Below are 72,089 nucleotides of genomic sequence, written 5' to 3'. Positions count from 1 at the left end.
GAGTTCAGCCCTTGGGGCATTCAGGATATGCGGGAAGGGGTCCTGAAATGGAAACTGCTACTCACTCTCTCTCTACAAAGTAGTACAAAAAGAGAAGTAAAACAGATCCAGAAGGGCATCTATTATTATGTAGGTCCTCATGTAATACTGTGAAACCCTTGCATATGAGAGCAGAAATCTGGTAAGCTGCATGGCAGCCCATGCCAAAGCCCTGTTCTTTTCTAGTACGTAATCCTGCAAAGAGTCTTATTTTCTAAGTTTTGCAGGTTCAGCCTCTGACTCTGCACATCAGTTTCCTGCCCTAGCCAATGAAATCAGTGCTACAATAACTCCTTACAAACTCATGGCTCACTGCCTTCTCCTGCTTTTTCTTCCAGCACAAAATTTTGGACTGAATGAAAAATTTTCACAGTACATCCCTAAAAATCACTTGGAGAATAAAAGAACTCCAAAGCAGTGGGAAAGCATTTGGCTCTTGTGAGCCCTTCTTAAAGGCACTTCATTAACCAGTGCCAGTCTCTTCCAGGCATTCTCAGCCCTCACGATTTAAAGGCAGGGACCTGCCAGCGCCTTCTCCAGCAGATTTCTCAATACCTCCTTCAAGCATAGCAGAAAATTTTAAGAAATAAACATAAGATTTTGGAAAGGCCACATAGTGGAGGGAGTTAAATAACCTAACAAGAAAATCAAGTGCTTTTCTCTAGGCTGTGCAGGTTCCTCCAATGAGCCAAAACCCCGTTATTCAAACAGCTGAAATGAGTTGTGTCAGTGTTTAAGAATTAAAGGCAATTAAATAAGTGTGTGCAGCCTAACAGCAAGGTGATTTTATGCAAGTTGTCTTGCTATGTGTTAAGACTTGCTGTTGGTGAGTTTGTCATCAAGTTACATTATTTCCCCCGAGAGCAGAACAAATCAGCATTTCCCCACTTGCTGCTTCTGAAGGCAGCGTTTCAGCAACAGCTGATCAGCAGGGTCTGAAAGTGAACTTGATTATAGGTAGAGAGGATATTAAAGTCAAGGAAAAATCCAAAGACAAAGGGAGCTCAAGGGGGGCAGGAGGAAGGAGCAATTATTATTATTTTTTCAGTATTATTTGGGTATTAATGCCACAGAAAAAGATTTCTCGTGCAGGTCACAAATTTAACACAGCCACACCAGGGCTCTTTCAAATTACCCACGGTGAGGAAAGAAAGATTAAGAACTTGAAGAAATAAGGGGAACAATCTCTAGAGATGCGACTTCCTTTTTTCTGGAGAAAAATCACGAGAAAAATGATGCTTTATACTCTTAGAGGGGGATACCTGGTGATGTACGATATGGTGCTGCTAGTTTTTTTGCTCATACATAATCCCATGTGAGGTCAACATCTTAAGGTATTATACACTTCACTCTGGGAGTTCTTTTCCTGTTTCGTTCCTCCATCAATCTGCAGCTTCCCTGCTCTACATATGTGATGCAGGTGTGCCCTGCCTTGGAGCACACAGAAAGTGAGAATTACCTGCCAATCCTTATTTCCGTCCAGAGTACTTTAACTATTTTAAAGATTAGAGGTGGCCAAATTCCATGACAATGGCAGGAAATACCAGATGAGGCAGCAGCATCTCCAGACATATGTTTTCAGATAATATAAATCATTCTGTTTAATTAGAGATCTCTCCCTTGAGCTCCCAGCATGAGGCTGTTTACAGACAGTGGGTGAAGCACAAGCTCCTCCAGCAATCTCACACATTTCTTACGTCTTCCTCAAGACTTCCCCACAAGTACTGTGTGTCAAAAGAGCCTATTTTTATTCTCTTCTAGTAGTGGGGTCTTATCAGTTTACTGCAATGGGGATAATAAATAATAGTAATGGATGCAGGCAGCTAGCATCTGTTCTACAGGAATTGCGCCTGCAGTCACAGCTTCAAACTGAAGCATCTCAGCTCCTCCTCAGCTTCTGCAACAAAAGGAGAAGTATCCTGATGGGCTGAGAGTAGGAGTAGGCATAGGCAGCATATACATGGCCAAGGGAACACACAGAACGGGATGTCTGCACTGGGAGGCCTTACACTGCAGAAACCCCACCCAGATCTCCCCAGTGCTGTGCCAGGAGGCTGAGGTTCACCTTGGGGACCACATTGCTGATCAAGCCACTGCTCTCCTCCAGGCTCAGCCAGGGATTCACTAGCAGCAGAACCAGCATGGCAAACAAGAGAGAGGGTGATAAAAGCCAGCAGGAGCAGGGCAGAAGGCTGAGCAGAAGGAAATGATACCATACTGACAGCAAAACCACCTTGGGGACCTTGAGTGACAGCTCCATGTGGCTGTGGCTTTGCTTCCTTCCTGGCCAATGCGGATTGTGATCTTGGTATGAATTTGGATTGCAAAATCTGTAGCACAATGAGAAAAAGTCACCTCTCTCTCGTGCCAGATTTGCTCTCAAGGTCTCCCACCAAGTTACTCATCAGGTTCTTTAAAGTGGCAAATCTGAAAGGGACAAAGCCCTGCCTTGTGTAGCTGCCAGTGCAGAGAGACTCCAGGCGTGCATCTCCAGGGAAGAATATTTGCATCATTAGGAAAAACATGAAATTGAATCTTATTCTTGTAAACAAAACATCTTTGATGAATCACTTCCTGTCATTGCTGTACAGTATTCAGGACACAAATAGCTTTCTTTTAGATCTAAAAGACTTGCAATCCATTCTTCCAGTGGTCTTAAGCACAGTGGAACACCTCCAGCAGGACTAAGGGCTGCTACGGCAAGATATAACGAGAACATCAATCAGAGCTCCTTTGTCACCAGGTATCTGGGATGGACACATGCTCTGCAGAGCAGGACTGGCTGACCTGTCAGGATGCAAGGGGATCAGCTGCCAAGAGGGACCCTTTCATCCATGAGTGAGACATTTAGAGTGAGCAGAAAGGGTAACCGTGTAATGACGCATGAAATCACTTAGGGACAGGTGGTGTTAGAAGTGGGGCTGGAGTCTTCCTTGGCCAAATACTCATTAGAAGGAGTGAAGAAAAATAAAAGCACAGTGAAAAGTGTTTCTAAAATGGTGATGGAGACTGCATAATCTTTATGAGTGTATTGACTAAGAAACCTGGTATGCTCTAAGTGTGTCATAGTGGTGAAGGACCAGCAGTTTCACATTGGAGAGCAGGTGAGTTCTGGTTCACGCAAAGACTGACTCTACTGCAACTGGAGTATCCTTTCACAAAACATTTCTCATTGAAGACCGCAAAAGCCAAGCTAAGCAGAAGCATTTGCTCCTGGCATAAACCCAAGCATGCATCCTGTAGGTACTCCTAAATACATCTGCATATCTGCTGGGCAAGCCCTTTATTCAATAACTTGATGCCAGTGGAGCTTTGGGAAGGGTGCAAGGTGATATCAAGATTCTGTTGCTCCTCCATGAGTTGTATGGGGAAACATAAGCTGTGATGCTCTAGGCTCCGTGTGGTTTTCCTTAGACTTGACCAGATATCTGGCCATCCCCTACCAGCTGGGTGCCTTGGGTGCCAGCCCCTTGGGCCCTGCTCAGGGCCAGGACATGGGCTGGCTGTAGGCACTGAGCAGCTGCCTGCCACGTGGCTCATGCACATTCACCAGCAGCAGATTAATACCCAGGAGGAATCTGCAGAGAGATCAGCGAACCAATGCAGACACAAGACAAGGCAACTCCTGTTGCTCTTCAAGGAAAGCATTTGTACATAAGCTAACAACTCTGCCACAGTTTCATACGTCATTAGGCTAATGTTCTGTTTAAATAGAGTTATCAATCATTTTGTGATTAAACCTCTTTGTGCTGGCAACAAATGGATGGGAAATGAAAGTGGGTTGTTTGAGGATTATAAAAAGACATTGCTAAAGCTGCCACTGCTTCTGCTGAAGGTGGAAAAGCAAAGAGGAACTAATTGATAGTGCCAAAACAAGCCTCCAAATGCGATGCAACTTAAATAGAAACAGCCAATCGAGTTGTCTGTTAGATGTTCTGACATGCCTGAACCTTTTAAGCATATGTTTGTTTCCTATTTTCGTTTTTTCTTTTTCCATCCTACAAGACCTGAAATTTGTTTTTCTTTACCAAAAGAAATGTAAGGGAAAGCTGAAATTCTCATAAAACCTACAATTCCAGCAGCTTTAAGGAAGACGCGAACAACCAATAGACCCCTTTATTTTACTGAATTAAGGATACAGTTCTTTTCTCAGGAAAGAAAAAAATCAATTTTGCCTTTGCTCTCGATTGTCTTTTTTATTCTAATAACCAAATGCAGGAAGATACCATAATAGGTCCTTGCTTAATTCTGTATTGAAATTTTATACTTTAACTGTTAGTAATTCTTTTTTCCATTCCTCAGTTACATTGAGAAGTTTAACTGCCAGACTTCATTCTGGGGATTTTCAGGGAAACTGTATTTTGTGCATCTCACCCGGTTTGAAGCACGTTTTTGCTTTTCCCAGGAAGCATTTTAAAATCATGTTTATTAGTCCTGTCAGCAGCAGCTGTTGAAGTGCTGTAACTGTTCTTGTTCACCGTTTCCATGGCTGTAGCTCCTCAAAGAGAACAACGGTTGGGTCAGAGGTGATGGCAGCCCATTTTTCTGCGCCAAGGCCTAAGCATTTCCCCAGCCCTCATCAACAATAACACAACCATGAGTGACACAGAGCAGGTGAAGAGATGCTGATTCTTCACTTTCTCTTCCAATACAAGTATGAAATGCCTTTGAATGACTCTAGGAAGAGTCAAACAGAAAAGAAAAATACTCAAGAAAAGACGGTTCTTTGTACAACAAGGAGAACATCTGGGGGCTCCTTGGCCAGGGGTGCTGGGATGCAAGCGCTTGCAGGATTCAAGATCAGCACTTGGACTGCACAAGAACCTGGAAATCTCTTGGAGGTTAACGCATAGGCAAACCACTTCAAAGCTCTGAACCCTTGACTGAAATGGGCTTGTCAAGATTCTAGAAGCATCATGAATGTTTGTCCTGTTCCTGCTCTTGCCTATATGCTCTGTTGCTGGAAGAGGCTGACAGGTAGGTTAGCCCTCGTAACTCAGCTCAAGCTCTTTTGCAGCAGTCACACTCGTGGTAGTGTTCTCTCCCCTGTGCACAAATGATTTTCACAGCAGAGATTAAGCACTCAAGCAGTGATTTCATCACTGCATTGCTTAGGTTTTAAGAATCCAGTTCCTGGAGTGGAATCCAGAAGCCTGTAGCAAAGCAAAAAAACTAGACACCTCAGGGTGTGATTCACAAAAATAGAATACATTAAAGATGGTGTTAATAAGTATCAAAATGTTGAGAACAGAGAAGATGGGATTTCAGTAACTAGAGTACTGTAAAAAATCAGAGCAACCCTCCTAGACAGAACTTAGCAGCAAATCTGGCCATGGCCTGCTGGGGCCAGATCCTGTGCTTGTGTAAATGCAGTATCTGACTCACACCTATGTGTGCCATGGAATGTGGCACATCAAGAAAGGTAGTGCATACAGATTACAGAAGGTCTGTGGGCTCTATGACCACAGTTCTGGAAACCTCCAGGTCTAAATTCAGTCCAACCCCTGAAAAGCAGAAGAAATCATTTTAGATTGACGTACTGAGACTGAGAAGCCTAAAGATTTCATGGGGAAACTCAGAAGCTTTTGGACGATTGGTGGGTTTTGATGGAAGTATTGACCTCGCAGCAGAGGATGGGGGAGCCTCTCCCCACTTCTTTTTTCCTGTCACTCTCTGGAGGTAGCAGCAGTGCCCACTGACCACGCTGCTTGATAGGCACCCACTGAAATCTCCATGTCCTTGATTCTGGGTGTTCATCTGCATGTTAAGCAGACCTTATTTGCTGTGTGTGTCTTTGAGTTGCCTTTCCTTGCCACAAATACAGACTGTGTGGGAGAAGACTCACTAAGAGACAGAGGTATGGGAGAAGAGCTGTATTTGTGCTGGGGAAGGAGCAAAATGCATCCAAATACTGGCTCTGGTGAAAGAGTGATGCACAAAGCAGGAGGAGCCTTATATGATCCCTGCTGAATATGCTGTGTCAAGCAGATAATGAATTCCTACCTTGTGTTATATACAGCCTGCTGTCTGAAAGTGTCCCATCTTGCCCTGGCCAGCCAGCTATCAAAGGACTCTCCTGCTTACTCAGTATCTTGACTTGTAAGTGATGAATACTGAAAGAAACAGCCTCCTGAGCCTGGATTGTCCAGCTCTAGGACCACACAAGCATGTGAGGACTTTCATCTGCTTCCTAAGCCTCACAAAATTCCATTGAGATTAATATCCCTGACTCTGATTTGTCCGCAGGAAAGCAACAGCAGCTGCCTGGCAGCCTGCCTGGGGCAGGTTACGGTGGTCACATATGCGATAGCTTCATGCAGTGCAGGGCAGGCAGACCTTCCGGACACATGGAGAGGGCAAGAAGACAAACGGAATGGCTGTGAGATGATGCAGTAGCAAATATCTTCTGGCAGTAGATAGATATTGTGTGCTCTAAAGATGATGCTACTCCCTAAACCTTCCTTTAGGTGTTATAAAAAAGAAAAAAAAGAAAGAAAAAAAAAGAGGAGAGGCTATTGCACCATTGCCCGTGATATTTTTATGTCTCCTATCAAGAAGAGCAGTCACCCTCTAAGGAATGGGTGCTGCAGCACCCCAGGCACTGCCCTGGTTGCTTTCCTGGGAGCTGCAGCAAAGCAGCATGGGGAGGGTCTAAGTGTTTGTATCTGCCTTCATAATCCAGCATGCACTTCTGCTATCAAGGCTGCATTGTCATCTTCTAGAGCAAGTTTTGCTTCCCTCTGAACCAAGGCTGCAGGCAGCAACAAGCAAGCTTGGCAATCTGGAAAGCAAGGTTTTTTCTGATAGTGGCGGCTGAAAGAACCTTTTCTCTCCCACCCCTATTTTGGGATTGAAGCTAACTACTGAAATTATGCCTTCAACACAAACTAGACAAGGAACTATGACTAAATCAATTCAATTGGAGAATAAACATTGGAAAAAGATTAGCACCAAATCAATATTTCTACTCAAATGCTGCTTCAGGACAGATCTAAGGTGGCTCAGGTACTTATTTTTGCATTTCTATGTCTTAACATCTTCGTGGTTCTCTTTAAAGTGTTAGGATCAAATGTAGGTTTGAATTTAAATTCCCCAGTGTGCATTTCTTTGGGGCTACATGATCCCAGCGGTGTGATTTACCTGTAAGCTCAACCCCAACCCGACGTTATTTTCTAGAACTACAGCAGTATATCACATTAATATTACATGTTCAGGCTGCAAACTGCATGCCGCTATTGCATAGTAACAGGATCCTTAACTTTTACTACAAATAAGCACGATATCAAGTCACAACGTTTTCCCATTTGTTTCAGTTTAGAGAGGAATAAGGAGCTAGAACTGCCTTTTCAACACACCAAGGAGCTTAGTCCCACCCGGGTCTGCTCCCAAGCAGGCAGTATGGATCAAGGGAGCGATTCCACCATCACACCAGCAATGGGCTGGGGCTGATTCTGAAGCAGATGGGAGTTTATGGCTCTCTTAAAGCTTGAGCAGAATTAGTTAAAAGCCTTTCTAATAAAATCAGCCTCTCGGCAGGGTGCTCTGGTGTAGCCTTTTGGGAAATTCAAGGGCAAACCTCAACTGGTAATGGACTGAAGGTGCAAACTAGAGTACTGCCCAGTGCAGGCAAGTTCTGCCCATGTCCTGCAGCCAATATCCTTCCTGCCCTCTCACAACCAGACTTCTTCTGCACTCTCCAGGACACAGAGGGACTCTGCTTCTTCCCCACACAACGTGGAACAACCAAGGTGGGTACCTCAGTCAGGGTAGGAAACCTTTCAAAGCCCATTCAGAGGAAAACAGAAAACTCCAGCAACCAGGATTTGCGATCATCTGAAGTTACAGCACCACTTGATAGATGCCCCATCCCTGCAGACATTCAAGTCCAGGCTGGATGGGGCTCTGAGTAATGTGATCGATCTTCAACTGTCCCTGTTCATTGCAGGAGGTTGGACTAGGTGGCCCTTCCAACTCAAACGATTCTGTGATTCTCTGATTCTATACCTGCAAGCTCAAAGTAATGGAATTAAGACAGATAGCTGCAAAGAGGCTGCGGCAGAGCCAGACACAGCTAGAGCAATCCAGGATGATAGAAACGCACACACACTCCTTGTTTCATGCAGAGAAAACTTCAGTATCAGCACAACTGCTTTAGTGGAGCTGAAGAAAATTAGAGAAGAAAAAGCAAAATAACCGAACGTCTTCTGATTTGTATCATGAAATGCCTCTAAAATAACTAGTCACTCTGCAAAGGGCACGTGGAAATAACATAAAAATATCACACCTTCAAAAGCATTGTAGAAAAAAAAATACAATGAAATTCACTGCCTAATGAGGTCGTTGTTGGGGATATTTTACAGCAGACAAAACTCACTGCTTCCTGCTCACTATACCAAATTTGGAAGAGAAGATCTTATGTTTTTAACTACTGAAATTCCAGAATCAGCCACATGCCTGCCCTTTCACACTGTCCACATTAGGCTCTGTTGTTGGGTTTGTTTGTTTGCTTGTTTGTTTTCAACAGCAATGTTAGCCAAGGAAAGACACCTCAAAGTGTTGCATTAAAAAGAAAGAAAAAAGAAAAAAAAAAAAAAAAAAGCCTGCATATGAGTTGTATTCAAACAGAACACTATAAAAGTGCAGAAGGAGCATCTCAGCAATTGGGTGAATGAAAAGCTAGCAGGCAGCATAAACAGCACGAGGGACATCTGTAGTGTTACAGGGAGAGCTGACCTCCTGGAGGACTCAGTGCCCGCATATCGATGCAGACAGTGTTTTGCCTGCTACAACCTGGAGCTCTTGGAGCTGACGCTGCTGCTTGCCAATGCCATTCAGCCAATGGCAATTTGCATGGCAGACAACTGGGCTGAAGCAACTGTATGCTCTACAAAATAGTGTCCGCTATGATAAATCAATTAAGTTACACCTTGTGCCAAGCCAGAACTATTAGGAGCTTTTGTGCAAAAGCTGCTGCCCCCAAAATACCAGGACTGGCCTATTTCTACCTATAGACCTGGGCTGGGAAGAGTTAAGCGCTCTAAGCCTGTACAGCAGCACAGATTTTCCAGTTCTTTGCTTTTGTCTTCCTTACCTGAACTGGGTTTGTGTGTTTCCTCCTGGAGGCCAGCACTCATGTCATACAAAATGGGCAGGGAGGTGGTGGAGTCACTGTCCCTGAAGGTTCCAAGAACCAAGATGTGGCACTGAGGGACATGGTTAGTGGGCATAGTGGGGATGGTTTGATGGTTAGACATGATGATCTTATAAGACTTTTCCAACTTTAATGAGACTATGATTTCTTTATTAAGTAATTTTCCCCACACTTCTACACTACAGAGCCCAGGTGCTGATTGTTTGCTGCCTTGTTCCTGTCTTCCCGTTCCTGCCTGCAGTCTAAGCTAACCTCTTTCTCTCCTTTCTGCTACTGGGGGCATGAGCTTATCAAACACAGCCCTAATGCTACGGCTGATACAGAATTAATGAATGGTTTGCTAATGGCATATCCATATCAGTCATGAGTGGTATTAAACATACATAGACATCTGATTTTAGCAACAGCTAGTTAACTATCAATCCAATATTTATCTTTCCTTTGGAGCTGTCTTGATAGAATAAAGTGAAAAGATTTCATTTTTCTTAATTAAAAAAATAAATAAATCACCAGGCAAGCCTCTTGTGTGGCTTATTTAAAGCAGGCCAACAAAGACATTGTAACCATTTTTCTTCTAAATCCCTCCTCAGCTCATGGCATAGCAGGGGGGTAGCACTGAATGAGGGGCTGCCACCCTGAATGCTTGCCAAGAGCATTCTCACCGAGTGCCCAGCCCTCACAGAGCGAGCATTGGAGCTTCCATCAGATGGAGGATTAAGTTCGGCACCGGCTGGGCTCAGCTCCATGGCAGCACTGTCGACAGAGGTATTAAGCCCTTGCATGCAGCAGATTGATTCTGGCTGTCATGTAGCCGCTGTGCTGCTGTCAACATGCTCCTCTGCGGCTTACCCTGACATAGTGATCAAGTGCTAGGGGTTCTGCCTTATGTATTAAACATCAAACCATGCCAACAGATGAAACCCCCTCCCTGCCACACATTGCACCAGTGTGTTGCTCTGCATCAGCAGTATCAGAGAAAGGACAAAACGCAGATGACTTAAGCAACACAGCATTGGACTCTCAGTTCAGCAAAGAGCACCTGGATCATGTCACCTGCTGTCATGCCAGTGGAGCAACATTAGCAGAGAAAGACTGGGCAGAAAGGGATATCTCATAAGGAAACCCTCTAAGAATCAGGAAATCCTTTGAGTTGGAAGAGACCCTCAAGGGCCATCTAGTCCAACCCCCTGCAATGAACAAGGACACCTACAGCTAGACCTTGTTGCTCAGAGTCCTGTCCAGCCTGATCTTGAATGTCTCCAAGGACAGGGCTTCCACCCTCTCTCTGGGCAACCTGTTCCAATGGCTTGCCACCCTTACTGTAAATGCTTCCTTATATCCAATCTAAACCTCCTTTCTTTTAGTTTGAAACCATTTCCCCTTGTCCTTTCACAACAGAATCTGCTAAACAGTCTGTCTCCATCTTTCTTAAAACCCCCCTTTAGATATTGAAAGTCTGCTCTTAGGTCTCCCTGGAGCCTTCTCTCCAGGCTGAACAACCCCAGTTCTCTCAGCTTGTTCTCAAAGAGATGTTCCAACCCTTGCATCATTTTTGTAGCCCTCTTTTAGATGTGCTCCAACAGGTCTATGTTTCTCCTTTACTGAAGACTCCAAATCTGGATGCAGTACTCCAGGTGAGGTCTCACCAGAGCAGAGCAGAGCACAGCAGAGCAGAACAGAGCAGAGCAGAACAGAGGGTCACTAGGCTTTGTTGAATCTCATAAGGTTCACTTGGGCCCAGTGCTCAAACCTGTCTAGGTCTCTCTGGATGGCATATCATCCCTCAGGTGTGCTGACTACATCACACAGCTTGGTGTCACCCAAGAGTTGTCTCCATGTTGATAACAAAGCCCATCAATGTAAAAAGCAGCCAAAAGTTAGCTGTGGAAGCCCACGTCTCCTTCCAGCCTCTCAGGAAACCTCCTCCAACACTGACTGCTGCTTCTCCTGCACTACACGGGGTTGAGCTTCAAGTGACAGCTGCCTTTTTGGTTATAAACAAAGTGAAACAACGAAATACCCAAATTTTAAGAACTCCAAAAGACAAGGGAAAGGTGAGCATAAAAATCCAAGTAAAACAAGGCTGGGCAACAAAAAGAGAGAAAGACAGAGTCACCTGACCGCATCTCTGAAGGGCCATTCACTAACAGCCAACAATACCTGATGTCTTGACCACAAAGCCAGAGCATCCTCAGCCCTGGCAGAAGCCGGAGCTTTCTGAGGAGCGGTGATTTGGGAAGAGAACGTACAGTGAAAGAGTGTCAAATGTCAAAGGAGGGATTTGAAAATATATTAGGTTGTGAAACCCAGAGGACTGTGTGGAAATTAAAAGTGGAGACATCTCAGAAGCAGGACTTAAGCAAGCAAAGTCAGGCGAATCTAAAAGCCTTAAGGGCTTTAAGGCAGCAACACATATCTAAAGGAGATACTGACGAATGACAACTGAAAAGTGACAGGCAGTGAATCTGACATGTCTCCCATTTTTTGGGCTCTGTGCATCCATCACTCATGTTTAGGGATCCTCTGAGGATCTGTCCCTTCCTACTTGCTCTGGGACATCCCTGACATGCTGCACTCAGCTGTAGAACCTCCTAGGAAACTGCAGGGTGTCTGAGACATTTGGAAACAAGGAGAAGTGATGTCCTGCAAAGGCTTTTCTGTGGAAAACAAAAAGATGTACTGAGTGCTGCTGAAGTTGCAACAAGAGCCAAAACTGGGAATTAGCATTAGTATTATTATTTTTCAAGGACATGCTTGCATAGTTGTCAAGGACAACTACAATCTCCCTTTTGCAGTTTGCCTCAGTGGCAGCTGAGCATCCCATACAAATCCACCTGTACAACGTGACTGTGCTGACTCCTCAGTGAGGGACAGGAGGGCTGCCCTCATGGGACATGCTTGGATCTGGAAGCTTTGGGTGACTGAAATTGTTTCTCTTTCAAGTTGCACTTCTAAAATTGCACTTTGCATTATAAAATAAGGACACAGCTCTGGAAATATAGGAGCAAGGCATAGACAGGTAAGAATTCCCCTCTGGCTTTGCTTTCCACACAGGTTTTAGGCTGGCTCTGGCTGACCTGCTTTGCATTTGGTATCCTGCTGGGCTCCAGGTGTTACACAGCAGCAGTGATTAATTACAGCATGTAACACAAAGATTTAAGGAGCTTCTGTTTGAATTCGTTTGTGAGCTTTCACGTATCCAGCACAATTAACTCATGTAATCTGCAGAGCTGGGATCTGTCAGCAAAATGGTTTGTGTAAGTCTTGAGGACAGCCCTTCCCAAACACACTGATGGGACGCTGTAAGAGCTGAACTGTTACCAGAGTATTACTAACCTGGTGTAAATTTAGACTGTAAAAAAGAAAAAAGAAAAGAAAAGAAGAAAAGAAAGACGGTGTGCAATGATTTTGGATCTTCAATGGCCAACGTATGTTAGAAATAGGCCACCATATGTAGTCTTTCTGAAGGCTGTACATCCAAACGTAGATTTGGAATCAATTTAATGCACAGTTCTTTATGTAATTATACCTACAGATGCCTAAGTGACAATTTAAATTAGCATTAACTTGATAGCTTTTGCTAAAGGCAGACAAACACGATCGGGTGGTGGGCAGATTTTCCTGCAAAGCTCTGCCTAGCCCCATCAGTTCCCAAGGCACTGCTCCAAATGTAAACCCCACTGATCTCTCCAGCAACTAGACCTTCTCTGGAAAGAGCTTTTATGCCCATACAGATACAGAAACGAGACACTGATCTCTCATAAATCACATCCTAGCACAAACCATCACCACTCTGCCAGTTACAGGAATGCTACTCAAACATCAGGACCCTACAGGTTCATCAGGACAATCCTTACCCAGAAATTCCTATCAATCCATATGTACTGGTCTGGGGAAATGGACAATATCTGCAAAGCAATTATAATAGTTTTGGAGGGAATTAAGAGAAATGTGTGAAAATTCACCCCTACCTGTTGATGAACAAGATATTTTGCTTCTGAGAACTGACATATTCACTGCAGTGGCGTCCAACAGGGGCACAGGTTAAGTTTCAAACATGTTAAGCTTCCAGCATAGTGTTTGTTTCTGCAACACCCTCCTTACTAAGCTCCTCTAACATTTCAGAACCAACAAGAACAGGAGCAGAAGCACTTCCATCTATCTGTCCAGAGCCCTGACTTATCCATGCACGTTCAACTTTTCTTCCATCTCTCCTATAGAAACAAATCTCTTCTATGTATCCACACCCAAGGAAGACTGGAGCATGATGATTGAGGGCTACAGGATTTCAAGAAAGACAGGGAAAGTGGGGTGGGGAAGTTGTCCTTCATATTGAGATGATGAATGTTCAAATGACACATAGCTAGAGAACCAGAGTCTCCTGCTTCTGCTGCAGTGAGCCACAAGAATGTACCACTTAGATCAAATGCTACTTGGACTGACAACATCACCAGCACAAGAGGATCTAAGGACTGCACACAGCGTCGCTCTTTAAACTGAGCTTTGCAGACATGTTACACTTCAAAGATACTTCTATCCCCCAAAAACCTTCACTCTGATCTTGATAAACCCCTGAATATATCAGCTGCTCAGTCACAAGGAACTTGTTTCATGCCAAGCAAATAAGTAGTGATTCTGTCTGACTTAGCTGCAGCAGACTGTGGTGGCAGAGAGGCTTTACCCCGTACTAATGACTCTTAGGAGGGCTGGCTTCCTGAAAGAGTCAGCACCAAACATACAACATAAAAATGATTCAGAGGCAGCTCAGTACCTCACTGTAGGGAAACCAAGAGCCCCAGGACACAAATCAGCTGCAGTAGGGAAATTTTCAGCCAGAGAGTGCATCGCTTTTTGCTGCAGAAGTGCTGGCAGGCTCTGCTCCTTCCCTCCCTGAAGAAGGGGCAGGTAGAGCAGTGCAAGGCATCCAACAGCCATGCAATCTCAGGGCATAGCCCTGCTTGTAGCGGTGCAGACAGACAGTGGAGGATTGCACACCACCAGTTCAGCAGCACAGTTCAGTTTCCCCACTCTGCATCCAGGAAGTGTTTTCTGATTAGCTGAATAAATCCACAGATGCACTTGTTGTCACCTTGGTAAACTGCTCGGAGAAGTTTCTCCCTTCAGTAGCTCTGAAAATTGGCTCTGAAAGGATGATAAGTTTTTAAAACACCTGGGAAACATTTCTGGACTTCTCATATCAAAGCAATCGAGATGGGCCATTGCTCCCATAGTGCGGAGGCTGAATTTCCTTGCTGCCACTGACAGGACGAAGAGGCACAATCACTTCATACGAAGAACATGTGAAAAGAGTGGTTTGTCTTGATATCGGAACAAGGCTCAACTGCTGTCTCCAATGACAGGACAGAGGGAATTTCCTCATTTTCTGATGCATCCTCCAGGATCCCACATGGCTGCAGGGCCCTCTCTAGCCAGCAAGGGTTGGGCTATGGCTCCCAGACTCCAGTGGAGGCCAAGTTTGAGAAGCAATAGCACAGCTTTGCATCTCATGCCCTGCAGCAAGACTTGGGTCAGGGCCTGAAGGCTTGCATCCCAACACGCACAACAGGGATCTCACAGGCTCACTGAAAGTCTCTGTGCCACTCCTCACTCCTTAAATGAATAACAGCAGTAGAGAGCTCCTGCATATATTTTGTTTGTTTGCTTTTGAACCAAAAAGGAACAACTGTTGAAGATTTTTTTTACTGTTGTTTTCATTGCAAGAATTCCAGTGCTGAATATTTAGGCTGTGCTCTCTGAAAAGACTAACACGGTTATCAAAGCAGCAGACATAGAATGTCTCAGCACTGCTCCATACAGGTAACCTGGGACCTGCTGCAGCTTCTGGGTGTTGGCACAGCCAGATTGTAAATCCTGGCAACGCCTGCAACTATGCAGCAAGTTTGTGGTTAACACGATGCTGTGAGCAGGGGGTGGATTGTCCCCTGGCAGGGCAGTGGCTGGGAGATGGATGCTTTGTGCAGCAAGGTGTGGCAGCAGTCGGCTAGATGAAAAAGCCTTGGAGATCCAAGAAGGGGAGACTCTATCTGTTGTACACTGATATAGTGTGACAGCACAAGCAATAGCTCACTCAGGTGCTCTACCAGGTAATGCCATTTTTCCTGAACATTGTATTTCTTTAATCATTATACTACGAGATTGGAAAGCATCCTCAGTGAATGAACTAGGCTTTTACCCACTGCCCCCGTTCCTCACTCAGTCTCAGCTCTTGGCTTTGCTGTGTCCTTCAGCCCAGCTCACCCTCTATAAGGTGACTTGCTGAAGGACTTTTCCTACAGCAGGGTAGAAACTGAAGTTCTGGATGGCAGAGAGCCTCACGCTGCAGTACTTCAACTGAGAGATCAAAACTCTCCTCCACGTTCCTCGTTGTTACAATTAATTACAAAGTTAAACTTCTGAGCTTTTCTGCTAGCTCTGAGGCTAACAGTTCCCCCAAGCAAGGCGTCAGAGCCTCAGCCTCACCTTTGCTTCCCAAATATGAGGTCTGGGATCTCTGTGGGTGTCCCAGGGCTCTGAAGCTGCAAGTACAACCCACCCGTTGGCAGGAAGCTTTGTCAGAAAGGCTCTTGATGCCTGAGTATTGTTGTTTGCTCATATTCTTCTTGTTCTCCAGGTCTTATTAAAGGCAGCCAGCATCCAACAAGCTGTGGCCGTGGCTACAGACTGTGCTGACTCCCTTGGAAGAAAGCAGTCAGCTGGAACTTGCACAAAAAGTACATCTATGCAATGAACTTGCAGTTATAAAATTATTACGCTGATCATGAGCTCACAATTTCACACACTCATAGAATCACTGAGGCTGGAAAAGACTTCTAAGATCATCATGTCCAGCTGCTGACCCATCCCCACCATTCCATCTAACCATGTCCCTCAGTGCCACATCCAGGGGCGGTAACTCCACCACCTCCCTGGGCAGCCTCTTCCAATGCCTCACCACTCTTCCTAAGAAGATTTTTTTCCTAATATCCAAGCTTTTTTGCTGATTTTGATGCCCAAAGGTATTATAGAAAACACCTCAAGTGCTGGAGCTAAAATGTATGAGCTTCTAACTCTGATACAGTGAAATGCCTCATTGCCACGCTGCTTGCAGCTAACCAGATCAAGCTATTGCATAAACATCTAACCATGTGGTAACTCAAAACCTGATCCTTCTACCCAAACCATGAAGAGGTGCCTGCCTTTCACCTTGCATTTCTGTACTTTGTTCTCTACACAAAGTTCACCAGTGCTGGAAAATCCAACTACATCTCAGCCTCATCAGTTATGGACAACTTAGTGTTTTAAAATTATTACTGTAGCAAAAATTTGATAATGTATCAGAAAATTTTAGAGAATTGGGAACTCAGAAAATCTAGTAATCAAATAATTGGGGCTCCATATGTAAGAGACTAAGCTGTAACAATAAAGTGGAAAAGCTGGGAAATAGGGAGAGGCCCGGGGAGGTCATAGATGCCCCATTCCTGAAAGCATTCAATGCCAGGCTGGATGTGGCTCTGGGCAGCCTGGTCTAGTGGTTGGTGGCCCTGCACATGGCCAAGTTGCATATGGAGGAGTTGACACTAGATGATCATTGTGGTCCTTTTCAACCCAGGCCATTCTATGATTCTATGAAAAACTTGAGCTGATCCATGGTAGCATGGCACTGAGGCGGCAGATGCAGCTACCCAGCTTGCACTTTTGCTCCTTACTTTTACATGAAAACAAAAACAAAAACAAAACCCCACCAGCTCTTGTGCAAAGGATGAATTCCAGCAGGGTGAAATCTAGCTTCTCCTGATTATTGTCATCACACAGGCATTTCTCATTACAGGACAATACTTTTGCCTTCTGTATTAAATGAAAACCCAACATCATTTTGCAAGGCAAGGGGAAGAAGATTTTCAGTGGGGTTTTTAGAAGCCCACAACTCTCACATGACTTTTTGCCTCCTGCATGCTGCAATAGGTCATCCAATCTGTCAGAGGAGCTTGAGGCCACAGCCTGGCCCTGTCTCAGCCCCAGCACCTGATCAGAAATGAATCTGAGAATCATCAGCTCTGAGTATTTGGCACAGAAGAGCTCAAAAGTCATTTGAAAACAAAACAACAACAACAACAAAAAAGAACAATAAGAAACACCCCAAAAGGCAGAGGGGGGGACATGCACAGGAGGAGCTCCCTGCCAGCAGGGGTTGAACTCCTGCTCAGCCCTTCCTTCAAAAAGGCAGTCCTCAAAGGCGATAAACACATTTCTATGCTTTGCTCATTTGCAGAGCAGGAAATATGCCCCTGACCCAGCCCTGTTTACACAGGACATCCTATTGAATTGGGTTTTTTTTTTTTGTTTTGTGATTAAATCCAAACACACAGTGCTGAAAATAGACTGGATAACTGCAGTACTGACAAAGCACTGCAGTTTGGTCTCTAAAGGTTGTGTGTAATTTTTTTATGTTTCATAATTGCTCCATCTCACCCTCTTTTGCCTTTTGCAGAGCATTTGCACTTTCTCCTCTGGCCTCACCTTTCTAAAATAAGCTTTTTATTAATTCAGAAATGAGTAATGCTCGTCTGGAGTGAACAAAGGCAGAAAAATCAAGCAGCAGCTATGCATAAAACACTTGCAGTGGATTTAAAATCATTGTTGATACTCTCACCTGGCCTGTCCCATGCAGGTCGTGATCATTTGCACTGCAATTGCCACTGCCTACCCATGGGCTGGCTGCTCCACTGCTCTTAGTGACATCTGATCAAAGTCTCCATGGTTACTGTAAAAAACAAAGCCGGGTGAATTTACAGACACGCAGAATTTCACAGACCAGATCCCACTAATTTGAGACACCTTTTAGCTTCTCCCATTGAGGGCGCACCTTTGAGACCAAGCTGTGGTGCTTCCTGAGGCACAGAGGGCAAAGCAGGCTGGTAGCACACAGAGCTGTATGTATGTCACCAAAGGGACCCTCCTAGCCTGGGACTGGGACAGGATGAAGAGCAAACCACAGCTGAGGTTATTCAGCAGACAAAGTAGCTGAGGGCTCACTTGATCTCACTGACAGTGTCAGTGAAAAAGGTGTTAAAGAGCACTCATCCCAAGTGGTGGCTGAGGGATGCCACTTGTCACTGGCTTCCACCTGGACATGCAGCCACTGACCACAGCTTTGTGGCTGTGACCACCCGGTCAATTCTTCATTCACCAAATAGTCCACCCTTTGAAGCAACAACTCTCTAATTTTGAGATAACGATGTGGTGTAGGACTTCGACAAAATGCGGATATAAATATATGCACATATATAGAATCAGGTTTTGCAAAGCCGGCAGTGATGCACACAGATTCGACCCTGTTCCATGGAGGCAGGGAAGAAGCTGATCATTTGGAGGGGAGGAGAGCACACTCAACTACCAGTGATGGGACCATTCTGCTGCTGTGAGCTGAGACTCTGACTTGGGCTTTTGCACTGCTGCTGCCTCAGCGAGCCACCGTGGGGTCACATCAACAAGAGCTGGGTTTGGAGAAAAGTGAGGAGTGATGCCACAGCTCGGTGTGAAGAGGGGCCAGTTGTCTTCTTTCAGAAGCAAGGGCCCTGCAATTGTCACTGCATGGCGAAGAGCACCCACAAGATGTGCTGTAAATTTTGACCATCTGTGTGAAGGCATTCCAAGTATCAGACGAAGAGAATTTTTTTTCTTTAATTGCAAGCTTAAATGAATACTATTTATCAGCTTTCTCCCACTGCTGCACTGCTTGCAGCCACAGTACCTCCCAAGGAATTAGAGCAGAGCAAATATTTGCTGAATTTAACTTGTCTTCACATAATCATTTAATTTCTTTGCGGAAGAAAAAAGCATGTTGGGATTGCTGATAGTGTCTGAAATTAAGCCTTTACAGTAGCACTTAAACATTTTACCAAAAGTCAAGCTCACCTGAACGTGGCTTTGTGTCAATAACAGAGACGTTTCTATCTGTTGCTAAAAGGCTTTCTTGCTTGGAAAGGCTTTCCCTCCTCACCCTAAGCAGGAGCTTCTGTCTCCAGGTGGGACAAAGAAGCATCCTGAAGCAATGACTGTGGGGACACATTGGCCTCATTTTGCATTTCAGCCCAGCGCTGCTTTCCCCATGCACTAGCAAACAGCTGTGTTCTGCAAGAATCACCAGGAGACCTTGAATTACCAAGCCATGAATGTCAGGATTAGGAGGTGATCATTAACAATAGCTGCATGCCCTGAAAGCCTCTCATTTAATGGAGTGGTAAGAGATTATTTACACTGTAGTATTAAGAATCCTGCTATCTAAGTGCCTCATCAGTTTAAGACATGCCCTTTAATTCCTGCTACCTTGCTGAAACCACATGTCAAACCTGCATGGATTCTGCTTGCATCAAAAATGAATCGCTTCTAGCTGCTGAAAGCTGACTTTTCCTGACCAGATTTATGTATCCAGGTAATGGAGTGTAATAGAAAAGTAGTTAGGATGCTCACATCAGCTCAGATAGAAGGATTAGCACTTTAAAAGAGCAGATTTCTGTGAGACCCCTCCAAAAAAGCCACTTCTGCCACAGAAACTGCTGTGCCTGCCAATGACCCAAATGACTTCCTTTTAGATGCATAAAACTTAATGTGACTTAATGTATGGAATTAAAACTTGTTAAAGAGAATGGGCAGGTCAGACATGCTCCCATAGATCGTCTCCACAGAACCGCAAACCTTGTGCTTATTTAGGAATTCAGAACATGAAGCCATGTGCAGGACATCTAGATACCTTACAGAAATATGGGAGCGATTTCTGTGGCCGGGCATCACCTCCTGCTGTCTTCTCTCTCCAGCCACCAGCACACAGAGTCTCGACTCACTTTGCCCCAGGTCCAACGATTTTATTGCTTAAATGCATTAGTAATTTCATTAATTTGGATGTTTGGGGATTTTTTAGGCCCCAGCCTAAATCCAAGTAGGGTTTAAGGAGAAGATAATTACTCCAGTTGTACAGGAAGATGAATAGGCCAAAGGGCAGTGACCCAATCCTCTGGTCTACTCTTTCACTATCTCGGAATTATAGGGGTTGGAAGGGACCTCTAGAGATCATCGAGTCCAGCCCCCCTGCCAAAGCAGGCTCCCTACACCACGTCGCACAGGTAGGCGTCCAGGTGGGTCTTGAATATCTCCAGAGAAGGAGACTCCACCACCTCCCTGGGCAGCCTGTTCCAGTGCTCCGTCACCCTCACTGTAAAGAAGTTCTTGCGCAAGGTCTGAGAAATCTGCAGTAAATAAAGGCTAATCCTAAACTAACATTGCCTGACCCTAAGAAGGCAAAAGGGTCCCTTTTTTTCTGGTACAGATGCTCCACTGGCAGGAGTTGGTCTCTCTCAGTTCCTTGCCTCTAATCTCAAGGCTGCCTCTTGTTTTTTTGTGTCCTCATTTCAACTCTTGTTTGAGTTGCAGGTTAGAATTTTTATTTGACTTTTTGCCACTCAGTGCTTCCATACACCCAACCCTTGTTTGCTGGGGTGGCATCGATTCCCCTTGCAAGGTACTGACTGCCAGCAAAGAAGCTCTGAAGCCACCAGAGAAGTTCCATGCTCTCTTTTTCCCAGAAGTGAGCCCAGAAAGATGCTGCAACAAACATGGGCATCAAGTGAACCTTACAGAGACTTTTTGCTTTTTAGGTAAAGCATGTTCAGTTGGAATCATAGAATCACAGGGTTGGAAAGGACCTACAAGATCATCTAGTCCAACCATCCTCCCTTTACCATACCTACAGAAAACCCCTAAACCATATCACCCAGTTCCCTATCCAGACGCCTCTTGAACACTGCCAGATATGGCAATTCCACCACCTCCCTGGGCAGCCATTCCAGTTCCTGACCACTCTCTGACAGAAAAAGTTCCTTCTTATGACCAGTCTAAACCTCTTCTGGTACAACCTGTGGCCATTTCCTCAGGTCCTGATTGTTGCCTGGCAGAAGAGACCAACCCCTCCTCATCACAACCTCCCTTCAGGCAGTGTAGAGTGCAATGAGGTCTCCCCCGAGCCTCCTCTTCTCCAGGCTAAACAATTCCAATTCAGAACTTTATGATCAACAGGTCTTACAATGGGAGTATTTGGTATTCAGGACATGGATGACTTAGAATTCCTGGTAATAACAGCTCTTCTTTATTAGTATAGCTGTATAATCCTTTTCCTTTTGATTAAAATATCTGTAGATTACTTCATGCTGCAAACTGAAATTAATACAGAAAGTCTGTACTCTACTTCAATGAGTTATTTGCTAAGTCATATCAGACTGACAGTCTCAGGCTTGGATAGATTACTCCAGCCATGACCTCAAAGTGTGCTTGTGTTAGGAACAGCAGATAATTCAGTGGCTCCTCGTGCTTGCTCAGCTCAGGGCTCCTCTCGAGCAAAGAGTTCAGCAGTATAAAATTTGTGTCCTGGTAAAATAATGCCTATTTTTTTTTTGCTGGAACCAACATATTCATTAATCTCAGCACTTCAGAACAGACCTGCTCTGACTGACCATGGAGGAAAAGTCTCTGCTTTGTCAGCTCTGCTCCTCAGTCTCCTCTCATTAAATTTCCATTGAGATGCTACATATTTTGCTTGTTAAGAAACAAGGGTTTTTAGGATTAACTTAACATTTGCCAGTTCAGACAGACTGACTGAGAGAATCTGCTGGATGTCTGGGGCTGAAAAATGGGACCAGTGTGCATCCCCAGAATATAGCATTTCCAAATGGTTTGTTCAAGTTAAACATCTAGTGGGAGCTGACAAGATGGTTTTTTTCTTTTAGTGTGTCCTGGCTGGTACCTTAGGGTTGAGCAAAGGAAAATGTGACCTGGCTGGAGAAAGTCTGCCTTATTAGATACCATCTCAAGAGCTTCAAATCCACTTCCTTGTGACACTTGGACAAGAAATTAGCACACAAACAATGAGACCAAAAAAGGAAAAGGGGTCTGAAATGACAACACTGGGAAGGAAAACACTAGGAAAGATTTAGACTGGATACAAGGAAAACATTTTTTATGATAATGGTAGTGAAGCGCTGGAACAGGTTTCCCAGAGAGGTGGTGGTGGATGCCCTGTGCCTGGAGACATTCAAGGTCAGGCTGCACGGGACTCTGAGCAACCTGGTCTAGCTGCATCCCTGCTGCAGGGGAGATGGACAAAATGGCCTTTAAATGTCCCTTCCAACTCAAATGATTCTATATGCTCTCATTAACTGAAGCACATGCACAAGACGTCCCAGTAACTGATTTCTGGAAAGCAACTGGCCAAGGAAGGATATCAGCAGGCTGGCAGCCTTCTTGGTTTCCTGTTTTTCAACCAGATGCCAGCTCATCTCCCTGACCCAGCAGAGGAAGATGGTTTATGGCCTCTTGTGTTACATACTTACTAGAGCAGGAGATTGCACTATTAGTTTTCTACCATCCCAAGGAAATAACTGTTACAAGTTTAAATAAAAATTAGTGGCCAAAAAGCTACTTCGCTATGTACGTTTTCCATTCCCAGAAGAAAAGCATGTTAGAAAGCATCACAAATAAGACGCACAACTCACGCTGCTAGCAGTGGAGAGAGACAGCTGATGCCTTCGATGATTACATTTCTCTTGTCATCAGATATGTTCAGCAGAGATGAAAAATTCATTTCATGATAAAAATCCTTTGTTAAAGCCTCCCTCTTGCAGAGAGAGTGCTGTAGCCCAATCTGCTTAGCACACCACATGCCTAGCAGTGACCATAGGAGACAGCATTTGATGTGTGCTACAGTCTGCAAACAGAACAGTGTAGTGAGAGAGCTATTCCAATTAGCTTTCCCTGGTTAGGATTCAGTTTTAATTTTGATAAAATAGATTAAGTTGATCATTCAGAAACTCAGCATTCTTGCCATCCCATTACACTCTTACCAGAGGCAGAGAAAAACACTAGGAAAGTCAAGTTTTAAGGAATGAGTTGGAGAATGATTTGAACTGGCTTAAAAAGTTACTACTGCTATACCTGTTTGCCCACCCTTCAGCCTCCCAGCTCTTGCTATCAGCTCTACTGTGCTTTGCACCTGCTACATATTCTCTCATTTCAGGGTAATTTGGCATTCACAAAACACTACTGTCAGGAATTTGCTGCTGCTCCTGGCAGGTAGAAGCACACTGCTTTGCAGCTGTTTGCAGTACATTTACTAAAGTCTCCAGAAGCTGTAGAGACAAGAGAAGCATAAAAAAATATTTCCATCCTTTCCATTGCTACTGCAATGTGTCAAATCCCCAGCAGATGCAAACAAACGTGAGATTCTCTACCTTGTGTCACCACCTGTTCTGAGCTTTTGTCACTTAAATCAGCCCAAAACCTCATGAACTCCTAACCTGGACATCCTCAAATTCTCCACATTGAAATGAACAAGCTAGCATTTTGCAGGGTAGCAGTTTCATCCTGGTAACTGTCTGGTAGAGCTTCCAGATTGTCCACTGCCTTTTTATGCTCAGAACTAGAGTTGACCACAACCCAGGGCAGCTAATCCATATGAACTGCTTCCTTTTCTGGTGTAGCAGCAGAGAGATGCAGGAGTGCTAAATGCCCCATACACACCTTTCCTCTTCTCTCCACAAACATCCTCCTGGTTTGCTCTTACTGCTGACCCGAAGCAGTTAGAGCTGGTTTATCATGAGACCTGTCATACAAGAAGGTGCTAAACAGGCCAAAGGGATTAGAGCTGGCAATAAACATTTATTTTATAGTTCTATAGGTAAGAGCAATGTACTGGAAGATGAGAATAGGGGAAGCAAACACCAACCCAGCCAATTACTGTACTTTACATCCTTTTCTCTCCCACACGTTGCATCTTTTCGTGTGACACTGAAAAAGTCACCTAAGAAGGTGGCAACAAATCAAGCAAGATACTCCTTACCTCTGAGCCTGAAGGGCTGCTGGAGAGCTCTCCTTCAGGGAAAGGGATGATGCTCTGCTAGAGCCACGCTGCCAGTGGCCTTTGTAGCAAGAACTGCAGAACTCTCCTATAGCATCAGCTAGGACAGAACCTTTCCTTATACTTCACTGTTTGGGGTGAATGGCCTTAAGATGCTCTAGGGAAGATTCAGGTTGGATATTAGGAAGAATTTATTCTCAGAAAGAATGGTGAGATACTGGAACATATTGCCCAGGAAGATAGTGCATTTGCCATCCCTGGAGGAGCTTAAGGAAAGGGAATAGTACTTAGGGATATAGTTTAGTGGGCAGTATGGGTAGTAGGTGGACAGTTGGACTACATGATCTTAGAGGTCTTTTCTAACCTCAGTGATACTACCCAAGACCTTAGCTCTAGGACTGCAGACAGAAACCACAAAAAGTTCTGAAGGGTATCTGGAGATTATGGAGAACGTACCAGGTTTCTCTAGAGGTTGTTGGAAATAAGCCATGCAGGAGAAGCCATACATCATGAAATCATTCCCACCTACCATACAGCTGTATCCCCTCTCCCCACGCCCATCAGCTGCTTCACTGGGGGCAGTCACATTACCCACCAGAGGCAGGTGAGGGTGCTTTAGGCAGCAGCAGTGAACCCAGCTGGAATCCTCTACACAAGAGACGTGGCTGCATCTCAGAGTTTTAACAGTCAAAAAACTATCTGCAAAATGACTATTTTGTGTTTAAACTAAGACTGATAGTGCCAGGAGGGACGGTGACTCAGAGGCCTCATCCCCGTTTTCCTCAGAGCCCATGTTTGCGTCATCCTTGCGTCAAGCACCAAGACAGCTCTGCTTTACTACTGCAGAAACCTGTTTTTCATGCCCTTGTTTCCTGCCTGATGGTTTCTTGCGTAGGTGGCAGCAGAAGTCTATTACACAGCATTGCAGAGCCTGTCTGAGGAGAATGCTGCACTGGGATGATTTCATTTCTGTTAGAGCTCGTTTTTATTACACCGACAATACAGGTACTTCATCCCCCTGCTTTAGCTTGAATGGATTTTTGAGCTCACATCCCAAAATGAGAGAAGAAAATGGCTCTGAGGCACTTCTAAAATAAGAAGAGTCCATCAGCAACTTCACAATGACTTTACGTCCATGCCTTATGTTTCCATGCGCATCAGATCCTTTAGGGCACATTGGCTTCCTGCATTTCCCACTGTCCCTCAGAAAGAGCCTGCCAAGGTAAATATTATTAATCCACCAAACCCAACACGGTGTCAATCCTAGTCATTGTATCATCCTCCAGGTGTATTTTCTCCAAATGAAATTCAGATAGAAAGAGAGATAGGAAAAGAATTGTGTTTTCCCCTTCCCCATGGGCCCTGTCCATTTTAATAAGGAACATACTTGGAACAAGGCATGGATGCATCTAGCAAGTGCCATAACTGGTGTGATGAAAACATGCTGCTTTCAGTCAGGGCCACTGGGCCTTAGGAGGGCATCCATAGTGTGCTGATATGCAATTCTATCAGAGGAAAATTAAACACGAGATGTGGCTGCTCCCAAAGCCAGCTTTTCCTAGACCTGCCTGGTCTGCAGAGAGGGTTGTGATGCAACCTCTAGGTAACACTTCAGGCAGGAGACAGCTGTGCCCTCGCTGGGCTTTCAGGCTGTCTCTGTGCTCACACACAAGTGATGACATGGATGATATGGCTCAATTTTGGCAGCAAATTCCAACACATGGCCATGGTGAGGATGGGAAAAGCTTCTGTGGCCTTGCTCAGCTCTGAGCCTTAATGGTACAGTGCTTTCCATACAAAAGGATTCTTCTGCTAAGAGGCCAGCACCAGGAGACCCAGGGGAACGGGTTAATGCTGGCAGACACCCAGGCTGAAACTTTGCTCTCTAATAGGATTAGCACACAGGCATTTGTTTCCAGGCACTTGTTTCCCTGGACCAGTTAGAAACCCCAATTATGATTTTTTTATCATAAAAAAGTCTGTCAAAACCAAAGAGCAGCCACACTCTCAGTCTCACTTTACACCAACTCCCATGATGATTAAATGCAACGTTAACAAAAATCACTCCTTGCCTCTCTGCATCCCATCTGCCCCATGGATGTAGAAATCTGAGGGAAGGTTTTGGGTCCCAACAAAACACATATTTTTCTCAGCCTGAAATGAGGATCAGAGTCACACAAAAGCTCCACTGCTGTTTCTTTTCCCTCATTTCACTTGCTCTTACATCAGTGGGTTCTTGAATTCAGCATGTTTGGAAAGGCAGAGAGCTTCACTGAAAACTATCAAAGGCTTCCACCAGAAGCCAGCAGCCCTTGGTTGGGTCGCAGCTGCTATAAACCTGGGTAGGCTACTGCAGGGATAGCACTGACTGCAGCAGCTACATCTTTAAAGCCCATTCTTTTGGACATAGACACAAACTGACTTAGAATACTTTTAGGACCATTTCTTCCATACAATCCAACTACATACAGAAAACCCCAACATAATTATTTTCTTTCAGGAAAGAAGACTAAAAAAAAAAGTCTTTAAAAAAAAAAACAACAAAACCCTTTTCTATTAAACACTACCATACTGATGAGAACAAAGGCCATCCTGCCCCACCCTGCATGCTGGGGCTCACAGAAAGATCCAGCAATGTTTTGTTTTTTGTTTGTTTTTTTTTTAACTTCAAAGGATGTAGATAGACAAAAAGATTTTCTAAAGTGAGCTGATTCTTGCTTTAGGCAGAAGGACCTATAAAAATAAGCAATAGATCAGCGCAGAGCATTCTGAGCAGCAATATAGGCATTCTTGCAAACAGCTAAGCTGCCCTCAAAGTTAAAGGATTATAATCAGGGATCTTTTTTCCATCTCCGCTGAACAGGTCTTTTGCCTTCTTTGTGTGCCTGCTCACCCGTCTACGGAAAGGATAATTTCTCTTTGTTTCTCTCAGAAAACAGGAGGTTTACTTCAGAAAAGCTAGAAATTTTTCTGATGGAAGGCGGCACAACAGAACAATATATTTGTGGCCATTAAATGAAGGAAACTTGAAGACTTATATGCCATTCCTCTTCATCCAAAGGACAATGAATCCTAGCTCCATTCCCTTTTCTAAAGTTTATTAACAAGGTTTGGAAATGCATTGTTTGGTGGGAGTCATCAGTTCAACAGTGCTCCACAGTGCCAAACCAAGACAGCAGTAAATTAAAACTCCTTTTATCACTGCAGTGGAGGGATCTGCCAGTGAGTGATCTCCCATCCACTCTGCAGGATGGATTACAGACAGAAATGGGCAGCCTGACAGAGAGGACAGCTGTAGCTCCTTAAATCCACAGGTGACCTGCTGCCTATGTTTCCTTTTTCCCACTTGCTTTAAACTTTGTTGTAGCTTCTTGACCTCATTAGAAGATTCCAAGACCCAATTTGGGACTGAAGTTAGTAGAAAGTTGAACTGGACCCAAGGAATATTCAATCAAAACAACACAATCACCAGAAGGCCTCCACAGAGATAAAAAGGAAAATAACTTTCCTGCTGGCATTCAGCTCTGAAAAACGTGTATGGATATGGGGATTTGCAGCAAATGATCCGTGCAGGCCATCTAAAGCATCCTGGTTTGTCTGCTCCTGGAGCACCATGGCTAGGATGGATGCCTGCCTCCAAGGGGCTGCCACCGCTGTGGCAGGAACTAGTTTTGGCAGCCTTTGCTTTGCTGCTTCAAAAGCGGTGACACGCTTCCAGCCATTGCCGCTCAAAGTTAAAAGCTTGTCATAACATGTCAGGTGGTGAGGCTGCGGCACGAGGCTGATGAGACAAGTTTCAGTCCAGTGCAGGCTGCCTGCTCTGTGTGCTGAAGGGATGGAGAGCTGGCATCTGAGTACGGGGAAAAAAGGCTTCCTCTGCTTATGGCAGAATCTCTCTCCCTCCTCTTGCCAGGGGCTCCACTTGGAAATTTGGACATTTATTTTATTTTAAAAAGTAAAACCATTTCTCTTGTTGGAAACATTGCTGCAAGCTTCAGAGTTGAGGGAACTGTGGACCCAGATACTTTACCAATACTCCCAAAAGAAAAAATGAAAGAAAAAGCGTAACCCTGAACTCTGTTACAGAACAGAAAAGTACCTGCCAAATACTAGCAATAGATGAATACAAGGGGAAATGGAATCTCCTACACCCGAAGTAGTGTAGGATTATTAATTCCCTGGTAACTGTGGTTACAAAGAACAGTGATACTTTCAAATTCTCTCACGGGATGGCCAGTTACATGAGGTAGAGCAACACAGATCACAGCCTTAGAAAAGAGCACCAGAAATGATGGAGTAGTAGAATGGCTTGAGTTGGAAGGGACCTCAAATATCAGCTGATTCCAATTCTCAGCCATTGGCAGGGCTGCTCCCTACCAGCTCAGGCTTCCCAGGACCCATTCAACCTGGCCTGGACTACCTCCATTACATGGATGGGGCACCACAGCTCTCGGCAGCAGTGCCAGGGCCTCACCATCCTTTTGAGTCCTGAGTCGTAAGAGGAGAATCAGGGCTGATGCACCTGATGATGATCAGTGAAGGCACTGTAGCTTTACTTCACTGTAGTGCCTTCACCGATCCTTTCCCCTTCACAGCTTTTCCAGGGCAGTGCTTAGTTCCTGAGGGAGATGTTTGCGTATGTCAAGTCTGAGATGAATGGGAGCACTGTCCAAGGCTCTCTTCTGTATGATGCTTTTGCCTGTGATCGGGGTGACACAGTGCTTTCAGTTGTTCTATGAAAAAAAAAACCACCCTAAACCAAACCAAACCAAACCAACACCAAAAACAACAAAACAACCCAAGAAGTAAATGATGAAAATACTATAAGGTTAAATACACTGCAGATCAAGAATTGCTTATGTAGCACAGCCCACATGTGTGCACAATAGATTATCCCAATTTCACCTCCTTTAAGCAACTTATCTACATACCAGCACTGGCAAGGAAAAATCCTGTCAGAAATGCCTTTTTTCTTTCTTTATCCTCTGAGCATCCAACTCTTTTTTAATAAAATTCTACAGTCTGGAGAAACTGCCATTCCTGACCAGTGCAGAAACAAACGATGAAATATTCATGAGTTGTGGAGACTTTTCATCTTACAGAACCAACAGCCAGTACTAAATTTGCATGATGTAACCAAAGAAGACATTTCAAGAGAAAAGTACTTCATGTAGCAGTATTCACAAATTTTTGGATATCCAAGTAAAAACAGCAAGTTTCTGCCCTTGCTTTTGCAGAGTCACACACTGTTTGAAGAGTGTCTCACTACATTTTCAGAAGATGCCTAAATGTATCATCTGGACCCCAGGAAATAAAGCAGGGTTAAAATGCTGAACAAAACCGCACTGAAGTTAACAAGCCTAAGGTTCATAAGCCATGCAATAGAAGCTTGCAGAATCTTGCAGAATCTTTCTAGGCTCATCCAATAAAACCCTATGGCACTTTGCTCTTCCCTTCCAAATCTCCATCTGTCTGAGCCAGCATCAGCATCAAATTTTGCATGGAAGCTTGCCAGATAAAATAGCTACTTCAGCTGGCTTTCAATTACCATTAGTTTCAGAGAGTTCTTTGAGGAATATGTTAAAATCTCTGTCATTTTAAAAGTAAATCCTGCCTAAGTCAGAGATGGATAATGTCTTGTCTCAATGTACTTGATACATCTTACAAAAGAGATAATTCATGTATGCTTTAATTTTATACAAGCAGTTAGTTTCCATCTGCATTCTGCTCTGTTCACGTCCTTTCATACTGAAAGCTGAAAACAGCAATGTTTCCTGGGGATGTTTAAAAGACTATTTGATTCAGTTTAATTAAATACATCCCATTTACCTCTGAATTGCCTCAAACTTTCCAGATATGGCGACCAGATATGACCTTGGCTCCCAGTCCTTGGCATGGGTGAGACTTTGGTAACCGTGTTCAGTCACTGACACACCATGAGCTGGGGTGAGCGCTGACTTCCAGCAACTACTTGTACCTTATTTTGCAATTACAGTATCCCTATTAACAGCACCATAGGGAGTCTTGAGACACAGCATCTCTTTGCTTCTGCTTGGAGCCCACTTGCATGTCTTCCAGCTTGGTCTCCACCATCTTGTTTGTATCCCCAGCTCCCAGAACATGAATCACTCTTCAATAGATAAAGATGCTCTGAAATTAGATACTACTTGCCAGAATTATTGAGATCAAAACACATTTGATATGCTGTGAATAACTAGATATGTTCAAACAAGATATAGCAATGAGATGATGTTCAACAAGAACAAGTGCTGGATTCTGCACTTTAGCCACAACAACCCCAGGCAATGACACAGGCTTGGAGTAGAGTGGCTGGAAAGCTATGTGGATAAAAAGGATCTGGGCTTGGTCAATACACAGCTGAACAGGGATCAGCAGTGTGCCCAGGTGGTCAAGAAAGCCAATGGCATCCAATCTTGCATCAGAAATGGTCATGAGCAGAGAGGTAATCATCCCCCTGCACTCAGCACTGGTGAGGCTGCACCTCAAGTACTGCTTTCATTTTTGGGTTCCTCACTACAAGAAAGACACTGAGGTCCTGCGCTTGTCCAAAGAAGGACAACAAAGCTATTAACGGGTCTGGAACACAAGTTGTACAAGGAGTGGCTGAGGAAACTGGGATTGTTCAGTCTGCAGAAGAGAAAGCTCAGGGGAGACCTTATTGCTCTCTACTACTGCCTGAAAGGAGGATGCAGTGAGGTGGGAGTCTCTTGGGTTTCTTCTCTTGGGTAACAGCAATAGGACGAGAGGGAATAGCCTTAAGTTGCATCATGGGAGGTTCAGGTTGGATATTAGGAAGAATTTCTTCTCTAAAAGACTGATGAGGCATTGGCACAGGCTGCCTAGGGAGGTGGTGGAGTCACCGCCCCTAGAGATACTCAAGAGCCAGGTTGATGTAGTTCTTAATGACATGTTTTACTGGATAGAATTGGTGATAGGTAGACAATGATGTTTTCAGAGGTCTATCCTTCATGATTCTATGATTCTATGATATGTCTGTCTGAATCAAGGTGCTTTTTTGTTGTCTCAAGGAGATTTTGGCAGGTTCCTCTGGAGTGTCTCAGTAGCTCAGATGAAGTTACAAGGACTATGCTCTATTACGGAAGTAAAAAAAGTCTTTATAATTGAAAGAAATTTGCTCAGAAGGCGAAATAACTCCATTTGTTGCTATCTGCTCCTCTGGTGCTAGCCTCGATAACTCTTTTTCTAAACAGGCTTTGTGAGGAGCCACACACAGGTAGAGGATCCTCAAAAGGAAACCTATCTACTGCTGTGTGGTAGTTGGTGCCTATTGAATCCCCACAGCCCCCCATACTGGGGAGGGCTTTCCAGGAAGTCCTTGTTGGGGCCATCAGCCAAGTTACTCTAACACAGGCTGTCCCTTATCCACAACCAGGTGACACCAACAACTGAGCAGGTACTGTCTCCTCTGGGCCATGACAACGCTATCCTTGCTAGGTCAGGTAGCTGTCATATAGGGCTGCATATAAATGACCAAATTTTCACTCCTTTCTAAAACTCACTTAAGCATTTTATCAGGGCAAGGACACACAGAATTACATAGAAGTGAAAGAAAACAAGTCTGACATTTCCACCATTTACCAAATCCACCAGCATCTCCTTACATTTATAGAGTAATGATTTTCACAATGGATTTTAATTGATGTTCTCTCTCTATTAATATGGGATAACTTTTTTTTTTTCTGTATTCTTTATAGTTAGGACTTGTCATTTTTGATCTACATTCTAATAATTAGTAGAATATGATTTCAAACAAAAAGTGCCAAGGAGGGTATTGACACGGCACGGTTCTGCCTCAGGCATTAATGAAGCACTCTTTTGTGCACTGGGCAGAGTTGTGTTGTATGTAATGATACAAATTAGATCTATAATTATTTGTGGTATAACACAACTGCTGCAAAAATTGCATAAATAGTGTTCCTGATAGGAAATACCATCGTTATGATAAGAAGGTGCTGCTAATGCCACTACACATTACAATCAATTCTTGATGATATCATGTGAGCCAAGCTAATAAATTGGGAATTATATGCCTTCTGCACATTCCCGTCAATGTGAGGCAGGACTTGTTTGCTAACAGAGCAACAAATAATCCAGCTGGAAAAATAGTCAAGACAACAAAGCAAAAATATCCCCAAACAGCACCTCCCATGGAGAAAAACAACTTCTGCAGCTCTGCTACAAATGGGAAGAGAACAGAGAGAGTTTATACAAAGCTCACCTTTTGGAAAAAGAAATGGGAAGCAATACCTCTGTCTCAGTCCCAGCACTGGTAAACAACCCCCAGAACCAAGATCCTGAGCACTCATCCTTGCTGAACGCATAGTAATGAGTAAAGCAGAGCTTCGGCTATCGTGTGCAAAGTGGGGGCTCTCATTCCTGCTGCTCGCTGCACGCCTGTGCCCCCCAGAATGTTCCACCATGAGATGGTTCAGCAGATCTGGAAAAGGCTGGGAAATGTGAGTCACTAGCCCCCCAAAAACAGAGCACAAATTAAACAGAGAATTTGCACAAGCTCCTCAAATAAACCACCGGTGCTGACTGTGAAAGGAGCGTTAGCAACTCTCCTGTGATAGATTTGTAGGAGAGATGAAGGCTAATGTAAGCCTCACAATTTGCTACAGGAGAAATTGGAGAAATCACTCAATCGAGGCAGGGATTAAGCTAGCGAGAGAGCTCAAGGAGAGAGGAGAAGATTAAAACTTGGGACTGAGTGAGTAATGCCCATTAAATGTATTCAAATGAATCTCTTCCACAGAGGCACTGCCAGGGTTCCCATCACCTTGCAATCTTTAATGCACTTGCTCCACTGGAAGGAAGGCAGCGCTGCTATTTCTATCTCTTGTTTGAGGAATGGAAACACATCAAGATTAAGCAACTTGCTCAAGGTGACCCAAAAAAGTCTGCTCCAGAGTAGAAGAATGAAGCAAAAACCATCAGGTTTCAGCACAGCCAGGGGATCATCACCCCACTGGTGTGTAGCTCTGGGGGAGGCATTGGCTCTTCACACTTGTCAGTAGCTTGTTACCATGAGCTTGACACTGCCTTAATGCCCACAGCAGGAGATGCAACCAGTAGTACTGCCTGCAGTAATGAGAGTGCTGAGACTGCTGTGGGAGGGGAAGCAGCCCCAGGGGATTTGCTTACTTGGTGACTTTATTTGCAATTATGTTGACTCCATCTGAATCCTACATGGATGCTTAGAGCTCAACACTGCAGAACTGGATCCTCACCCATCAGGGTCTCTGTTTGCAATGAGCTGCAGAGGAGCCTCTTCCTTGTGCTTTGGAGCTTGAGCAGATGGAGATTTGTGACCTAGCTCCTGGAGCTATTTGATCTTAGTGTAAGTGAATTTACCCAGAGCTACTGGAAATTACACCACTACTCTGTGTGTGGCAGCTCGACAGGTGCATTGGTACTCATTGGTACTTCACACCAGTGAGAAATACATCACTAAAGGCAGACAACAGACAAAATCTGATTTTTAGAACAGCAGACATAGTGCTTGGGATTGCTGGTAAGCAGGTGTTCCCTGGGCCCGATCCAGCAAAGCCCAGCTTGGTATGTTGGGAGAAATGAACCCTGCTCCTAGATCACACCTGCTGGCTCCTGCTTTCAAATAGGCAGGAGTGGGAAGATGTACAGTTTGCTTCCAAGGTCCCAGATTTTCAAGACGGGCATGCAATGTTTATACTGTATTTGAATTTACTGGACCTGATCTCCACCTCCATTACAGTCTAGAGAAGCATTTCCCTCTGTTCCAGTGGGTGGCGAATGAGGCCTCATCCTTTGCAGATGGAGCTGCCTGGTGGCTCGTTAATGTGTCCTCAGACCCAACTGGTGCTGCAGCATCTGCCACCATCCATCCCTGGGCTGCCCACCAAGGAGCCATGTCCCACCACAGCCGGCACCTGTGCCTGAGTGCGTGTGTTGGTAAATAATTTATATGGGCATGATTTACATGCTAAATTAGCTTTGCTTTTAATTGCAGGCAGAATATTTCACCACAAAGAGCTATGCCTGGAGCCTGTTTGATTAGCTACAGAAAGAAAAGCATTCAGTAGCATAAAACTGAACCACCACAAAGTCAATGCATATTAAGGGATTTGAAGAGCTTCTACTATTTTTTCTTTCCCTCAGCTAAACACATTTTATGAACAGCAGGGAAGACAGCATTCTGATTCAGCGCTAGTTATGTTTTCTTTTCCTTGCTGCTCTGCTGCAAACCAGCTTTGGGGTCCTGCAGTCTGCTTTGCTATTTTTTTTTGACTGGAGGAAAAATAAGCGATGCCAAGACTGGACTTATTCTCAGTCTAACTTATCTCCATTACACAAAGCTTTGAAAAATAGCAGCAACTTGCAGACTTTGGACCCATTTGGCAAGGAGTCTATCCAGACATCCCAGGAATTGGTTCTTTGCAGGAAAATTAAGGTAAATTCTGGACCGTTTGCAGCAGCTACCTCAAAAAATGCATATACATTGCATAAAAAATGAACAAAGCCTTTGTGGTATTTTGGGAACAAACTCTGAGTAACTGCATGTATGAGCACCATCTATTGGCTGCACTATTGCTTACAGGGTGCAAAGTGCATCCTGTTTCCAACAAAACTTCTGGTGCAGGGGACCTGGTGCAGGACAAAGAGCAGGGCAGAGGCCGGCAGGGAGCTCCAGTGCGGCAGCCCCGGCCACCAGACTCTGGGATAGGGGATAGAGGTTCTCCACCTGGGGTCATGCTCCTGAAGCCCTGAAGACCAGCGTGCCTGCTGCTCCAATTAAGGCTGCTCCATTACCCCCTTTTCCTGTAGGAATAATCTATTTTGTCCTCAGAAGCCTGAGATAATTAACTCCAAACAAGGTTTTGGGAGCATTAGGGGGTTTGGCTGCTACACCCGCTCTATCATTTTAAGAACAAAGAGCTACAAATCCACAGCAATTTAGAATCTGACTTTCCAATTAAGGATTTGATGTGTTTTTATGCCTTTGAAGTGACAATATTTGTCAGGCTGTTTGTTCAGTGCATTGTCTGCATGTGCAGTTACACAGGAATTGGTTTAATTAAGGTTAATTGGTGCATAATTAGAGCTGCTGCCAACACAAAAGAATGGCTGCAGACCAGGGAGAGAGTCAATTTCTATCCAGCTCCAAAGGACAAATAGCATCAAGTAGATATTACAGCTGAGCAGTAAAAATCTAAACTGCTTCATATTTAATGCTGCTTTTTGTAAACCAATATGACTAGCTGCTTGGCAGTGCTTTCCCCAGAGCTTATAGTCCCGTCCCAGTAAATGGTGCATTTTTCATGGTGGAAGTGTTTGTGCTACTAAGCCTTTGCAGTTGGACCCTGTCCTTTGCCATTGCAGAGATTTGCAGGATACAATCCAGAGAAGAAAGGTGGAGGCAAGAAGGGAAATGGTGTCTCTGAAGAAGCAGCTGTGATTTACTGTACAATGAACTCACCTGGCACCACTGCTGTGTCAGGAGCAGTGCATCTTCCAGCATCTGTAAGGTGAGCACAATGCAATTCTGACATTACTGCTTGGTTGCTGCAAGGTTTTGGAGCCATAGAATCATTAAGGCTGGAAAAGACCTCTAAGATCATCATATCCAAGCATTAATCCATCACTGACACACTCACTAAACTGCATCCCACCATGCTACTTCACATGCATTTCTTGAACACCTTCAGGGATGGTGACTCCACCACCTCCCTGGGCAGCCTGTGCCAACGCATCACCAACCTTTTGGAGAAGAAATTCTTCCTAATATCCAACCTGAACCTCCCTTGGTGCAACTTGAGGTCATTCCCTCTTATTCTATTGCTGCAACCTGAGAGAAGAGGACAACCCCTACCTCACAGCATCCTCCTTTCAGGCAGTTGTAGAGGGTGATTAAGGTCTCCCCTGATCTTTCTCCTCTCCAGAATGAACAATCCCAGTTTCCTCAGCCACTCCTCATACAATTTGTGTTCCAGACCCCTTATCAGCTTCGTTGTCCTTCTCTGGACACACTCCAGGGCCTCAGTGTCTTATTTGTAGTGAGCTACAAAAAACTGAATGCAGTTCTTGGGGTGTAGTCACCTTCCTTGTATCATCATTAACCCCTCATCCCCAAGAGGACAGAAGAGTTTCCATGAGTAGAAGTGTCCAACCCTGTAAATACCATGAGCCTTCTCATCCCCATGGCACACAAACTCCTACTCACTGCATCATCTTCTGCCCGAACCCTGTCATATACATCATGTCCAGCACAAAGCTAAAAGCAAAGCCACTTTCAGACCAGCCCAAAGGAGCAGCCAGCACTAAAGCTTAAAAGGTAATAAGTTATGAATTAAAAAAGGATGAGGAGAAGAGGGAAATAATCACACGCCTGAGGTAGCATCACATTATTCAGATGTATTCAGATTGCTAAGCTGCAGGGAACAACTAAAAGGAGCAGCTTCTGAGGGGCACAGTGATGAAATCACACTGCAACAGGAATCACAGGGCTTGGACATGCATGAACAGGAGAAGCAGCCTCACTCAAGCTATAGGTTACACAGTGAAATGTAAATAAGCAAATATTCCTTTGCTATTGCACAAGTGTAGTAACCCACATTTTTTTGTGGTTTTTATCTTCATACTGGGACTCTTCTTCATGCACATTCTGCTTTTTAGCTCCAGGCAATTACAGTGACCATAAAGCTGCAAAGTCCCAGCACCAAAATCACAGGAAAATACCATGGGAGTGCAATGGCCTAGTCTGAGAGATTTTTGTTCTCAGACTCAAGAACACGATGGAACAAGCAATGCCTCGCTGACAAAGTCCATTTGTTGAACCAGAGGATCTTCATTAAATGCCAGTAACTTACTGGTAAACTTTGCAGTCAATAATACATTCCTAGAGACTTTCTAAATATAACTCCACAGAAGACTGCTTGGCTTTAATTGCCCCCTTATACAGCCTTGCACCAAGCTTATACAAGTAACATCTTGAATAACATCTCGAGAATAGGTCAAACAAGCCTGATTTGAGATACAGAAATGTCTCATTATACTTGTATTATTTCCTAGTTACAGCAGCCTTGCTGAGCTATCAATCCAGCTGGTTATTCAAGTGCTTCTGCCCATTAGGTGCTGTTACTCTATTAAAAACGAACTTTATTTTCTCATTAATAAATGTGTTAAAAACAGAACAAGGAATAAATGAAAAGGTTATTATGACTTTTATAATGAAATACATGTTAGGTCATAATTCAAGCACCAGCTAAAAGTCGCTTGCCTATTAAAAAGAAATTGTGCTTTGGCCCATTCAGTTGAGGCAGTGTTTCTGGGAGAGGGTGAAGAAAATGGGATCAGGAGAAAGGAAGAAGTGGAAGGAGAAGGTTAAGACACAGCTGCAGAGACTGGCACTGTCACTTGCCTATAGCCAAAGAGTGGAAAGAGTGTATTTTAAGTGCAAGGATTAAAAAATAAAAACAGAAGAAATAAAACAACCGCTATCCCTCCAAGATTCATGGCTACAAGCACAACAGTAATTTTTTCTTACATAGAAGATTTCAGTACTTGAGACCTATGGTTCCAGAACATTTCCACGCACTGTGCCATAGCTCTGCTCTGGCTCCTGGTGCCCAAATGGTGCTTTCTTCAGCTTTTGGTCGGTGGGGCTGATCCTCAGGGCAAAAAACATTTCCACTCAAGTCTTAATGTTCTCCACTGCCATCTGAAGAAGATGAAAGCCAGAGCAATGTTCTCAGCCCAGATGGCTGCTCTGGTGGTGTCTGGGACTAGCCAGGACAAGCTCTACTGCTGGTTGGTGTAAGAAAAAGGCAGCAAACCCCCTTATGTTTCCAAGGGCGGCATTGTTTTCAAGCCACATCAAACTGTAGTTCCTTTTACTATGAAGAAATAGCCACGCTGCAGAGATGTTCACTGGATTGCACTATAACATGCACAGTGGGGCTTTTCTCCTCTACACTTCGATTTCTTGTTTGAGGATGCTGTTTGTTGCTTAGTTACAGTATGCTGCCACAGCTGAAAAGTGCTGCTTGCAGTGATGACAAGAAGGAATTGTTTCTTGTGGAGAGGAATTATCTTCCGGGGACATTGCTGGTATAAAGTAGGCAATTATGTGGTGGGAAGGATGAGGTAACTTCAAGGTTATAACACATTACTTGTATTTCACTGTTCTAGATTTGGTAAAGAAAAAATATCTTGGACCCTGAGAATGTCATGTGTGTCTAACAACAAAAAGAAAAGAAGAGAAAAAGGAAGGGAAGGGAAGGGAAGGGAAGGGAAGGGAAGGGAAGGGAAGGGAAGGGAAGGGAAGGGAAGGGAAGGGAAGGGAAGGGAAGGGAAGGGAAGGGAAGGGAAGGGAAGGGAAGGGAAGGGAAGGGAAGGGGGAAAAAAAAAGAAAGAAAAAAGGAATGAAAAAATGGAAAGAAAAAGAGAGGAAAAGAAGGAGAGGAGAGGAGAGGAGAGGAGAGGAGAGGAGAGGAGAGGAGAGGAGAGGAGAGGAGAGGAGAGGAGAGGAGAGGAGAGGAGAGGAGAGGAGAGGAGAGGAGAGGAGAGGAGAGGAGAGGAGAGGAGAGGAGAGGAGAGGAGAGGAGAGGAGAGGAGAGGAGAGGAGAGGAGAAAGCAATAAACAATAGCCATAAATCCCTCAAAGAAGCCAAACCTGCCTTTCCCCATGCAGCTCCTGTTGGAGAAACAAGACCTCCTGTCTCTGGTCATACAAGTCATTACACATTAACATAGCCGCACCTGTAAACAAACCAGCTCCATGAAATTTACACTGGTTTTCATATTAATGAAGTAATTCTTTTTTGGAATTATTTTTACTGCTAATTATATTAGCAGTTTTCTGTGCTTCTGGCTTGCTTTAGTAAGCATTTAAGAAGATGACTTTTAATAGAACATTAAGTAGCATGGAAAATTAAACAAACATCTTGAAGTAATGGATGAGGCTTAGCACCAGTTTTGAACCTAATTACGTTGGGTGTTGGAGGAAACCTCACTTTGTGACAACCAAAGGCTATCTATTATCACAGGGACAGTACTATCCCCTGCCAGGACCACTGACCATGCACTGCCCTTGGGGTACCTGAGGTATGGGCAAGACAGAGGCTGGGAAAGAAGCAAAAATTCATTTGAATAAAGCTCATGCATTACAAAATTCTCCATTCTCACACAGCATCAGTAAGTTGGGGTTTACTTTCTATATTTAATTTAAATATTGGCTGAGTTGCCTAACAAGGAACATCATGTCACAGTCACCATGCACTGTGCAGATGGAAAAGCATGGCTATAGTTCTGCAGCACTTTCTGCACGCACAGCTCTGCCTCCGCATTGGTTCTAAAGAGACAGATCTGGAACGCGCTGAACCCTCCCATGGAAATGACGTGGTTCCACCTTTGGGCTCGATGCTTCAGCCCAAACACCCCAGTTCCCAAGAGTGGAAGTCTCCAGTCCTGGAAACGTTTTTTTTCTCCGTATGTTCCCTCCACCCAAAGCTTCAATCTGCATTTTACTGTCCAGCACAAGAAGTGGCATGATTTAAGCTTTGCTCTAACTCCTGGGGGCATGCACTCATCCAACATTTAACCTCTGCTTCACCATATTTCCCCAAAGGGGAATGTCCTTGAGTACCAATAGAGCAAACAAGGTACAAGGTCTGTGCATACAGATAGAGGGGCAGATAACTGATTACTGCTCACAGATACCTTTTGCTGCATGGATGGCCAGATGCGTGGGACCTTTCTACTTGTTTTTAGCACGTGGGAGATACGCTGCTGGTTAATGCTTCTGCTTCCATATATCACAAGTCATTTAGCTTACAAGGAAGCACCGAGCAGAGCCTAGCTGATGCTGATGGAGGGCCTCCCAGCATCAGCATGACTGGGACAAGCCTGCAGTTCTGCAGAGACCCCAAGGGGAAAAGGATTGACTGAGATGCTGTGTGCCATTGGCTTGCTGATAATTGCAGTGGAGAGTCTGTGACAGATTTTATTAGTGCTTAATTAAGACAGATAGCAGAAGACTTCTCTTGGCTAATCTGCTCCCCTGAACTTGCTCCTGCTCTCCATTTCAAAATGAGTGGGACTTAGGAAGGTGCTGAGCTGAGTACTGCAATGAACTGCTCTTATCTGGAGAAGTCAGCACAAACCTAGCTGGGCCTGAAGACTGCCTTGCCCAGGGATCCTACCCTTAAAAGGTGATAAGGCAGATGGTGCACTGCCAGTGCACATTTATTAGAGAGAATAAAGTGGAAAGGAGCAGCTGTGCCTGGCCAGCTGCCCAAACCCCTCTGGAGCAGAATGCAACTGGGTAGCACCAAGGCTTCAGCTGCCACCCATAGCTGCTTTGCCCTCTTATTTCCAGTGAGGTGGCTTTGGGGCTGGCTAACATTATGCAGCATTTGCTAGGTGGCTTTAGAACTTATAGAACTTGGAAATTTTCTTCATGTGCTCTGGCTGCCCAGAAGCTGTCTGGCCCCAGCCCTGGTTCAGAACAGAGTGTGGACTTAGGGAGTCCCAAATGTGGTAGGAGCCTCTCGGCAATTCTAGAGAACCAAACGTGCAGATTTCTGTTTGTTATCTATACACACCAGTTAAAATGCAAAAGATAAGCCAGAAGCATCTCAGGGGAAGCTCACAGAGAACAGGAGCCTTCCTATCCCCCAGCACAGGCAGCACCACTCACATGGCAGGCAGGGCTACCTCCAAACAAAGGCAGTCACCCCAGGGAGGTGAGCCTCCTTCCAGGAACACCAGGCAGCGTGGGATAACAGCTCTTAAGGAAACACTGCCTATCCCTGCTCCATGCAGAGTGCATGAAGCAGAGGCAGGATTACTTGCCAGGGCTCCTTTCCAAGGATTATGGAAGAAAGAAACAATAATAAAGATGACTAAAGAGCGAGCATTTGTTCCCACGCTGCAAACAACATCCCAACTTGTAAGGCCAGGTATGGCCACACCATCCCATGAGTCAGTCACACGAGTATGGAGTGAGGCACTGTATATTAGCAAAGTGTTTCACCTTCCTGGAGAGAAACCATAATGACTTTTTTTTCCTAAAAGAAAAACACACAAATGGAAACCAAACTGAAAAGCATCTCAGAAATCACACTGAATTCAAAGATACTGCTGATACTACTTTAGTTTTCCTAATCCCTCACCTAGCACCTGGCTTGCTCACGTAAGCAAAGCACCATGCAGATGTGTCAGAGAAAAGCCAGCTGTTAATCTGGCTGATGTTAATTGGTATGTGTATCTGTGCAAACCCTGCTCTGATTGCTACCTGCTCACCAGGTGTGAATCCAGAGCTTTAAACATGGTCAAGAGACCAGATTAGTCCCAGTCCCACAGGAAGATGCCCATATGCTATAGCTGATGTGCTGTACAGCTGGGGTTACATAAACCTGTACATACACCTTCCAAAAGAGTCTGGTAGGAACATGACTGGTGAAGAGCAAAGGACTGGCCAGCAGTGAAACTTCTTGTGCTAGAGTGTTAGTGTTTTTTCTAATGAAACACTTTTTTTTTAAGGTGAAAAGGAAGTTTTAGTAATTTCCCATGGCCACAGGTCTAGATTCTCCTCAAATAAACCAAGTTCCTCCATCCTTTCTCCCCCAGATTTGTCATCTGCTTGAATACAGACTGCGTGTGCCCCTCAGTGGTGCTGGCCATCCCCAGGCAGGCTCTGTCTCATGGACAACAAACCAGATCAGACACTTCTGATGACATCTAGCTGCGGGACAATGTTCTCAATAGTCTTTCTCTGATAATGTCCATGCTTTCATCTCAAAACTGCAAAGCATTTTATAAGCAGAAACCAGATTTCACAACACCCCTAAATGCAGTCAAGTATTATTAAACCACTTTCCAAAGCCCTCATCGCTGTCAGTTGAACAATTTTCCCCCAGCATTTTTTCACATCTCATCCCAACAGTTATGCTTCACTGGATAGTCTCTAAACATCCATTGCACTAACAGCTATAACAGTAGAGATAAAGCATTTGATTCTGTTACCTTCTTGGAAGAGACTGTGTCATCCATTACTGAATTACGGGTAAAAGCTTTCTCTAACATGGCTGTTGTATAGTTTGAAACCAATGATTTTATTTTCATTCTGAATCATCAGTCTCATGAGAGATGTTCTGTTGGCGTGCAAATACAGACTATACTAAAGCAGCAGTAGAAAAGAAACATTTCTCCCAACTGAATCAAGGTGAGCGTTACTCAGGCACATGGGTTTGAAACAATGGTACGGTCATGGAGAAATGGAAGCTCTCTTTCTCTAGAAGTTTTTTCCTTCTCTTAAAATAGCTCAAAGACTTCAATGAGAATTTCTGACTGCTGTCAGTCCGCTCCAAAAGGCTCTTTGTGGAAACTGTCCAAAAAAATATACAGTTTTGATCTTTTTTCTCATGCCCTACCATACTAAAACAGTTTTCCCACTGTATGCTAACAGCAGGAATTGTGCTGTATTCCTTTCCCAGACTCAATGTCTGCCTTGCTTATCCGGGCAGGGTCTGTGCATTACCTAACAGCAGCACATCTTCTCCCTCTTTTCCCTTAGGTATTATAATACTTAGCCTGATTAACATCTTTTGCATGATTAGCATGCTAAAGTAGGAGGGCAGTTGTTATTGTAGCATTCACGTGGGTACAAATAAATCCATTTATTTAGTAGCCAGAAGAAAACAAAACTCTTTCAGGGTGTATTTTTCTTTTTCTCTACCTGTTTACCAAGAGAAGCTCAAATTAGAAAAAAAACCAAACAACAGCACATGAATACCGATCCTTTTGCTTCCCTCCTACAATTTCAGTTATTGTTCTCCTACTGCTACCTAATTAACAGCTTCTGGTTATGCATTAAAATAAAACAACAGGCAATGATGCTAATTATGGACACTGCATTGCCAGGATAAAATAAGAACCTTTAAGAAGTAAGAAAGTTCTGTTAGAGATACCAGCACTACTTGCTTTAGCAGTTTATATCCAAAAGTGCCAGATTTTGTCAACACCATTGAAAGGAATCACACAGAAAATACTTGGCATGCTGCAAGTTCACGTAATGGCATTCAGCCTTTGGGATTGATGTAGCAGTCAAAAATAAAAGGAAAATGCAGCCACTGCTCTCCCGCTCAGCTACACCACTGCAAAAGGCAAGCTCCTTACCCAGACGGATGCAGCTCAGGACTTAAGCACTTGCACAATTTTATTGACACACACAGTCTTTATATGACTGTTCCAAAGGATGCCCCAAGACCAGATATGGGCCTCAGAGATGAGAAGATCTCCAGAGACTGACACCAGCATTTGTGCCCACACTTTGGACACAATGGATGTGCTCCAGGGACATTTCTGCAACTGATGGTATAGGAACCAGGCAGACCTGGCCCTCACTGTCCTGGTGATCACTCATGGAGAGATGAGATGGCCAAAGCAAGGCTCTGCCTTGACCAATTTGCAGAGCCAGCTGCTCAAGGCTGTGTAAAAATCAGTGGCAGAACACAAACCTGCCCTCAGGTTTCCTGAAACCTGGGAGCACTACTGCTGCTTTTCTTCCCTGCTGTCAGCAAATATCATTTCATAAAAACAACAACCCACCCCTAAATCAGGAGAACAACATTCCCTTGAATAACTGTAATTAAAATGTAAACGTCCCCTCATTGCGGCTTCATTGTGCATGTCATGCAAATAGCCCTCACCATTATTACATAGGGAATTCTGTGCAAACATGCCAGGATTTTTGCAAAACAGTCATATTCGAAGCCACCCGATATTTCTTGATACATTCCTCTCTCCTGATAATACAGCACGACAGCCACAACCAGGTAATTATTACTTTGCAGTGGTGTCAGGTCTACTGCTTAATGGCGTGGAATGAAACAGCAATTGCTTTGTTCATTTTCTCTATATGGCATATTTAAATCAAAGTTTTATATGTTCTGCACCATTATGTCCTCTCAGGGCTGGCAACAGCTGGAACCCAAAGAAGTGTTGAATCAGTGTTATGTTGCCAGACTCCCAGCTGGCCGATGGTATCAGCACTCCTCAGAGAGTCTTTAAAACAGGAACTTTCCCAACCATGAATAGTCCCAAGCAGTGATTTTCCTCCAAATCTGCAGTCTAGGATGCCCAGTTCCTCACCTCTATGCCATGTGTTAGAATGCTTCTGCAATTAATATATTTTTTTAGTTTTTTGAGTTGGAATTCTAACTGAATATTTTGACTGGGAGGGAGGGGAGCTAAATTAAAGCAGAGCTAATTGCTTTTAAAAGCCCGTTTCACTTGAATCGAAGTGGAAAATTTAATTTCATTTGGAAAGCATTGAAATTAAATGCTTTCTTAGGTTTTGTTCTTTCCTCAGACAAAGCAAACGTGTGGAAACCCACCCAAAAGTTTAGGTGTTTTGGTCGTCCTCAAATTACAGTTTTGAACTGGCACCAGAAAATTCCCCAGTTCCAGGTCCCTCCATTGTAGTATTGCAACGGTAATGTGGGCAAAGCAGCATGTGCCCGCAACCCCTCAGGGCTCCATCTCAGAGCATGGTTAGGAGATTGGTATATCTGAATGTGGGTGTTCAGGGTAATGGAGATCACTAGTTTGGGATCATTTTCCACAAGTCGTTGTGGTTTGGAGTCCTACACGCTGTCATTATTTGGGTTATGAGTTTTGCCAGCGTGCAGCCATTACTCAGCTCTGGTGAAATAGTATAAAAAAAAAAAGATTGTCTCGGTAAAGCTGATAAGAAATTAGACCCTTCCATGTTCGAAGACAACTAACATCTTTCTCCAGGAGCAAATAAATAGGGCTGACAGTGCAATATGAAGTTATGTGCCTTAACCAAACTCTTTATAGAGAAAAATACTATTCACCAAGAGGAATATGTAGCAGATTGCTCCAAAAGATCATAAAACTAGATGGCAAACACTTATCTAAACAGCTTTTCTTCACAGTTTCCATTACTCTCTCTGGTTAGACAAGAAAGCGCACAAGACAACACACTGCTTGGGAAAACCTAAGGAGCCTAACTTGTGTTTCTGTAGCTATTGTACAGATATAAGGCTGTCTGCCATTTTATAAATGTCTATGCTTTTCCAAAGCTGTTGGTTTGGTTGCTGTTTGACTTCTGGAAATAAATAAAATAAAAGCAAAACAAAACTAAACTAAACAAAGCAAAGAAAGGGTGGTAACTTACTTATTCCATTAGCAAGGCAATCACAGCAGAAGTTCAGATACTGTTGTATAAGATGTTACATTTTGAAATTAAAATTCATGCAAATTGTATTAATTGTTAAAAAAAAACAAACCAAAACCAACATCAAAAAAGCATATTTTTTCACTGAAACTCATTGCCACTTCATGCTATTTCTGTCTGGCAGAAGGAGAAGCAGCACAGGAAAGCAGAGTTGGGCTCACACCATTGTTCATTTTTGTGTTCTCACACGCATAAGGCAGAGCACAACCCAACGCTTTTGAACCTCAGCGATAATCTGATTAAGGGAATACATCACATCCTCCCCATCCCCCCTCTTTTGTATATATACATATATATACATATATATATTTGATTTTGAGACCCAAACGATGGATTAGAAATTCACACCAGGGTTACTGAGCTATCCCAGAGTGCCTACGGAGAGCGTGTGAATCCATTTTACGCCTCCTCCAACAGCATGTTCTCTAGCAGCTAACGCCATCGGTTGTCACTAACAACGAGAGCAATGGACTGAAGTTCACCTTCAGAGATCGGGTGACAGCACAGCCCCATGCCTTCAGGTGCCGTTTCTCCTTGTGCTACTTGCAAGTATGAATTCTATGTCAAGCATTCACACCTCATTTTTTATTGAATAAAGCAGGTTATGAAAAGTTGACTGTGGAAAGTAGTTTTTCCCACGTCCTTTTCAATTTATCAAAAGCACTGTCTAACTGCTTATGGGTTCTTCTCCCATTTTTCCTTTTCTGCAGCTAATTCTTATCTGGAAAAGGGTAGCACGGAGGTGGTGGAAGAAGTGGGAGTAAAGAGGGTCACAGCCTACACATCCAGTGATTTCCAACTGGACATCTTAATTAGGCTGAAAACCAAGAAGAAAACAAAAGATAATGTTATTTTTAATCCCTTCTGGAACAAACACACATTTCCAAACGTCTGGCTGGCAAAAAACTCAGCAGGTCAATTCTCATCTCAAATCCTCTGGTTACTCACTATCATTCCGATTTGAGAGCTACAGTAGAAACTCAAGGTTGCCTGATGTATGAGTCTTTTTTTGGCATTGCTCATTGTTGTTACAGACTATAAAGAGCAGAAGACCTCGGACTGAGACTTCCTTTCCTCCCCTTAATAACTGTATTATGTTGTCATTCAGCCTCACAGCAGGGATGCCAAAGTCTCCTTTGAATTACTGGCATGTCAGAAGCTCTGTTACCACATGCTGCTTTCCGAAGGAAAAATACCCTCCAAAACCCATCAAAGTGTACATTTCCTTTGATGTGGACAACATTTCCAGACCCTTATTTCAGTGGCAGATTAAGTCATTTGAGCAATGAACTCTGACACAAGTATTTATACCTCCTTTCTTTTTTTCTACACACTTGTTCACTTTCTTCCCCATCAAAGTTGCCGACATTATCAAAATGTCTTGATGCATAAGAGAGTATCTTAGCCACAGAGTACAGCTTCTTCTGGCCTCCTCCCGTCAATAAGCTCCTTCCAAAACATGCTATGAAAGAAGTGTGGCCAGGTTTGGCTCTGACTGTGGAGAAGAGACAGCTGGGAGATGGGGAGCCAGGACAAAGTGTGCTCATCCATCGCTGGACTGAAAGCACATCTGTAAGTCACAGCCATTTATAATGAACTCCTGAAAAAATAAATCCTGGGCTTTCAGTTTCCTGGAGCTGTACCTCCCACAGTAAAACAGCAATGTGCTATCTTTGCCAAGGTGAAAGCAAGTGGGATGCCTCTCTTGAGCATACAGCACTTGTGCAAAGAAAACTTTCCCTCTTTCCACATACAGCAATGACACCAAGATTCACAGGGACTGGAAAAACAGCTTCAGTGTTTCTTCTATCATTTATTCTCCAGGGAGCTGCTGTTAAAAACATTTTGCTTTTGAAGTATCTGCATAGATTAGATGCAGACAAGCTGCTGACCACAAGGGCACCCACATCAATTCTGCCTTCTATCTGCTTACTTTTCATTTGTTCCAAAAATGTGCAGCTCCAGAGCTCAACACGGGGTAAGTGGTTCATACAAATCCCATATCTTCCAGCTGGATTCAAACGGCTCCCTTTCACCTTCCATATCACACACATAAATCATTACAAAGATAAAGGCATGCACAAGCCCAGTGCACCCAGGAGGCCAACGAACTTTACTTTGAGATGACTCTACTTTGCTCAGATCTACTTGGGAATGACCTGTTTGAGATTTTTTATTTAATAAGCATTAAAGAGTGGTGATGGGATGCAGTGGCTCTTGCAAACATTAATATATCAGCATTTCCTGAAAGACTATTAAGTGCTTTTCTGTCACTCAGCACTACGATTTAGAAAACAAGGGATTCCAAAGACTAAAATCATCTTGACCATTCAGCAGGTCACACCGTTCACCTACCAAGATCAGCACTGTCCCAAGGAATTTTCAAGGAATCCCAAGGAATTTTTTTCAAAGGGGAACAGAAATACCTGGAAACACTTTCTTATGAAATTCAGCCCCAGACCCAAGCACAGAGATCCTTGCAAACCTTAAAACATATTGGGATCCAAGTTGTCACCTCAGATTGTGCTGCAAACACTTCTCGCTGCCTGATGCTGAACACAAATCCTATTTCCAGAGCCCTGGTACTGCCCTATGTTCTGTAACAACAGGACAGCCTTCCTCCCTCCAAGAGGCACCTGGTTATCAAGAAGCAGTCTTGGACCTAGATGAAGCGCAGGGACTGGGCAACCTTAGTGCAACAACTGGGAGGTTTTTGGGGCAAACTGCTTCACCACTCTCCTTTTCTCAATGGTAAAACACGGTGAGCAAGCCTGAGCCTGAGCTCCTTCTGCCAAAAACTGCATTACAGCCATAAATTCAAGATTATGGACGCAAGAAAACAACTGGCTGGACTTCCTGTGTGCTCCAAGCTATGAAATAAATATTTTGCTAACCTGGGGCTGAAGTAATTCTCCTTACATCAAATATTTATTTGCTGTGAAGAAAGTAGTTTGTAAGACATTCTGGCTGCAGGGGAGAGGACAAGATGCACAGGTTCACAGTCTCCTTGCTGCTGCCCTGCTTCCTCCTTGGCATGAGGCAGAAGCTGCAATGGCAAGCACTCAGAATGGCAAGGCCTCTCACTGGGCTTGGGCCAACCTCCTGCTAGCAGCCGGATTATCATTCAGAGTGCCCTGTCGCTGTCACAGAGCGCAGAGCTCAGCACAGCCCTCTGCTCCCTGTGAGGAGCTGCAGCTGCCATGAGGCCTCCTCACAGCTCTTCTGCTCTGGGGCCTCAGTGCTTTTCTCAAACCATGTCCTCCAGATCCTTTCACATCTTTGTAGCCCTCTTTTGGATATGCAGTAATAGCTGTATGCCTTTTTTGTATTGCGACACCCAGACAGCGCATAGTACTCAAGATGAGGCTGCACAACGCAGTGTACAGTGGTGCAATCCTTTCCCTCACTTCCCTCTCACACATGAAAGAACTACCCATCCCCATCCCCTCATTGGGAACAGTGCACACGTCTGTGGATGCAGCGCCAAGCAAGAATTAAGCAGTCTTATTCCATCACACCCTGCGGAAAACATACCTTCGAGCACTGGGCTGAAACATATGGCAAACGCTGAGCTGTGACAGCAGCGAGGTGTCTGGGAGAAGAGACACGACAAGCCTTACATCCATAAACAGCTCTGAAGCCATGCAGGCATCGGTCAAAGCAAATCCTGCGAGCTTCATCTGTTAGACGGCCCCATCCCCTGGTGTCAGCACAGCAAGAGGAGAAGAGGGGGCTTCCTGCAGTGACCCTGCAGAGTGCTGACCTGCAGCCACACACGGCCTGCGCTCTGCAAGCACACGCTTCTCCCTGAAAACATGAAAGAAAATGGCTGAGGAAATGCCTTCTCTAAATGGACTAAACACGTAATTGAATTTGACACACAGGGAATAAGAGAGGCTAAAATCAAAGGTCTACCAACTTTCCAGTATAGAGTGTACAAGTAGCTATAGGCTGGGATTTGGCAGCATGATCACAGGCAATAAATGCATTTTCTGAATCTTTTATTCAGCACCCATTTTTCTATTATGAATATGCCAAATAAACCCAGCAGTCTGTTGTTGGAGATGCTTTTCCCACCCTTGTGTAAGTGCGAAGAGCAGCCAGCCTGTATTTAGAGGTGCACTGCCGCAGTGCTGCAGGCTTGCATCTGACCCCTCGATGATTTTAACATAGCTTTAGTGGTGTGAAAACAGAGCTATGGGCTAAGGATGTCCTGTCAAAGGAAAAGAGCAATGAATTCCTCTTCAGTGCAGTATATGCATGCAGTGGCTAAGTCTGACGCATTTTTCCTCTGATTTTACAATGCTGTCTTTGTTAAACTGACAAGCTGTTATGAGGAAATAAACACAGCTCATCCGTCTGTCTGTCCTGGGCACTAAACCCACCAGGGGGGGTTCTCAGCTGTGCTGGTACCTGCAGAAACCTGCCATGTAAAATGGTGGGTAGGAAGTAAGTACAAAGGAAAGGCTTAAGGCAGAAAGAGCTCCAGCAAATCACACCCCTGACTCTGCTGGTGCTGTTACCCCAGGCTACCTCTGTCCTCTGGAGGAAAATCCCTCAAGACTGGATTTGGGCTTAGCTGTGAGTAACTCCTTTCTTTTCTGTGTAAGAAAAGATCCTTATGGGTCTCTTCCAAATTAGGATATTCTCTGATTCTATTATACATACACATCTTTCCCATTTACTGGCAGAGGGCATTCTGTAGTGCTGTTTCTCTCACGCAGTAAGTTTTCCAGTTGCTGTGGCTGTGAACAGCCAGAGGAGCAGGGCTCATAGGAACAGAGAAATGCACTTAGTGGTGGCTTAACACAGTGTTTCAAATCAGTCTATTTTTCTGACCTATAGATCTCAAAGGTTCCACCATGAAGTTCAGATGTTGGACTTCAAGCCTAGATGTGAACATTTGGAATTCAGTAAAATGGAGTTTTTTCCTCCAGAATGTGAGCAGGAATAAATACTTCAGTGTGTTCAGCTGCTGAGAAATCTGCAGTCAGATTCAGTTCACTGTGCTTAAAACTGAAAAAAAAATAACCCAAGCCCACAATAAAAACCCACCCAAACCAAAGCAACAAACTACCACAGCAAATAGGGTATGTAGCAGACCTTCACTTTCTCCTGATAATTTCTTTGATGTTCCCCCAGGAGGTGGGGTGGGACCTTTCTGTCCAAAACCCACCAGGAACTAAAATCACCTTCTAGAGCTCTGTCAGAGACCTGGAGGTGTTCCCTGGCAGCACAGTTGGAGCTGGGATGGATTTTCCCAGGGACTGATGGTAAAAACCTGAGCCAAACTCAAGGACTCTCTTGAAAGCAGTGAGCAAAAGCTGCCAGAAAAGAGATGGCAGGAAGGAGCGTGAAGTACCTCATTACCCCCCCAAGAAGGGGGTAAGGGCTTGAACTCATATGGCTGTAGCAGTCTGTGCTTTGGTTAGAAAGCAAAACTTCTAATTATTCTTTGTTGACATAAATCAAAATGTGATTTTCAGCTCACAAAGAAAACATCTCAGAGCATCAGGAAGCACATTCATCTGACCCACAAGAACACCTTCTGCACTGCTGTACTGAGCTTGAAAAGCAAAATATTTTTCAGTGAACGGCATCTTATGGATAATTGCTTTATAATGCTACCTGCTGTACTTGGATGTGTTTTTCAGCTCATTTCCTTCTCCTGTGCCAATTCTTCTCGTTCGCAGTGGTCTGGTTACTACCCAGGGAGCAGCAGGCATCCTGAGCTGCTATTTGTGCAAAGCTGAATCTGTATGTCAGCAATTTGTTACTGTTACCTCCTGCTGTACGATAGGGACATTTTCTGCAGCATGACAGCAAAGTAATCTCTCACTGCATGCACATCAGATTAAAAATCTCACAATCCTGTCTCTAAAGACTGCCAGGAAAGAGGCATAAGGAGACAATGATCAGCCTGGGCTCCAATGATTAACTCAGCATTTACCTGCAGGTTGTTGGTAGCTCATTAACACAAATCTTACCATTACTGGGTGGCATTCCACTCCCTGCCATGGGGTAGGCAATGCCCTTTAGAGAGCACAGCAGTAATTTCACATCAACTCCTGACACTTGAAAATGTGAAAGCTATGGGAAGGACACAAAAAGGAAGGAATTGGACCTATTATTGTGCAAAAAATTTGCTAGCAGAAGCCCGGAATTGTGCATCCACACTGGGAAGGTCAGAGCTAACACGGCTTCTTCACTCTCCAGTATCACCATGGCTTTCAGGCAGAAGGAAGCAAAGCTATTTCTTTTCTTTTTTAGTGTGGAATGGTGAAAAATGGAAGCTTATAATAACCCCTTGCTCTCCCTTTGAGCTATCCCAAAGACAGTGGCAAAGAAAATGACAGAGAATTGCTGATCATTCCCCATCTTTTTAGGTAAGGGAAGTGGTGAGGTTTTGAGCCGGAGTCTGCCCGAGAGTGTCACGTCCCTGCCACCTTGTGACAAGAAGCTCCAACTGCAAATCCCCAAACGCAAGTCCTGGAGCTTTCGGCCGGACCTGGATCTCCTCCGGGATGCTTGGAGGGACGCACAAGGTCTACTCCAGCTGAGCCCAAGGCACAGATGAGGCCTCTGCCATGGTCTTTGGGGACTGGACCCTTCCTATGCATGACAGTGGCATGCCCTATCCCTGAACCCAAGGAGCACTGCAAACATGTTTTGCCAACATGCAGGTGCTGTGTTAGGAGCTGGCAGGCTGCCTGGCTGGCAGGGGATGGAACCTCTCGAGTTACCACAGTAAGACAGAAAAGAGAGTGGTCCTTACTTTCCTACTAGGCAGAGCTCTGCAGCGTGCTTTAAACCTGACTGTTTAAGAGGGGGAAAATAGGTTAGCCAAGGGTTATTATTTTTATTATTTTTTTTTCCCCCAGACTTATCTGATGTTCTTGTTTGCTTTGCCTCTTCCTGACTTCCTTGTCCTAAGAAAACATCTGCCTTTGGCCTTTTAAGGGGAACCCTTATGTAACGCTTGAAAAAATAACACGAAAGTGAGAGCTGTGTTTTTAAAGCCTCATCCAAGCAGACATGTTATCACAGCTTCCCCATCCCCACTGCATGTAGAACTGTGGCATCAAGCCAGCACCATTCCTCCTCCATTTTGTCCCCAAATCTGACTGGAGAAGCAAGGTTACTTTGGTGTTCCATTGTTCTGGCTTTCCTGCAGAGGTGCTCCCAGAGCAGTTACACTTTGATGCAAAGGGCCTTCCTGTCCTGCAGGCCATGTGACAGCTCATACAAGCTGCAGAAGCCTTGCTCCAACTGGGGAGAGTTGATTTCTTGTACTGTCCTTGTTGTCCTAGGGGAAATACAGCTCTGCAGCACTGGGAGAAAGCTTTCACTTTTTGTGCACAGCTTGCATCCAAGCTTTCCAGTGGTATTTAGGTACATAAACCAGCTTGCACTGAACCTAATAGAGCTGGATATGCAGAGATTTCTGCTTCTGATGTTGCAAAGGATGAGAAGTCACCTGTGGGAGAGAAGTGCAGTCCCTCTTGTTTGTTTTCCAGTAGCAATTGCATGGTATGAGATGTCATTGTAGGAAAACAGCCATCAGAGTGTGCTGGCTGAGGCCCAGGGTGCAGAAAACAACTCTGCTGGCCTTCTCCAGATGCCTGTTGTAACAATTCAGGTAAAGCAGTTCCCTCCACCATTCCTTGGTGAGATGACTGGAAGCTCCACAGGACAGCACCACCAGAAAAATTAGCAAGGAGAGCTGGCAAATTCTTATTTATGAAGGAAGAAATGCAGTGATAACAATACTGTTCTAGTGTAGAATTACAGAATCATTAAGGTTGGACAAAACCATTAAGGTCATCTAATCCAACAGTGGACCCATCCCCACCTTGCCCACTAACCCATGCCCTCAGTGTCACACCTACAAAGCACTTGAACATCTCCAGGAATGGCCACTATGAAGCAATGAATATCAGGAAACGAATCATTAAAACCAAACAAATGGCTTTGAACACTTTAAAAAAATTAAACAGCAGTATATTAAAATAGTATTAAAAGTAATATTTTTCACACTGATGAAGAAACAGAACTTGCCAGGGGCCACGTCAGACCTTTTTTATGGAGCAGAACCGTAGAAACCTACAGCAGGAATTTGATAGGCTGAGCCACTCTGCAGTGAGTGCAGGCTTCCATATGAGGCAAGTCAGGTCCTCTACATCAGAGATCTAACTAGGGCAGGCCAACCTAGGGCATCACAAATGGCAAAATAACAACAGACACATTGGGGACATGCCTTGAGAATTTCACCGATACAACTTGCACGTCAAATAGCAGTATGGATGCAACCCAAAAAGCATTAAGCAAAGCAACAGACAAGTTGTCCAAATGTTACATCATAGCGATCAAAAGCTTAAATAGAATAGGACAGGATCAAAATAATTAGCAAATGATACTGAATGCCCCGTGCATTTGAAGATGAGGTGGTAAGATTGGGGGAAGAAAAGTTGAGGGGTCCCTGCAATTTTCAGTGGGCAGATCCCATGCAGAATTATGTTCTTACAATCCAATGCACATTTCCTACCTGAGCATGTTCTGTGTCTGGGAGGGCTTTTTTGACATGTGTTCTGGACAGGGAAATTTAATCTTGAGAAGAAATACATTGTAAGATTTCCAGAAGTAAATGTAATGTAAATGTAAATATTAGAACACAGTGATGTGACATCCAAATAAATTAGTTGGATCTTTTAAGCATAACCAAAGAATAAAAGCATTCTAGAGTTTTTGCTAAGCATCATTGCTTATGGCACTTGAATCTTGGTCCCTTTGGACAAGTGCATTGTGTCAGGCAGTAGTTCTGGGATCAAATCTTGGCAGTAAACTCAAACTTGTCACAGTTTACTGATCCTTTTAAATAGTTTTACACGCACACATTTTAATTACCTTGACTTTCAGCATAAGAATCTACAGTAAGTGATAGCCTGCAGAAATACGGTGTCTGAAGCCCTTTAACCTAGCTGGGTTGGCACAGCCAGGCTGGAAAGTAGGACTTAGTAGGGGTGGGGTCCTGCCTCTTTCAGGGAAGGAAATATGATTATTTGGTTCCATCCTTTTCTCTTAGATGATAGATGTCTTTGTAGAGAACTCAGCTCTTACTCCTGGCTTCAAAGATTACAACTTTCCAGAGGTCATCTTGAACGGGCCAAAACAATTAGTCAGCAATAGAAGTAGAAATGGGCAGATGTGGTAGAAAGAGTGCATGCAGAAACTCCTGTCCATCATAACAGGAGCTGAATGATATCAGGCAATGAGAATGGCATGCTTAACATGCAGAATTTATGCATGTATCTCAGAAACTATTTATTTAACTCTGAGCAGTTTGCTTGATGAAACAGCTAAATCTTAGTAAGTGGAAATGGTTATCACACAATGACCCGGGGACCTCAAGGATCATGAAACTCCAACCCCCCTGCCTGGCAGGGCCACCAAATTTCCACATTTACTAGATCAGGTTGCCCAGAGCCCCATCCAACCTGGCCTTGAACACCTCCAGGGACGGGGCATCCACAACCTCCCTGGGCAGCCTGTTCCAGGACCTCAGCACTCTGCTAGTAAAGAACTTCCCCCTGACATCCAACCTAATTCTACCCTCTTTCAACTTAAATCAATTTCCCCTTGTCCTGCTATTATCAGCCCTTTCAAAGAGTTGACTCCCCTCCTGGATATAGGTTCCCTTCAGGTACTGAAAGGCTGCAATGAGGTCACCCAACAGCCTTCTTTTCTCCAAGCTGAACAAGCCCAGCTCCCTCAGCCTGCCTTCATAGGGAAGGTGCTCCAGCCCCCTGATCATCTTCGTGGCCCTCCTCTGGACCCTTTCCAACAGCTCCATGTCTTTCTTGTCCAATGGTATTTGATTGCAGACTTAAACCCTTGCTTGTAGATTTGCTGCTGTTGTTTAACCACAAGAACAGTTAGATTAGCTGTAATGGGATCAAAACCCCAGGTACAGTTTGTATATATGACAAAAATCTACTTAGATAAATGAGTGCAGATAACAGTGCTGAAGAAAGAATCATTTCTTCTAAAATGTACCCAGGATTAATTTGCTCTTGTAAATTTCTACTAACAGATCTCTTTGCAGTAATGATCTGATGCATCAAAGAAATCAGACAATTAGCTCTAAGAGCACTTTTAGATTGTCAATTCATATTTAGCAAACACAACAGCACCAAGATTTAAATGGGGAGTGTTTATCAGTGGTACAACAAACTCTTGAGAGCCTTTCTACTCGTAGAAGCTGGCAGGCCACTTTCCACTTAAACAGCTAAGTAACTCCATGCAAGGAGTACTGTTGAAAGCCTTCTCTAACATCTAACCAGAAAAAAACAGGCCTGCTTGGAGAGATGATGTTCGAAAGCCTGTCAGAGCCCATCTGAACACATTGTTATCCCAGTACAAAGTAGGAGACTGAAAACAGCAGGCAGGCTAATACTTCTAAGCTTTCCCATAGCATCTTAGCTATGCCAAGATAGGCATCTGAAGAGAAATACGTATGCCTTGAAGATGTAGTTTAAGACATCTGTGGATGGGTAATTGATTAAAATTGTCCCCTCATGAAAGGTAAAATAGGTCACAGGCACTTGTACTGAATTGAGCAGCAGTTACCTATTAATTAGCTTTCTTGGCAGGATCAAAACATACGCTGATGCAGTTTTTGATATCTACAAGAAAAGTAGTAGTAAAAGAAAAAATGAATGGGGTTCAAAAGACGGGCATGACACAGAGAGTTGCCAAGTCTGTTGTTTTATGTGCGAAGACTTACAAGCCACAGTAGATGCTTGAGGCCTGTTTATGCTAGCATGAAATCAATGGATCAGCATAAAGAAAGATATTTAGCTCTGCCAGTGAAGCAGAACATGCAGGTTAACAGAGGATGTTTAAGTACTAGCTCTGTAGAAGATATGAGTTGCATCTGTCCCTATACTGAGCCAACCAGAAACCAGTTAACTATCTAAGCACAGGCTAACACGTCTTGCCTTTAAACCCCCTCCACCTGGTGAAGTGGCAGTGATAATTCCCTGTGCCACCTGAAAAAGCCCACAGCACCTCTGGCCAGGGTCTTAAATATCCCCTGTTCTGGTGTTCAAAGGCATGTTACAGGACTGTTTATAGACAGTGTAAGTGGAGCTTAGAGACAGAGCAGTCACGGGTCCTGATATTCTCAGCTTTGGTGTGGGTGGATTCACACCCCATTGACTTCTACTTTGAGTATGAGGTTTTAAAACCCTGTCAACAGCAAAGATGTTTTCTAAAACCTTTCTGCCACTGTTAGCTCAGATTCATACAATGATCAGCCACCAGAACCAGATTTAATGCCATGGGAATTACACCTTCTAGCTTAGACTGTGACCTGATGACATGGTGCTAGGGATGCCTTTGGCAACCAGCAATCTGTCTGCTTATAGGCTGATTGCAAGCATAAGATTTTACCTGTCCCAAAATATTATGTGCTCTCACATTTTACAGAATGATTAGCCATGGGATTCTTAAGAAATCAAAATCATTTTTCTAATGCTCCTACTGCAAATGAAAGCTACCCAAGGGAGAAGGACATCATATATGATCCCATAGAAGTGAACTGCAAAAACACACCAAACATACCCCACAAGTATTTACTTAATAAGAACACTCTCTTCATTGTCAAATTCGAATGCAGTAGGATTTATCCAGTAGATGGCAACAGCAGACCAGTTTGTAGCAAGGCCAGCATTAGCAGGCTGCAAAAAAGTCCTTTGCTGCACTGCGCTCAGTGCAGCTTCCTCAGCTGTGCTCCTTTCATTCCCAGCACCATGCCCTCTGAGTGCAGAAGGAATCAGCATTGCACCTAACTGCAGTGCAAACCCGAGGCTGCTTGGTTTCTCATGTAATTGTTCTTATGGGGCCTTAAGATGCATCTGCTGCGTTTTAAACAGCCTAATAATTGTGCTGAAGAAGCACGACTTCCCTATTGTATCCTTTTGCAAAAATAACAAGTAGTGCACAAGGAGATTAGGTTTAGAACACAAACATGAATCACAAACAATACTGAACTTCTGACTGGCATTTTGTCTAAAAAAGTAGCTCTTCCCCACCACACGCACAAAACAGATTCCTGAAGCAAAGTTTGAATCACGTTCTTCTCATTGCTTCCGAGCCATCTTAAACAGCTGCTCTTAGAAAGTGCATGTTATTGCTTGGGAAACATGATTACCTTGCTGGTAACAGTAGGCTCAGCTCTTGGCCTCTGGAGGAAGAAGCTTTGCTGCAGACTCCAGGTGTGGCAGCTGCTGATATCCATGGGAGGATTGGGGAGATTCCAGAATTGCACTCTGCCTCATTCTGTGCAGGCCCTGGGGAACACACAGGAGTCATATTTAGCAATCATCACCCCTACACCACTGTTTTTCAATCAAAATTATGAGAGTACCATTGTTATTAATAAATAGCAGCGTTGTTTTGTCATTTACAAAGTAAAATATGAATGGACCTTGAAGACAAATAACGCAAGAAAAATTTACAGTTTGAGGCTCCAGACTTTCTCCAAAACTTAAGCGCCATTCAATTTTTCCCTTAAGCTGAAGAACAGGCCAGATTCAGGCAGTGAAAATGTTCAGGTGTAACATGAGGTTTGGGGAGCGCCAGAGAGGCTGTGAATGTCAAGTCATCTTCACTGGTAGCATTTAAAAAGTGGAAAAGACTGATTTGTAATGAAACCCCTGCAGAGATGGCACAAGGGATGAGTGGGGAAGGAATTTACAAGGGCAGCAGCCAAAGGTGATTTGGACCCAAACAAGCCATCTGGCAATGTGCCTAGCGACATCTTTCCCTGAAACCGGTGAGAAGTGGCCATGCTGGGTTAGGCATTGCAATTGCTGTGGTTCAGGAGGAGAGCTGGCTGTGCGAAGTACCAAGACCCTCCTTGGCATCCTGGAGGTTACTTTTTGTCCCCAGCCCTATCTGTGTCCCCAGGAAAACGGAGATGTTGTCATTATTGCGGTGTTTGTTCAATGCAAGAGCTGCAGCAGCACTCTGTCCTGTTCACTTTACTGACAGCTGTGCTGCAGGTGAATGGCATAGCTGGGTGTCACTTTTCTAAGTCCTATACAAGGGACTGCAGTGCTGTTCTAAATCTTTTCTGCTCTCACATACTCTTTTTCCAAGGATATACCTTCAAGAAAAAAACACCATGTTGTTATAGAGCAAACTACCTTCTGAGAGCTCTTTAGGTCTTTTCTTACTCACAGTGGTAGCACATTTAGTGAATGTATCATGAATTATCGTTATGTTAATGCTGTTCACAAATGATGGGAATCAATCCAAATCCAACGAAGAAAATTTCCTGTTGTTCACATTTTAATATAGGGGCAGAATTACCACCTTGGAAGGAACTTTCTTTTACCATTGGTGAAGGCAAAAAGAATAATTTAAACATACAAAATTCTAATACGCCACAGCGCACACAGTTACTCAGTCACTGCTTTTAATTATGTTTTTATTACGTTGAAGGCTTTTCACTTGTTCTTTCAACTCTTCTAATAAGGATGACTGTGAGGTGTCTTTGAACTGGTTACAGATTTGAAAGATTTAGCAAAAAAGATTTCTTCATACCATTTCTGGTAAGAGCTTGTCGTGACAGCTGCCTTCTTCCTCCTGAGGTTTGGACCATGGTTTGATTTTTTTCTTCCCCTCCTTTAACCTCTGAAGCATTTCATGATGTGATGGGCAAGAACCCAGGTGTAATTAGACTGACTGAGCACTGGAAGTGTAGACAGAAGAAGAGACTGTTGAAAATCACTGCTGTTCTCAGAGTCAACACTGCTGGGTCTTTTAGGTCTTTACAGCACATTTTTTGGGAGGCCCGAGTGCATACAGACCTTGGGTGCTGTGGAGCTTGCAGACTGGTTGCTAAGACATCCATGCAAGCTGTGCCATCTGCCATAACTCCCCCAGTGCAAACCAGTTTTTCCCTACTGCTTCTTCAGCATCTTGCATATAGAAGTCAGAATGAAAAGAATACAGGTTACCTTGATGGCAGGGTACAAAATACCAGAAGTCACTCAGAAGAACTGAAATCTATTCTTCATAAGTTTCCATTGTGAATACAAGATGCTGAATACTTTCAAATCTGGCAGTGACAACCTGGCATGGTGCCCTGGTTCATGTCTTACATAAACAGCACAGTGCTCTTTGCCCTAATTTTACAGTTAATTACCCAAACTACCTTAATTCCTAGCAGCCAGGCCTCTACAGAATCCTTAGAGTTGGAAGGGACCTTTAAAGGTCATCTAGTCCAAATCCCCTGCAAAGAACACCCCCGCAATGAACAGGGACAGTAAAGCTAGATCCTGCCTTGCCTTGGAAATCTCCAGGCATGGGGCATCAACCACATCTCTGGGCAACCTGTTCCTGTGCCTCATCACCCTCACTGTAAAAGATTTTTTCCTTGTATCTAAGTTAAGGACTGCTGTGCAAGGAGACCAGCCAGAGCCATGTCCAAGACTCAGGTCAGTTATGGAGCATAACATGCCATCAGACGCTCTGAATCCCTTCAGTTACCTAGTTCCCTGAGGTTTACTTTAAAGAAACCTATATACAGTCATCTTTGTTTGGAGTAAAGCTGGATGGAAGAGATGGCCAGCTGCCGTGAGCTTTAGCTGGTTCAGACTAGTAGTTCGCCAGGAAACTTTACAAGACAAAACATATATCCCAGGAGTCATTCTAAGTAATGCTGGACTTCAAAGAAGCTCATACGCAAAAGCCAAAGGAAAACTAAAATGTACATGCTGATGGGCAGCAGCAAGGGACAGGAGAGGTGAACACTAATACTGAAATATCTATAAACTTCAATTGCTTCTCAGCAACGTTGTATTTCCAATGGGACAAGGAAAGACAGGATCATACTACCACTTTGTCCAAATCAAACCTACACAGAGTAATTAAACTTCCATTTGTCAAGCCAGATCGCCAACACAAAAATATCAGTGTCTCTTATTTCTCCACAAATATCAGATAAGGGCTTTTTGGCTGTAACATTGACATTTTTGTCACTATTACCTCATCGGAGATTCACCTACAGTAAAAGAACAAAAATGCTGTTTGAAAGCACCAAATCCTCCACTGCAGCCACAGCTTTACTGCTGTATATTGGGGCATACTGGGCAGCTTATTTTCATTCAGAAAACCAAATGAGCTTTACAAGCACAAGAGCCCTCTCCAGCATCACATCTGCAGCTGCCGTAACACTAGCACTGCTGTAATTAGAGAGGTCAGGAATCAGGTAACACCACTAACAGAGCTTTTTTCTTAGTGCTAGGTAGGGCAAATTATATGACACTGAGAAGCTAAAGCTGCTGAAGTTGCTGCACTGGTTCTTGTTTCTATTATTTGTGCTGTTCTCTTGCACCCCGTTCCAGGAGCAAGCCACGGTTTGGCCTGGAATTCATGAATATTCAGGTTTGGGCAGATTTAAGCACCAAACTGAAATGAGACTCAGTGCAGTCAGTATAATTAGTTGGAATAAACTGGTCTACTGAAGAACAATATTTTGAAAGATTTTAAATGTTTGGGGAAAGAGCTGGCAAAGTCTGCAATCCGTATCACTGTTCCCATCACGAGGTAACCTAACACCAAACACTGGCTTCTAAAACAAAATCTGGCATATTCAGAGTTTACCACATTATGTCTCCCAATCTGCTTTCTTAGCCTTTCTCTTCCTCAAACGTCGAGGCTGCATTGCATTTTCCCTGCTATTCTGAGAAAACAGAACGCTTTGCCAATACGCTCCTTACTTTTGGTTATTTTTAAAACTCTGCAAAAGCTCACACTTTCTTCTGTAGCCAGTGCCTATTGTTTATGGAAGCAGTTCCAATTTACTTTCTATAAGGGAAAAAAAAAATAATAATCTCCTGCCTCGAAAGCTCTGCAAGTATTTGTATTGTTCTCCAGCATTGTTTTGCTTACAAAAAAAGGAATTCTTTGGAACCATGGAGGCATTGAGTCTCCCTCGCCTGCTCACTCTTTTTCACTCCCGGCTCTCAAACAGCAGCTTTCAAGCAGTGACCTTTCTCCATGGAGGCCAGCTGGTTATTTTGGGTTGTATTTCCCTGCTGATTGTTCTCGCTTCCTCCTGCACAGCCAAGCCCTCAGGTTGCTTTGGGTAGCAGGGAAGGGGCTGATTGTTGGCAGCTTTTGGATCCCCAAACTGAAGGCCAAGAAAGTGCCAGCTGCTCAAAGTAGCCACAGATTACATGAAGCTGGGAAATACAGCCATTAACCACCTTATGCAAACAGTATAAATCATTCAGATGTTAAGTAAGGCAAGAGCAGCTCAGTAGAGGTGCTTCCAGTTCAGAAAACTTCATCCCTATGTGTCACAGTAAGACCCCAGTAAAAATCTGATGTCAGCCTGTGAGTCAAACCAGCACTTCCCCGCAGGTTTACCTGATGGTCCTTGGTACTGGATGTATGCTCTCTCTCTCAGCAAGGTTTTTCCTCAGCATTACACAAACCTTCTGGAAGGACGCTCAGAATCAGTTCCTTTTCTCCCAGCATATCTGCAGGAGTTGAATGAGATTGTATAACTACAAAATAGCGAAGCTAAAGCAGTACGAGGCTGGGTATTAATAGAAACTTCAATGCCATGTTCAAATAAATATCCTTGCTACTATAAATGTTTGGGAGCAAAGTCCAGCCACTGCAGGACAGGAGTGAATTAGCCTTTTCTGAGGAAGCAAAGTTAAGCTGTAAAACAGCAATCTACTCCAGTGGAGGAACAAATTGTCTTGAATTCTCTATGCTGTCACTGAGCCTGGCAATGAACTCTGTCAGAAAAAATGGTGCATCTTAAAGATGCTTAGCAGCCAAACATTCTCAATTTGTGTCTCTGAGGGCTGCGGCAGACCTGGGAGGTTGGAGCTCCCAGGGACCAAGCGCTGTTTCAACAGCATCATGTGCTGCTGTACTTATAATAAAGCAGTCTCTGAAATGCCAGCTCACCGGGAATTTGAAAGCTACTCAGTTGGGCCTGACTAGGAATGCAGCCCAGCTCTGGAAAAGATGAGGAGATGAGGTTTCTTGTTTTTTTCTTGTGAACTTGAAACCCTGCTCTTCAGCCAAACCTGTCAAGCCCCTGCTCTTGACTTGCATGTACAAGGAGATAATTAGTAGAGTCTTTTCAAAGAGCTGCTTCATTTTGAAGCCATATATATTTCACAGGGTTCAAATTAGGACAACTCGCATTCTTCTGCCCAAAATATTTGTGATTTTTTTTCAGTTCTTTTTCTTTTCAGCTAATCATTTCCATCTGCTCTTGGCTGAAATAAAAACACTAATATGCAAATTAAAAAAAAAAAAAAAAAGCTTACCTATTTCTATATATATTTTGTAATTTTGCAAGCTTCACAGAATGGACAGAATGAATAAAGAGAAAAGAAAGCTGACTTCAATGCTCTTTAAAAAATGCTATATACTTACTTAATGGTGAGCTATGGCAGGATGCTGAGAATCCATGATATGGTCTGAATGAAGTCTACCAACAGCACAGGCAAAGCTTTCAGCAATTATCAAATGGCAAAAAGAGAAACCGAAGCCCCTTCACTCAGAATCCTCCATAGCTGGCAAGCACCTACTGTATTCAGAAACAGAGCGTGAGACGGAAGGAAGGTGACAAAAAGGCGAAAAAAAACAACATCTGAAATTCCAAAATGTTTTCTAAGAATTGAAACAAGATGAACATTCAAATTCAAGGCAAATATTTTGCACCACTAAGTACTTTCCATATAGAAGTCTATGTTTTGCAAGATAAACGCTCAAGACACAAATGTTGGCCATCTGTAACTGCAGCAGTGAGCTATGCAGCAAGATGGAAAAGGTGCTGTGGCAAATTGCCTTTTCTCCATCTCTTGAGCTCTGCATTTGAATGAGCTGGCCCATGTCCCAGAAACAGCAAAACCATATTTGTGTTTTGAAAAATGCAAGGTACCCATCATGGCCATACCCTATCTGTGCCCCCGCTAGCTGCTCCAAAACTGCTTCACTAAAATCCTTGTGTTCAGAGTGAAAAATTTCCTTGCCACTTTAATGTTGCTGACAGAAAAAAATTACTTTTTGCTCCTGGCAAACAATTTGGGTTACAAATACAGAAGTGTGCTAACTGGAAATAAAAAAGAAAAGCAAATATGTAATTACATGCATGCTATCTGTGTGTCTGTGTATCTCTGAGCAGAAGGAAGTACTGACACAAATATCTTCTATCTGTATAATACTTACGCAGGCTCAGTGGTTCAACTTCAGTGTGCCTATATATACTACTGTTCTTTATATGAAAATGATAATCTTACTTATTTTAAAGCTAAATACTTTATGAAATCTCTGAAAACATAAAAGTACCTGCTTCACTTCAGTCTGACACAAGGCATCTTCCCTGAACCCTATTTATGTAGAAGTGTGTGTACTCAAAGACAATGTAACACTGCAGTGCTTTTGGATAAGTGTTGCACAAAGTTTGTTCTAAACTATCTGAAAAATGATAACTTCCTCCTCCAGTCCCTCCTATCTAATTTGTAACACATCTTCTCACCCTTCCATCGATCTCTGGTTTATTCATCTCACTAATGAGAGGTAGATTGATTTCTGTCATTTCACCTTGGGTTGCCTTATGGATGCAATATCTGTCCAGAGGAAGGATGATCACCATTTGGGGTCAGTGGCAAAGTAGCTTAGTTAGAGAACACTGATGCACACTGGTGTACTTTATGCTCAGCCACAGGCTGAGTAGTAAGGAAGCGAGGTTATACTGATTTACATGAGTTGAGTTTATTTCATCTTAATTAAGTTGATTTTTTGAGAGCTAATGCTAAACTATAAACTGTTAGAAGTAACACAGAAAGTTTGGTCTTGAAGTTGTTGTAAAATGAATGTCTGTCTTTTCAAATTCGGAGGTTATCTCAGAAGTGATTACATACCTATACACACGGCAGAAGATTAGCACCTTCCTTGCATACCAGTCCAGTGTTATTCTTACGTGCCCAGTCATCTTTGCTGGTCCTCTCTGAGATGTGAGCTGTGAAAAACGCAGCTGTTGAATTACAGGCAAAGTTAAGAAAGTGATTTGGAGGGCTCAACTTTCCAGCAGTTCAAAGACTGTTTAAATAGTGCTAGTATTCTTTTTTTTTTTTTTTTTCTTTTTTCTTTTTTTTTTTTTAAATCACAGACTTTGGTGTGTCTTTCTCTTTTCTCAGGAGCACACATTAAAGGAAGAACAAGCAGCCTCCCTGCCTCCCATTTTCCACATTAGTCTTGCCTTACTTGAAGGGATGATATATTTGACATATTTTAGCTTGGCTATCACTCCGCATTTCCCCTTTTTTTCCACTCTCTGCATTTACAAACGGTGATGGGCAAATCTCAAAAGATTAGAACTTTGGCTCAGAAAAGCAACCGTAGGTCTGAAGTTTACTTCTCAATTTTCAGTGATTAGGGTCAGTGAAATAAGTCTATGAATACTTTGCCTTGAATTCAAGGGATTTGAATGACCAAAGGCTCTGGCATACTTCAGCAACAAGAACAGCTAATGACTGCATTTCCCAGGCTCAACCGACATAGTTACAGTGTCTAAAAAATTAAAAAAAAACCCAAAGGAATTAATTGATTTTCAGTAGCATCAATAGAAGTGAGATCTGAAGGCATCAGTGGGTTGTTCTATTTGTGGAGAAAGACTCAACTGCTCTAACCTCATGTAATGCCCTGAAAGCTCTACCCTCTGGATGTTCTGGCCAGCCACGGGAAATGGGGTAGAGGTGAAGATTATGAATGCTATACAGATAATGTCTGCATTGCATTTAAAATGTGTAAACTCCTGAAGGGACCAGTAACAGGAAGGCACAGAAATTGTACTCTGGACTGCAGAGTGCACTCTTAAGCTGTCCTCTATTCTAGGTGTAAAAATCTTTAGCACGATTTTTTGCTGACATTTGGCACTAGTTTAAAATCAACTTTCCATAGAGATAGATCTATTTCAGAGATGCCTTAACTGTATTCTCTCACTGAGAAAGCAGACAGAAGATTAATATCAAAGCTGAATCCTGTTGCATGCTTTATAAATCAAAACACCATGTCTACCTGGGATATAGCATATCTCCTTCTAAATTATCTACTATATGATCATATGTAACTGTGACAAGCACACTCTTGCTCTGTTTCCAAATACTAGAGCATCATAGAACATAGTTATGATGGTGAACAAAACAAACATGTCTACTTCTTGCATAGCATTCAACATTAGCCAACAGTATGGCTGCAGGCAACGTAAAAATCACTGCCATTTTTGACAAAGCTTTCCTTCATTCAACAGAACTCTCATTAGGAGCTCGTGAGGGTTCCTAAAGGCTGTAAACAGGAGACGAACAGTTCAGAGTTTCAGCTTTATGGGGCAAACCAGGAGAAGTTCAGGACATAAGTATCCGGGCACAGGGACTGTGTAGACCTTACCAATGTTTGGCATGTGTGTCTGAAGTATCAGCCTTGATACCAGACCTGATACTTACTTCATACAAAGAAAACAAAATCTTTAGTGAAGTCAAAATGGGTGCTAAGCTCTTTGGGAGATCTAGCCTGTAGAAGGAGTACAGTAAAAAAATAGTTTCCTCACACAGGTGGTATGTTGCTTAGAGAATGAATGTCTGTAGAGCACTCAGACCCTGGTATGAAAAGTTGCTGTGAAAGTTCAAAGTATTATTGTTATGGCATACTTACTCAGTGAGGCAGGGAAATATCAAAGGATTTCTTCTCCCAGCTGGCTCAGTCTTATCTTGAGGAACTGTTGGTGGGTGGTGATTGCTCTCAGGGACTGGTGATGACAGAGGAGTAAAGGCACTAACCTCGCCTGCAGAGCTGCTCTGGGCACCCCCCAGGATCAGCCATAGCCGCAGTTCCTCCTCAGTGCTTTTCAGTCTGCACACACCCTATTCCCAGCAAAAAGCCTGAAATGAAAACAGAGAGAGCTCTGACACCTGGCTAATGGAGGCACTCAGGCAAAGGCTTTCACTTGTGACTGGTACATTGGGAAATAATTGATGCAAATTGCCTCAGACACTCAAGGTTTCTGGTCCTCCTTCCCACAGGCTATTTTTAGGCCCAATTAGACAGACAAAATGGAATTACTTACTGTATGCTCTAACACTTGTATTTTTTCAAGGCTTCTATCTAGATATATGGTAAATGACTGAACTACCAAAAGCAGATAGAGGGTTTTTAATTTTTTTTTACTCCTTTAATGAGAGATGTTCAGTCACTGAGAAGACTTGCTCACTGTGAAGCCATTTACAGCTGTTTGCTGGGGAATTTCCCCTCGCCACCTTAAACTCAGGGCAAGTAACAGGATATGAAATAACACATATTCTTGGCACTAGAGTGCCCGAGAGCTCCCCCAGGTCTGCTGCGATGAGAAGGCTAACAACTCGCCCATCAAAAGCAGATAAAATACAATTAACTAATTCATTATGTAAATATTTTGGGTGGGGAGACATGAATTGACTTATCTCTATTATTGTTATCATTATTATTAGCTGCTGTTTGCTAAGATTGAGTTTTTCAAAGCTGCCGTTGACATTAAGAAGTCCAAAATCCCCTTGCTAAATCCACCCTGAGTTTGATGCTGACTGTTCTTGCAAGCTACTGGAGAAGAAAAGCAGGGAAAGCAGAACAACTAGGCAGATAGCATTATTCACAACAGTTATCACTAAAATTTATGGATAAACCCTTGCCATGCTATCCAAATATCATCAAGAACTACGAAATTTGCCCAGTACCAATGTAATGCTTTCAAGGATAAGGAGCTATTATGACTGCTGTGGTACATGCAAAAAATGACTGCTGACCTCCATGATTATTACACTGCCTCAAAATCCCCCAGAATTTTAAAGCTCCCTGTTCCTCTAACAGAACCAGGCTGCAGACAGCATCCCCTGCACCAGGCTTGCTGGCTCTGAGAGCACTAAGCAGAAGGATGAGATGTTGGCTGTGTAACAACCGGAGGTTTGCCAGTGACTTCAGCGGGACAGCATTTTGTCTCTGTAGTAGGAGCTGATGAAAAGCTCTGCCTCATAATCAAATTCCTGTGGCTTAACGTGTAAGGGCATGTTGGCTGCATGGTGGTGTCTGCTCATGTGCATGTTCTCTGCCTACAGAATGTGCCAGCTGTGCCACTTGCTTTACCCTACAAGAAAAGATAGGTAAGGAGGTCAATAGTTTGCATTTACCACGTTCAGGGCTTGTGGGAGCTGCTAGTACACTGCCTACTGTACAGAAGATTGATTGTGAGTGAGCCCTATGTGTCCTGAGCCTGACATTTGACAATAGACAGTAATGAAATGGTACATGATGATGAGACGGTCCTGGGTGACAATGGGGTCCTGGGATGTGGGCAGGTCTGGGAGAGCCCTGACAGGGCTGAGCAGGATCATTACAGCCTGTTAGCACCTTCAGAGGTATCCTAACCCCAGGGAAACAAGTGCTTCATATGTTGATATGAAGACATAGTATTTCAAGTGGAACTGAGCTGTGAGCTCCCCATATTTTGTTGCAGGATCAGCATTTCACTATGTATCATTAAGAACATAGTAATTCGTCCAGCTACAACATACTGTCACATAAGCCAAGCTTTAAAATGCGTCTTAGGATTAAACAAAATATCACAATATTAACAGGAAAGAAAATCTCTGCTTTAGTAGCTCTTGTGTTACCGCACGCTGTTACTCCCTTGGTTTCTTCATGATGTCAACATATACATAACCTTTGGGTTTGTGTTCCTTCACTTCATGCTTCCCTTACCTCTTAAACATGTATCAGCAGCTAAGTTTTCCCAGTAATGTACTTCAACTTTGGGGTACCAAAAACTCAAAATATCATTGTGTGTTCAACATTAACTGCATGGAAATGCATTTGTTTTAAACAATCCTTGCTGTGAACTTACCTCAGCATACTGTGTCATAAAAACTATTTCTATGAACACAAGTAAGGAAGTCCTGATCCTCTGAAAAAAAAACCTTTAATGCCCAGTTTTCACACACAGAAGCCTCATAAAGTATTTGTGCTATGTCATCTTCAAAAAGAGTTCAGAGTTACTGTCAGTAAAGCCTTAGTCAACATCTAAGCACTGTACTGGTCTTCATATCACTGTATTTAACTCTAATTTTCAGTAAGGCTTACTGTGCTACCTTTCTCCAACCCCTGGTAATGATGCTGAAGCTCAAAGACACAAAGAACATTTTTGAAAGAAAAAGAATATTTTTTAATAACACGTTTTCAAAGACTTTCAGGAAATACTATTAGCTGGCCTTCAGAAATGACTCTACCAAGGCAATGAACAGTCAGAGAAGTGCTGGACTTCTAAAGCAGCAAAAAGGACGATCTCAGATGCACAGCACTGGGGCAAGTCTGTCCTCTGCCCTTCTCTTCTGTAATAGTGATAATGGATTCAACCAAAGTCCCAGATATCAGCAGCTTGGTAGCAATACATCATTGCAATGTCATTGCCTGAATGCTCAGCACTAAAACCCCTATGTTGTACCTCTGACATGGGAAACTGAGATCAAGGACTGCTTCTCTGAACCAAGCCTTGGGTTTTGATGCCTATATTCAGCACTAAGAGCTGAATCTCATAGAAGGAAGTCCTTTCCTCTCTGTAGGGTTTCAAGAAAAGTCTGTAAGGAGGGACAACAGAGAGGAGAAGGATAAACAGCTATATACATCTGAAATGTTCAAAATCAAAAGGAAGAGTGTTGGTACCTGCAATAGCAATGTGCTGATGATTTACTTATGCATTCAAGCTTTTTTGATGTTCCAAATAGAATTCACTCCAAAAGAACAAATACTTTCAGTCTCATTTTGTAATAAACATAAACATAAACATACCAGAGATGAAAGGTACCTGACCGAATTTGGGTAAAAATAGATGGGATTTTGAAAACTAGTAAGAAATGCCTGGGAAAAGTGATCTACACATGGTCTTAATTATGCCAGTGGATAACCCCCACATTACCCTTTGAAAGGTCATCTGATAAACATCAACATTGGGCTTTTCTCACAAACCCAACACCTACAATTGCTTCAGGCTACTGTAATATGGCATGAGAAGTTAAATTAGAAGCATATATTTGGTAATAGCACCTCTGAGAGGGAGTCTTCAAAAGCCTGTACCCCCATTAAAGGATTAGAAGACTAGCATACATATCAGCAGCTAAACTCAATCCAAAAAGAAACAGAACAGGAGACAGAGATCGGCATTTTGTTCTGATTAGCTGCTTTGATTGATGTACATTTCTTCATTACTTCTTTTTTTCTTTTTCCTAACTGCTGCAAACATACAGCTGGGAAATACTATAAAAATACCAGAATAAAGTGCCACTTTCAAGCCTTCGTCTATCTCTCTTGGGTCCAGAGATGATCCTTCCAGGATATGTGTTGGTAAGTCACACAGAATAAAGCAATCTCCTAGGAGTTGATAGTCTGGGGTTCAATTGTTTTCAGGAGCACCCAGAATAAAAGTTGGAGACTTAGAAATCAAGTCATTCAGGAATAAGAATGGAGTCATTAAGTATTTCTGGAAATGTGATAATTCTGTATGAAACAATACAAAAGGTTAAAACGGAAGCAAGAATAATTAGAGTCGGTGTTTCACATAAGCGTTGCTTTTTAACTTCAGTATCTTCCCTTCAAGAATCCAATTCATCCAGTTTTCCTGAGAGCTAATATTTTGAGGTTATCTGCCCTGAAGGTAGCCCAGAAATAGGCTGGATTGCCCAATAAGGATGAAGGCAAAGGGCACATCCTTAGGATTAATGACTGGCTGAGAAATCGGAGGGCTTAAAGTGAAAGAAATTCTCTGTATCAAGGTCACTGATGAGGTCAGGATTATTTTAAACTGCGAAGGAAACCCCTAACCAACTTTTTTTTATACTTTCTCTATTCCTCTGCCTGATTGTAGAGGAAGAAATTCAGTGAGCCTCTCCTACCATGTAAATAGCAGGCTAAACTATGCTGGCACTTGCAGGCTCTAAGAGGGGCCAGATGGAAATGGGAATGTTGTCTCATTTTGTTAGCCCCCTGTAGCCAGTCAAAAATTTGCCTGCAAACAGGTTTCTATGAATTTTCCTATTTATTTCATTCTCACCTCATCTTTTCAGCTCACACACCAGGAGACTCCAACTCTTGCCCAAGAAGAGAAGCTCAGGCTATGCTACTTCTCTTTTAGATTTCCTTCCCACCATGGAGGATCTGAGGACAGTCACAGGCTTGATTCCAGAGTCTATTCAAGGCAAGCACGGCATGACAAAAGTCTCTTTTACAGACACTGTGGCTCTGAAATCATATGTTATGTGGCTCTGAAGTCCTAAGTAATCCTCACGTGTTTTCTCTCCTGGATTCCTAAGGAGGGTAAGAGTAGCTCAATTAAATTTTCATTCCCAGCTCCCACTGAAGCATTTCTGATCCCATTTCTCCCAGTGTCTGTGCATTTGACAGATCCTGCCCCAATTGACTCCTATCTCAAGAGCATACAAGAAGAAGTGGGCCGCTGTGACAAGAATCCAGAAGCCAGAGCTGTCAAATCAAGTCTTCCTAGATACCAAAGGGGCTAAGAAAAGAATGGGTGCTTGTTGTATTTCAGGCAGGGGTGGTTGCTGAAAAGCCTGGAGAGAAGGATCCCGAGACACCTCAGCTCCCAAGTTCCGATGGATTTTTTTCTAGTTGATCAATCTCTATGTCTTTGAGGCTGAACTAACTTCCCACTTCAGGCTTCTGACAGCTGGACAAAGCAGGGTTTGAGCTGTGCCTTGCTCTAAGTAAGTGTGGAGAGATGCTTTCAATCTGACCTTGCCAAATCAGTCCCTGGCTTGGGGCGTTTGCTGAAATCCAGGAAAGATTTTCCCACTGGATTTCAAGTGGGAAAAACAAATCCCATCCAAAGAGATTTGATTGAGTATTGAAGCAACAAGCATTCTGGGAGATATGAATCTGCCTCATGATCTACAGAATCTCTGGCTTTTTAAAGTAGAAGAATATACATACGCATGTGGATTAGGTGGCGGTGGAGCTAGTTAAAAGCCGATTACAAAGTATAATTTTCGCAGAGACTGAAGGATTATTTTTAACCACACTGTGGCTGTGTACGTTATTAACCTTCTATCTTAAAAAGATAAGATTTGGCATGAGCAAATGTGGGCTTTGTTTGGCTTTTTGTTCCTAAGTTCACATGTTTTGTTAAAGTACATCAGATAATGAGATGCAAAAACATAAAGACAGACATAAGAAAGAGCAGCAAAATAGAAAAAAGAAATGAATGGAATGCAAATGCATAATGACTGATTATATATATATACATATATATATAAATCTTCTATTTAAATATTTTCATTCATTCACTTTTACTCTTTTAATTTTTTGAACAACTCAAGTCAGCAGCTAAATTGACATTCAGGATTTTACCCTGGACCTCCATGATGTACAGCAGTGGTTCCCCTCCCTCACTTGTTGCCCTGTTCTATTTCTTCCCCTCTAGTCAGGCACATTGCTGTGCTGTGATTGTGATGTCCCCGTGTTTTACAAGATCCCTTCTGAGATGTGGAGCTGTTTTACTTCATGTATTACTTTGAGCATTTTTACTATTATCAGTGTGACCTTTAGAAAACTGTGTGTCGAGTTTGTCACGTTAATCTTAA

The 72,089-nt window shown here is 43.5% G+C and overlaps 2 long non-coding RNA genes across 2 annotated transcripts; both read right to left on the bottom strand.

Annotated features, from left to right (window-relative positions):
• Positions 1 to 17,888: 17,888 nt before the first annotated feature.
• On the bottom strand, positions 17,889 to 59,123 carry LOC140250789 (uncharacterized). Its single transcript, XR_011903274.1, has 3 exons — positions 58,984 to 59,123; positions 57,587 to 57,725; positions 17,889 to 17,951 (listed from the first exon to the last, which is right to left on the bottom strand). It is a non-coding gene; the product is annotated as an uncharacterized lncRNA (long non-coding RNA).
• A 2,708-nt stretch (positions 59,124 to 61,831) lies between these two features.
• Positions 61,832 to 66,276, bottom strand: LOC140250788 (uncharacterized). Its single transcript, XR_011903273.1, has 4 exons — positions 66,127 to 66,276; positions 64,338 to 64,435; positions 62,848 to 63,001; positions 61,832 to 61,928 (listed from the first exon to the last, which is right to left on the bottom strand). It is a non-coding gene; the product is annotated as an uncharacterized lncRNA (long non-coding RNA).
• Between the last annotated feature and the right edge of the window lie 5,813 nt (positions 66,277 to 72,089).

The sequence above is a fragment of the Excalfactoria chinensis genome, chromosome 3 (genome assembly GCF_039878825.1).
Source record: "Excalfactoria chinensis isolate bCotChi1 chromosome 3, bCotChi1.hap2, whole genome shotgun sequence".
In the NCBI taxonomy this organism is placed as follows: domain Eukaryota; kingdom Metazoa; phylum Chordata; class Aves; order Galliformes; family Phasianidae; genus Excalfactoria; species Excalfactoria chinensis.
This window is presented reverse-complemented; position numbering and strand designations above follow the sequence as displayed.